General features: G+C 34.0%; 2 protein-coding genes and 2 long non-coding RNA genes across 10 annotated transcripts; 1 reads left to right on the forward strand and 3 right to left on the reverse strand.

Annotated features, from left to right (window-relative positions):
* Positions 1 to 8,788: 8,788 nt before the first annotated feature.
* Positions 8,789 to 16,726, forward strand: LOC114163255 (protein SUPPRESSOR OF GENE SILENCING 3). Of its 4 annotated transcripts, none has more exons than XM_028047445.1 (6): positions 8,789 to 8,965; positions 13,304 to 14,342; positions 14,489 to 14,783; positions 14,919 to 15,163; positions 15,948 to 16,108; positions 16,274 to 16,726. In XM_028047445.1, exons 2-6 carry the CDS (start codon positions 13,320 to 13,322, stop codon positions 16,470 to 16,472), a joined length of 1,923 nt encoding a protein of 640 aa, XP_027903246.1. In that variant the 5' UTR covers positions 8,789 to 8,965; positions 13,304 to 13,319; the 3' UTR covers positions 16,473 to 16,726. The 4 variants fall into 4 exon arrangements, with proteins under 4 accessions (XP_027903246.1, XP_027903248.1, XP_027903247.1 ...); XM_028047447.1 differs by having other exon boundaries at positions 8,797 to 8,965; positions 13,309 to 14,342; positions 16,274 to 16,472; XM_028047446.1 differs by having other exon boundaries at positions 8,807 to 8,985; positions 16,274 to 16,472.
* A 7,421-nt stretch (positions 16,727 to 24,147) lies between these two features.
* LOC114164299 lies at positions 24,148 to 29,431 on the reverse strand. Of its 4 annotated transcripts, none has more exons than XR_003599529.1 (6): positions 28,449 to 29,431; positions 28,085 to 28,174; positions 26,645 to 26,750; positions 26,422 to 26,549; positions 25,752 to 25,875; positions 24,148 to 24,657 (listed from the first exon to the last, which is right to left on the reverse strand). It is a non-coding gene; the product is annotated as an uncharacterized LOC114164299 (long non-coding RNA). The 4 variants fall into 4 exon arrangements; XR_003599531.1 differs by having other exon boundaries at positions 28,941 to 29,430; XR_003599530.1 differs by having other exon boundaries at positions 28,085 to 28,141; positions 28,449 to 29,430.
* Positions 29,432 to 36,674: 7,243 nt separating this feature from the next.
* LOC114163587 (putative pentatricopeptide repeat-containing protein At5g08490) lies at positions 36,675 to 41,066 on the reverse strand. The gene is given in 5 exon segments (XM_028047892.1): positions 36,675 to 37,397; positions 38,044 to 38,321; positions 38,324 to 39,532; positions 39,535 to 40,679; positions 40,966 to 41,066. Coding segments are annotated over 4 exon segments (2,706 nt in total). The 3' UTR covers positions 36,675 to 37,397; positions 38,044 to 38,070.
* A 3,930-nt stretch (positions 41,067 to 44,996) lies between these two features.
* On the reverse strand, positions 44,997 to 46,745 carry LOC114196138. Its single transcript, XR_003606628.1, has 4 exons — positions 46,555 to 46,745; positions 46,276 to 46,459; positions 46,066 to 46,163; positions 44,997 to 45,152 (listed from the first exon to the last, which is right to left on the reverse strand). It is a non-coding gene; the product is annotated as an uncharacterized LOC114196138 (long non-coding RNA).
* Between the last annotated feature and the right edge of the window lie 25,344 nt (positions 46,746 to 72,089).

Here is a 72,089-nt window from a genome sequence, read left to right on the forward strand (position 1 = left end):
AAAGGCCCAATACATGGCCCAAAGAAAATCTTATTCTACTGGGCCCAAAATACAAAGCCCAAAAATAAATCCTAATCTAATTTACAAGCAAAGAGTCTTAGACTAGGTCTTCATATCTTCCTTGACCCATTTGAAGTTCATCTTGGTCCTTGCATGCGCTTTTGAGGCTCATTCCTCTTGTATTCTCCTAACCATGGATCTTGTTGTAGGTCCCTTGACTAGAGGCATCTCATCACTCAGTGTATTGAAAATAAGATCCAACAACACTGAAAGCTTGAATATAAATATGTTGCGATAAATGTTTCAAAGAATACTCTTTCTCTTTCATAGAAGATGAGCTTCGACTAATGTAAGTAATAAAAAATGTACATTAATTTAGAAATAATCTAATTTAAGTGTTTTACATTATTTGCACATTAATATAGTGCCATATTTGGTTGATTATTACCAATTTATTCTGAGATTTACTTAATACAGTGTTTTACATTATTTGTACATTAATTTAGTCTGAGATTTAAAAATTATAATAAGTGTTTTTAACTTGGCTGATTATGTACAACTATATTAAATTAGTATGCACTATTATCTAACATGCTTTGGTACATTTTAAAATTCTCAATATTCCTTTGTACTATAGCACGAAAGTGCCTATGCATATTTGAGTCTCACTAGACTTGCATTCATGTGTGACGTGAAACTAACACTTGCGTGGTGAGATTAATACCATTCTGCATTTTGTTTTGCCAACTTCACACTTGGTAGTTGTTATGCCCTTTTACTAAGAAACATGGCAGCCTTTATTTTGTATAGAAAAAGGAAAGTTATGTATCTGCACAGATTATATGTTCATAATTTTTCATAAGTTTGTCTTTTCTTATATAATCTAGAACTAGAACTTGTGGTTACTGTTTCAGACAAGTGGTGCTAATAAGTGTACCAATTTCGCCTTTATTTTATAATCTTTGTTTCCTTGTATAACTCACGATGTTGATCATGATCTATAACTGAAGGTTGTTTCCTAATTATGACAACAAATTAAATTATGGTAGTGTATTAATTATTCAAAATTTATATGTAAAACTTTTATAACTTTATTTCCAATTGTTGAAACTAATTGGTTTCACTCCTTAGAGTTTTATACATTATGTGTCTTATTTTAGAGATAGGGTAGCTATATAAAATTAGTAGAGTTCTGAAGAAAAAAAAGTTATGATGGTTAAAGGCTACTAGTTGTAACTAACCCCAACTTTGGTTCTGCAATTTCTTGAAAAAAGTGTATCGTGGGTTGACACATAATGGACCTAGAGTCGGCAATTAGTTCTAACATCTTATATTTTTTTACTTGTGAAATAAGACTTAAACTAAGTGTTCAATAAGCCCAACATGTTTGGGATTACTAAACAGATTTATGGTCTATCCTATTAGATGATCATGATTTGGGATTTCAAACAAGACTTATTGTTGTGCAAAAAATGTATTGTGGGTTGACACTTAACGAATCTTGAGTACGCATATGAGTTTTGTTTTCTTCTTTCTTTTTTTTTGAAAAAACTTTAACGTAGGTGGGGATTTAATAGATAGTTAGTCGGCAGTTAGTTCTAACAACAAATTTGGTTTTCTCCAAAAAACTAAAATAGAAGAAATTATCTAAAGAAAGTTGTTTTCGAGAATTTGTATCGTTAACTTTAATTAGTTCTTTTTTTTGTGTATTTACAAATTTTTCTATATATCATCATTTAATAATACTATACAAATATTTTAGCAAAATTAAATTAGTTTTTTTATAAAAAAAAAAATATTATTATAATCTTATAATTTATATCATATTAGAAGAAGTTAATATATGAACTTGTAACACAACGTTATTATGTTTATTTGAACAATGTAAAAGGTTATTAATTTTGTAACACAGGTATTGATAAATAAAAATGTATATACGATTTTCTAGATCGTTACTTGTTTTTCTACTAATAATCACACTCAAAATAAAATTAACTGTCTTATTTGAGTGTTCGTACATGTTAACCTAAAACATACTCATAATGTGCCAAAACTATAACTTTGTTTACCACATATTGAATGTATATTTGGTACTTAATTTTTTGAATAAATTTGATGATTTAAAAAAAATTGAAACCATGTGAACAAACTTATCCAAGTTTTTATTAAAAATAGTGCTCAAAATAAATTTAACAACACCATCATTTGTGAATGTTCATGTATGTTAGCCTAAAACCTACGCATAATGTGCAAAAACTATAACTTTGTTTGTTACATAATGAATTTATATTTGCTACTTAATTTTTTTTACACATTTGGTGATTTTTTAAAAAAAATGTGTGAACAAGTTTACCTAATTTTGTTATTAATAATACTACTCAAAATAAAATTAATCATGTTATCATGTGCGAGTGTTCATACATCTTAACCTAAAACCTACACATAAGTGTGCAAAAAGTATAATCTCATTTGCCACATGATGAATTTATGTTTGGTATTTAATTTTTTGAACACATTTGGTGATTTAAAAAAAAATTGAAACCATGTGAACAACCTTTCCCAATTTTTTTTTTATTAATAATATTACTCAAAATAAAATTAATAATGTCAACATATGTGAGTGTTAATGCATGTTAACTAAAACTTGCATATAAGTGTGGGAAAATTGTAACTCTATTTGCCACATAGTGAATTTATGTTGGGTACTTAATTCTTGGGACACGTTTTTTTTTCTTATAAAAAATTAAAACCATGTGAACAACCTAACCCAATTTTTTTATTGATAATCATACTCAAAATAAAATTAACCATGTTATTATTTGAGTGTTCATGCATGTTAACTAAAACCTACACATAAATGTGCCAAAATTATAACTTTGTTTGGTACTTAATTTTTTAAACACATTTGGTGATTTAAAAAAAATTGAAACCATGTGAACAACATTACCCAAATTTTTTATTAATAATACTACTCAAAATAAAATTAATCATGTCAACATCTGTGTTAATGCATGTTAACTAAATCTTGCAACAGATAAGTGTGCAAAAATTGTAACTTCGTTTGCCACATAATGAATTTATGTTTAATACTTAATTCTTGAAAAATATTTACTTTCTTTTAAAAAAAATTAAAATTATGTGAACAACTTAATCTAATTTGTTTTAATAGTACTGCCTAAAATAAAACTAACCATGTCATCATTTGTGGTTGTTCATGCATGTTACCCCAAAACTTACATATAAATGTTCAAAAATTGTAACCCCGTTTGACACATAATGAACTTATGTTTGATACCTAGTTCTTGAAAAAAAAATTAGTTATTTTTTTTTAAAATTGAAATCATGTGACTAGCCTAAACCAACTTTTTGATTAATAATACTACTAAAAAAGAAATTGAAATCACGTTAGCTGCCTAACCCAAATTTTTATTAAATGAAACATTATTACAAATAAAACATTTTATGATTTGTTAAGTCAAGTAGCTTGGAACCAACGATTGCCTTCCATCAATTACATTGTTCCTCTTTGCTAACTCACCAATTACAAATAAAAACATAAATTTTAGTAAACTACTATAATCACTAAAGAAATTTGAACCAAAAGAGTAGTGCCAAAATCATCATTCCAGTTTCAAGCTTGTTGGCACAAGTAAGCTTTAAGAAAGTATTTGATAAAGCCAAGTGAATGAAGATCTCTTGTGTTTGTTGAAGATTGATGAAGATCCACTTGAAGATTGTGTTTCTAGTGTATTAAATCTGGAAATAATGTGTTAAATATAATAATTAGTTGTTATATCATGTTGGTAGGCTATATGACATAGGTTAGATGTCTTGTTAACCTTAGTGTGTCCTTTTTAATGTGTTGAAATGAGTTTTAACAGGTTAAAATGCTTGTTGTATATAGTTTTTGGTATGAATGTATTCAATCAATTAAATTATTTTTCAATTGACTTATTTCACTTAAGTCAAGTGAAATTAACAGATTGTACAAAAAATTCAACCGACTGATTTCACTTAAACCAAACTATATAAGCCGTGTTTTCGAGAGTAAAGGTACAATTTTGAGTTTTTTAGCACGAAATATTGTCATTCATCATTGGAAAACTCTATCTCTCTCTACAACACACAATTGCAACGTGTTGATTGAAGATCTTGGTTGATCGTGGAGGCATTTTGGCTTAGGATTAGCTTGAAGAACACATGTATGGTTGGCTAGGGAGAGCCACCATTAGGTTTTGTAGTTCTTGTGCCTCTGGTTGTTTGTCTGATGTGATTTCAAGTTTGTAAGTGTGATTCTTGCAGGGTGTTAGTCTAGATTTTTGTGTGAGTTAAAAATATTGTGAGTTTCTTTGTTAAAAAGTGTAATCTTTGTGTGTGATTTGTAAAACTTGTGAATATAGTTGAAACCAGGCTCAGGTTGTCCTGGTAAACTGGATGTAGCTTTGTGATTGAGTGAACTAGTATAAAAACAATTGTGCAATTCTCTTTCCTTCATCTCACTCACTTTGAATCACTTTAAAAACTCAAGAAAATTAAGTAATTCATTATTTGTTGTGCTTTAATGTGTTCTTGTGTAATATGAGGTTGCACACCTGTTAGAAATATTGATTGAAACAAGTCTTGCATGTAAAAGTTTGTTGTTTGAGTTAAATATGTGAATTCTATATTCTGCATAAATTCCTAAGATTTTAGCCGATTGATTTGAAATTTCAATCGACTTCTTCATAGTTCAAGAACAAAATAGTCTATTATTTTATTTTTTGTCTGATTGAAAGTGTATTGGTCTGCAACTTTTGTATTCGAATTTCATTGTCTATTTAATTCAATCAAAATGGGTTTTATGCTTTCGAAAAAGTTTTAAATAGCAAATTCAACCTCCCTTTCTTTGCTTAAATCATCATTTCAATCTAACAAAGCTGACTAGAATCCCACTAATGTCTTCAACAGCTTTAGCTACCGAGAGCACATACTCTAGAACCTCCTTGTCAACTTTGTAATCAGTGTTTCTAGCAACACATTCTTAACATCATTAACAATAAAATTTGAAAGCTCACCCCAATTTACAGCTAACAAATCCTTGAAAACATTTTAAACTTTAGACTCTTTAATATTGGGCAAAGTGAAATCATCTTCGCTATAGAATTGCATGAACCGTAAACCCATCGACAAAGGAGATCTGCATTCTGTGTATGTTTTTCCATGTAAAACCAATTCAGCATACAATAACCATTCTCAAACAAAACAAAGATTTTATTTCGATAAAGTTTTGAACAAATACTTCCATAAGAATAAATAAAATAAGAAGACAAATTAATCTAATGTTGTTTAAGTTTAAGTTTTTCCATCTGACTTGAGTGCTCATTCTTGAGAGTTAAGTTTTAAACCACAAATAGTAGATTGTGTCTATCGAATAAAGCATTAAGTGGTTGGAAACCATTATTCAGTTCTTCTTAATAGTTTAAACTGCAATGAATTCGTTCCAACCAACTTCCCAATTCAAAATCAAAAGTGTAAATCCACTACTAATGTCGTTTATGAATTGGTTTAATTTAAACATAAATTAAAATCTTACTTCAATTCTTTCTTTACATTCTAATTTCATACTCAACAAGCTTCAAACATACAAAACAAAAATTGAAAGCATAAATACAATAATTTTAATTCAATCCTTAATTTTATCTATTTCTTTTTTATATTTTAACTAAATAAAACATTTTGTTATTACAGCTTAAATAAAACTATTAAGTTCAGATTTCAACAAAAATAAAAGAATAAATCCTTCAAAATTGAAGATAAAATTGCAACCAATAAGTATATTTTAAAATGATCAAAAGTGACCATTGAACAAAAGAGATTGCAATACTCACCACCAATATATAGGATGGTTGAGAGTGATGTTAGAAACTTCAGCATTGTTGCAACCAGTGAATCCAATGAATGTTAGGGTTGATAAATTGAGTGAATGTTAGAGAAATGAAGAAGTAACCAGAATTGCTTATTAGCTACGATGGGGAGAGGTGCGGGGAATGAGGAAGAAGCAGAAAGGGGAATTAGGGATGGTAGACTTAAGAGAGAACAAAGTAGGATTGAGTCTTCATTCGAATGAAAAATTTTGAAACGTGGGTTAGGTTTTTGAAATGGATAATAATATGCATATTAAAAACAAAAAAACAGGTGTCACATAATGTAGTAAAAGAAGCGGTCAAAATAGGGGTGTCAATGTATTGTCGTCCTTTGCTTAATATTTTATGGGCCAAGTCAACTCTAGAAGCTAATTCATTAGCTTCTACATTCTTTTATGTTAATTTTTTTTTTATTCATTTTCATGTTGATAAACGAAAGAAAGAACTATTCAATCCATACAGATTAGGAGTGGCAATATGCGGGGGCAGGCTAGGATATTGAATTCGCTAGCTCGTAGAAGTCTAGTTCGCGAAAGCTCGTAGCCCACGTGGGCCGGTCCGCATAAAAAAAACTTACAATTGTGTATATCGGTTACTTTCCTTCTAGACTTCTACATGAACATTTCAAATTCTTGTATGATTGGAAAAGACAATTATTATGTATTTTTAAATGTGCTAAAATTTGAAGAATATATCATGTATGTCAAAGTACAAATATGAATATGATGAATATGTTGAATTATGAATTTATCATCAAACTCCCCAAAGTCTCTGCTTAATTTTGTGAACTTGTTAAAGTTCCTCAATTTGTTAAACATTGAAAGCTTTATCATAAGATTTAAAATTAAAAAAAAAACGGACTAACCCGCAGACTCATTTTTGCAGGACGAGACAAATTTTTCAACTCGCATTGAAAATGCTGAACGGGCCAGCCCAACCCGCAAAATGCGGGCCAAGTGCGGTGCCCACGTTTTCACCCATAATTTTTTTATATTTTTGTTTGTTTTTATACACTTTTTTATCTGTTTTAAGTACATATAAATACTAATGTAATTATTTCAATTAATGTTTAATGCATCTTGGTATTGTATAATAATTTTATTATTGAATATTAAATAAAATTTTTTAAAATGATAATATCATGATTTTTTTATAAACGAATTATGATTTTTTTTAATTTTTAATTAAGCAAAATACGACTTTAGGTAAACCTAAATAAAATGAGACTATGTCATAAATTATAATCCATCTGGCTTAACTAAACCAAACTGTCAATTTTGATATTCTAATTTATAATGAAGTTCTTTCATCCTAACGGATTTATAAAACTAGTGGGACAAGACAACTTTAAAATGATAACTTCTACATAATCATTAATTATAACGTTATTATTTTAATTGACTTTATAGGAATAAATAAATATCATTTCCTTCCTTTTTATCTCTTTGTGTAAAAAAAAAAAATCTCTCTCTGTAAAAAAAAAAAAAACTGCTTTACAAGTTAACTCAATAAACAAAGTGTTAAGTTTGCAAGTTATCATTGAAAGTTTGCAAAAACAAATTATTCAATTAAATCATGGTGCAATTCAAAGACGAAACAAGTTATTATTGTAAAATTAAAAGAAAATACTTAATAAAAAAATACAAGAAAAAGATAAAGTAAATAATTATTACATTATTAAACTTAATAATAACTATTTTAAAATTTATATTAATGATAGTTTCACTAATTAAAAATATTAACTTTTTTTACAATTGAAAAGTATATATTATTTTTAGAATCCCTTTTAAGAATTACTCTTATCAAACAATTTAGAAAAAACAAAAAGGAAATCGTTTTCAAGGATGAAAATTTGTCAATCACTCATAAGTTTTAGTATATTTTACTTTTTTATATCATAAAATTGGATATTAATTGAATTCTAACTATCATCACCTTCCATGAGAAAAAAAAAAGTTTCATTATTTGAAAATAAAAGAAAGAAGAAAGAGTACGCGATATTTTACTGAAAAATATGAACTTATTTTTATTAAATTATTTCATATGACAAGAAAAAACATAAAAACTATCCCTTGACTTCTAACTAATTGTATAAATTTTATAATAACTTTTCGCGGTCTTTACAATCATAACAATATTTTCCTTCCCCTAAACTCTGCCTTCCTAAACAAGGTTGAAGTAAGAGATATTTTTAAAAGATAATTATTTTCAGTCCTGAAATGTCTGAAAGAAAATATTATTTCACATTCCATCTTAACTCAGTCAAACACTTATTAAATGTATATCTACTTTTAAATCAATTGATCAAAGAGATTACAGTTTTCACAGTAATAGTTTGCAAACTTCTAAATTAAAATTAAAATTAAAACTTCAGTTTGTTTGGTAAAGAGAAAGAAAAAAATGGAACTAAATAAGTAGAAAAGGGAACTCAATGATTATCTATTTGATAAACAATCCAAACTTGTGCATTTTTCTAAGAGGTAAATTGATTGGATTGTATTTCAAGTGTTATATCCCTGACTTTATTATCTTTTATATATTTTTTAAGATATTTTTAGAAACCAATAAATATAATAATTTTTTAATTCTAATAAAATAGCCATAGAATTTTATATTTTATCTATGTTTTTCTCGTATAATGTAATAAATGCATTTGTCGATCATTTAAAAAATATTATAAGAACTAAAGACAAATTAAGAAAAAAATAATAGATATGGTTAAACTTTTGCCCAAAATATAATCTTGAAAGTGAAAGCAAAAGCTTTTGTTGTTTCTTTGGTGGTACATGTCCTTAGAGTCCAAGTTTATGAGTTTTATTTATTTATATTTCTTATTTATTTTTTGGTTGTACCCAAATAAATCACATTAAATTAAATTTTGAAGTCCACTCACAAAGCCTGCACCATATTTTATGACCAGACCTTAGTCTTCCTCTAACTTCCTTTGTCCCCAATTGACGCTTTACTCACTCACTCCCTCACTCCCTACTCGCTCTCCGCCACCCGGGTGGCGCGTCAGTCTCAACTGCCGCATTTTCATCGGCTTCTTCACGCGATCATTGGTGATTTTTTTGTTTCTCTGGTAGATTTTTAATTTTCTTACTTTCTTGTGATTTGGGACGTGGGGTTTTGTGCCGTGCCAATACGGTGTCGTCGATTTGTCTCCTATTATGTATTGTTTGCTACCTGCATTGGTTCTTGCTTCTTGGATGATTCTTTTGGGAAAGTCTGGTTGCATCATGCTTCTCTTCCATGTAAAGGCGATGAATTTCTTAAAACTAAAAAAAGTAAGAAGGAAAGGATGGCATGGGTTCGTCTCATGCCGTTGTGTTAGTTTTAGGAGAAAATACTCTTTGGTTTTGTTTTTTATTGTTTTCACGTCTAACCGCATCTCTACTTATGGTACTTATGGTTGAATGTGATGGAGTAGGGTAGAAGGAATGAGAGTAGCAGCAATAGTTGGGTCTTCCCAAAGGATTTGGCTGTTCCAAGTTTTAGATTTTTGGGGGCTTTCAAACAGCCTGAATGTTTTATGGTGAATCTTTCTTGAAAGCTCTGAATTTTTCTAATACATTTTGGCCTTCTGTTGTTTTTTTTTTTTTTTGAAGAAAGAATCTACGTTTTTTAACCTATTTTCATGAAGATGAGAACCTAACAAAAGAAATTTAAATGAATGGTTTTTAGTGGTGGATTATGTTGTTATTGTTTATCTTTGCTTTTTATATTGGATCTACATACCTTCTGTCTTCTACTACCCCTGTCCCAAACTGTTGATGTTTAATGTCAATGCACACAGACTAGGAAATACTATATACTACGTATTTAGTCTAAAATATCCTCGATTAAGACCCTTGATTGGACTATTTGTTTGAAAGTACTACAAATATTAAAAAAGGGTGTGTATATGTTAAAAATAATGTTTAATGGGACTTGATTTGTAAAACATAAGTAGCTTTAGCATTGGATGGAGTATAATCTAGTTGAGATTCAATTTAATCGTGTGCACATAATATTCACAGCGTAATGGAAGAGTAGCCTGATGCATTTGCAATTGCCAATTCTGGGGTCCTTTTGTGAGAGAAGCATGTTGTCAATGTTAATTTCAATACCTGTATAGGCTGTACCTGTTATGATTCTGTGAATCTCCTTTGCCCTCCCTTTTTTGTTATGATGTGAATGTTTACACAATGCCAAACTGCGTGGGTTGTGGTAGAGCAGTACAATCTAATGGGTGCAAAGCAAATTGTGATCGCTTTTATGTAGAATTATGGGCATCCTAGTTGCTACTTTTCTCCTCCATTTGCAAGACCTTGTTTATTTGGCCCCTCAAATCATGTATCTGGTGCTGCTTTGGTATGCCACTGTTAATGCAGTGCAAACTGTGATCACTTTGTGGTCATCCTAACTGTTATTCTTCTTTCTATGTACAAAACCCCAGCTCCTTAAACAATTTCATTTGGTGTCGGTGCCGTTTCTGTATGCCATTGAGTGGAGCAGATCAGTGTCATGCTCTGAATTGTGGCCCCTTTAACATGGAATTGTGGCCTTTCCAGCTGATAACCTTTTGAAATTTTCCATGTACTAAACCTGTTTGTTTGGCCCTTTAATGATGTTGCTCAATGCAGTTTAAGGTTGGCAATATTGGAATTTGTCCCCTTTTATTTCATCATAATACTAACCCCATTTCCCCACTCAGTCCTTTCAATGGCTAAATTTTACACTATTCTCATTAGTTTCTATAAAGATATTGTCCGATGCCATTTAAGATGTTAATATTGAGATTTAGCCTTCTCTTTCTTTCATCAGAATACTAACCCTATTTGCCCAATTAGTTCTTAGAAAGGCTAAACATTGCACCACTCTCTTTGGTGTCCTCTGTCTTCAATGCAAACCATCTGACATAGAGCACTAATCTGCATTTCTGGTCCACCTGTTGCACTCCTCCCTGGTTGAGTTTCCAGCCAATCACAATCTGTGGAACTTAGGCATACTGTTTTGTGTTCTCTTCACTGTTCACATCCTTTGGGGTCAGTGCTGTTGACACTAAAGAGGCTCTATGTTCGGTTATATATGTGTGTGTTTGTGTCTTGTTTTGTTTTCATTTCTTTCACCTCTATGTTTAGAGCTACATTTATGATGCCCTTTCTTGGTGCACTTTTTCTCCTCTTTTATATTTCCCAACTTGTTATTAAATTCACTATTTCTCTTAAAATTATGACTTTTAATAATTAGTATTGTACAATTCATGATACAACTCTTCAGCTTGGTGATGTGAATCTGTCCACTGAATTGATTATGTGGCTGAGTTCAACATGAATCATTTGAATCACAAATGAATTGTGTGAATTGCATCTTGTATCACACATGAGTAGTGTGATTCTTCCACAGCACGTTGCCATCCAAGGTCCAACGTGTTGCACCTGGCTGTTGTGGTGCAGTGATGCTTTTTTCCAGTCAAAATCATGGAAAATGGTGACCAAAGTGGGTGAATTGTGTTATGCTCACTGAGTTCAGATAGTTGACCTTATGAAGCCATTTCTTGCTGTATTTTTCTTCTCTTTTATAATTGCATAACTCTTGTTATTAAATTCACTATTTGGCTTAATATTATGACTATTGACTTTTGTACAATTTACTACACTTTGTGTGGTATGGTACAATTCTTCAGCTTGGTGATATGAATTTGTGGGCTGAATTGTTATGTACCCAAATCAAACATAAATCACGTGAACCACTCACATTGTTGCGTTGATCTTTTTGTATTATTCCATTTAGATTCCCCCTCCCTTTAGTTATATCTTATTGTGTCTCCTTCTTTCAATGTTTTAACTGAACTTCATAATATATAAAATAAAATAGTACATCATTAAATAGCTGGAAAAAAAGTGAAAATTTGTGTATTTAGGGGATGGAAGAGTGGCAGTCTAAACCCATTTTAATGAAGGGAGAACAGGGGTTTCACTCATGGGAAGAGAGGTTGTGGCAGTTTTTCTCAGTTATAGAAGGGAGGGTCAGTCTTTTATTTTATTGCGTGGCAGTTTTAACAGTCACTTTTCTTTTTTTGGTGCAACAAGGACTGTTTCTAAAGAGGCATCTTTTCTTTGTTACTCTTTGGGTAGGGATGGGAAAATAGGCCGGGCTCGATGGGCCAGCCCACCAGCCCGGTAGAAAAAGCATGGGTCGGGACAAGAAATTCAGCCCGCCAACCCGAGACAGCCTGGCCCGTCAAGCCCGCTGGCCCGTCAGGCCAACCCGCGGGCCAAAACGCGGCCCGTATCACTTACTAAAACAAATAGCACGTGCACAATTTTTTTAGAATAATGATATTTTAACCCACTTTTTTTGACCTACTTTTAACCCACTACTCTTATCACCTTTAGATTATCTATTTTAACTTTTTGTAGTAATGTGATGTGATGATCTAAGGGTGATGAAAGTAATGAGTTAAAAGTGAGTCAAAAAAATGGGTTAAAATATCATTATCCATTTTTTTAATATCCCTCCCTCACACTCTGCGCGAGACACCTCACACACTCTGCGACTGAGACTTCGACTCTTCTTCTCGACTCTCTTCTCTGCGCCATACACATACTTGCTTCTCCTCCACCCACGTCGCCGCTGGCCACCACGAAACACGCTGGCCACCACGTCGCCGCTGGCCATACCTGCTTCTCCTCCACCGGCAGCAGCGAGAAAACAGCGCAGTGCACGGAGAATGCAGAGCCACCATCGGACTGCGATTGGCGGATGATTCCGACCGCCACGACCACTGCGAAGACTGGTTTGTTCGTAATTTGCGTTCTGGTTCCCTTTCTCCCGATTTGGAACCTAAATTCCTGATTTTCGTAACCCTAAATTTCTGATTTTGTGATTTCCGACCACCACGCAAAGACTTTGGGTGCAGTAACAGTCTTAAGTAATTGGGCTTAAATGGGCTAAACTTTTTAGGTTAGAAAACAATTTCAACCCATTAAGAAAAACCCTAGAGCTGTTTCCCCCCACCCCTCACGAAGATTTATTGCTCTATTCACTTAAGTTGAGTTTTAAGTGAAGCGAGATCGGAGAGCGAGTAGAAAGATAGTAGACTCATTCGATCTTACGTTCTGGATCGCGATTTTGACTACTTTGAGTTCATAATATGAGGTGTTGATTATTTTCCTTGTTTTAGAATGTATATTTTATTGAATGAATTTCTACACTGTTTTGATTTACTTGTTACAACAGCTTTTGGTAGATTAAGACTTCTCTTTGCCTAGTAAAATTAAAGTAGGTTTTTCCTTTTTTATTGTAGCTGATGGATTATCTGATTTTTTTCTTTTCAAGCTCCTTCAGTTTTATGATTCTGTGTGCACATTATCTTTTCCATCTGTTATACTGAACACACAAAAATAATGATACAGTACAGAGCATATACAAATGAGTTCGAAAAGAGGGAGTGCGAGACCCAAAACCATGGCTAACAATGATATGTCCAAAGGGAAGAGCATATCCGAATCTCAGCCTAGTATTGATCAGTTGACTCAGAGTGTTGCTGACACCATGCTAAACTCAGGACAAGATGATGGTGAATGGGAGGTATATGCAAAGAAATCCAAGAACAGAGGTGGAAGCAGCGCTGCAAAGCCATGGGGGGCGCCAGCCCATAATTCTAATCCCAAGGCTTGGGTGAATGCAGAAATGGCTCAAAAGCCAGGCATCTGGAATCATGGTGGAGTTGGAAGATCTTCTGGAAATTCCTGGCAGACACAAAATGCCAACTTTAGGAGACCAGCTGGCAGAGGAAATGGTAGGCCTCAGTCAGCAACAAGTGGATATGAAGGCAACTATGTGCCTCCAAATCCCTTAATTCGGCCTCCACTTGAGCATGGCTGGAATTGGCAATCTAGACCTGGTGCAATACGGCCAAATGTAAGGGATGAAATTGCACCTGAAGACCTTGAACAGAATAATGATGTTGATGATGATGATGATGAAGAGGAGGACTCAGATGCTTTGGAAGATACGGATGATGATCTAATGAGTGATGACTATGATTCTGATGTTAGTCAAAAGAGCCATGAGACACGTAAAAAGAACAGATGGTTTAGGAAGTTCTTTGAGAATTTGGATGGCTTGACTGTTGAACAGATAAATGAACCAGAAAGACAGTGGCATTGTCCAGCTTGTCAAGGTGGTCCTGGAGCTATTGATTGGTACAGAGGACTGCAGCCCTTGGTGACTCATGCCAAAACAAAGGGATCAAAAAGGGTGAAGATTCACAGAGAACTTGCTATACTTTTGGATGAGGAATTACGCAGGAGGGGTACTTCAGTAATTCCAGCTGGGGAGGCATTTGGAAAATGGAAAGGTTTGAAACAAGAAGAAAAAGATCACGAAATAGTTTGGCCTCCAATGGTTATCATTCAAAATACGAAGCTTGAACAGGACGAAAATGATAAGGTGTATATTTTTATTGGTGTCAAATGATGAATAACTACTAGTGTCATGTTTAATATTTTACTGGATTGTATTTATGGACCATAACTTTCACAAATTTCACACATTACTGGTTTTATGTTAACTCTGGATTTGTTCTTTGTATTCAGTGGATAGGTATGGGTAACCAAGAACTTCTTGATTATTTTAGCACATATGCTGCTGTTAAAGCTCGCCACTCCTATGGCCCACAAGGTCATCGTGGGATGAGTGTTTTGATATTTGAAGCCTCAGCCAGTGGCTATCTAGAGGCAGAGCGTCTGGACAAGCATTTTACAGACCAAGGAACTGATAAAGATTCTTGGTTCAACCGCCCCAATTTATATCTCCCTGGGGGGAAGCGCCAGCTCTATGGTTACATGGCTACAAAAGAAGATCTTGAATTTTTCAATAGGCATAGCCAAGGTTTCATTTCCTCTTTCCTCTTTACTTTTCTTATTTGCACTGCGCAGGTTGTTTTATGTGTACTACATGCAGGTTATTTTATGGTGACAAAGAATAAGCTGACTTTTGTATCTCTTCTCATCTGAAATTATGTAGGTAAAACAAGACTCAAATTTGACATGAGATCATATCAGGAGATGGTTGTACACCAAATTCGCCAAATGAATGAAGACAACCAACAACTTCTATATTTTAAGAACAAGGTTGTGAAAAAAACTAAACACACGAAAGCTCTTGAAGAATCCATTGGTAAAATGTCTGAGAAGCTGCGCAAGACAATGGAGGAGAACCGCATAGTGAGGAGGAGAACTAAAATGCAACATGAAGAGACCAAAGAAGAGGTAATACTAACATCAGACAGAATTTATTGTTATTAATTTTGTTGTAAAGTGGTTACTTTGTGCATATTTGCTAGTCAAATGTACTTGTAATATATCATTTCTGCTGTCACCGAGTTGTGGTCAAGTAAGATGTGCTTCTGCTTGATCGTTTTGATGAAAAGTTTGAGCTGTAATTTGTGTGTTAGTACAATAGTGGATAAGCTATGGTTACGGTCACATTTTTTATCTTCCTTTGTGAGATGTTTTGCATATGAAAATGTGCTTCATGTACCCATTGAACTTCTGTTTGATGTGTCAAATCAGACCATCACTGAATAAGAGATAGAGTTGCATATCTGCATTTATTTCCCACCTAAATGTCACGTTGTTACTACTATATTGTCCTCCTTTCATTAAAGTAAAAAAAAAAAAAATTAATGAGCAATGATATGGTTGCACTGGCCTGGATTTTCATTATATTATCTATAGAAATGCTTGTTATAAAATGATGCCTTGAAAGAGAATCACAAAATCTTGTAAATATTTGGACCTAGGTTTATTACTTTTATCTTGTTGTGAAGGTCTAGAGCACACCGTTAATCCAGTTTTCCCGAACAAATTGATTGAATGATTCCATCCATGTTCTTGCCTTCTTGGTTTACCTTTTCCTATAACCTGGGCTTAACATGCTTTTTCTTCAAGAAACAAAAATGTTATTTGTTAATTGTCTTGAATGATCTCTAGGTCATCATATTTTTGGTTTTATGGTAACGTTTCTCACTATTGTATTATGTCAACATGAAAGATGTATATGCAAGAACAATTCTTCAAGGACCAGATCAAAATCATTCATGATTCAAGGGATGAAAAGGAAGAAGATTTTGAGAGGATGCAACAGGAGGAACGTGAGAAGGTGAAGCAGTCAAGCACTACTGGTCATGCAAATACTGAGGAATATAGACTCAAGTAAGTAACTTTTGCTCCTTCCATTGGACTAATGATATATTCACATCTATAAATTATGTGAAAGTGTTTTTGTAGAAAAATTAATTTCACATAATCACTACTCAAGTTCCCTGCTGTCCCTAGTGGGTTAAAAACTTACAATGGATTTTGGTGAATTTGATGTAGGGTTGAAGAGTATCTGAAATTTGTTGAGGTTCAAGATAAAGAAATGGAGAACTTTGTTGCCGAAAAGGAGAAACTGTTGCATGCCCATCAAGTGGGTTATGCTGCTATGAAGAGGAGGCATTGGGAGGAAGAGGTGCAGCATGAGCAGAAGTTTGATGAGGAACTTTCCAAGCTCATGGAAAAGTACTCCCCTTCCTAGACTAAGTCCAATGGTACCTAATGTTGGGGTCTTTGCTTTGACTCATACAAACATATAAACACAGCCTAACCAGTAGACAAAATAGAGTGCTCAGACATTTTACTACATATTCAGTATGTCTTTTAATTTTCTTTGGTACTTATCCTCATTTGTGTTCATGCCTGGAGACACAAACCAGGTTCAAATTTTAAATTGGTGGTGTTTTGGCAAATTGGAAGTTATATTTCATGCATTTGATTTACTTTCTTATCAAATGTCTGTGTGTTTCTATTGTGTAGATTTTTAGCTGTTCATTTTAAAATTTTATAAACCTAATCACGTCATTAATGCTTTGACTGAGAAAAAATGTGTAAATGGCTGCTTTTAAATGAGGTTGTTATATGTGCAATTTGGGAAATTTTCTTTTCATTTCGTACATATTTTAATTGCTTTTGAGGAAAACAAGAAAATGCTCTGTTATGCGGAATAATTTGACTTCATTGTTTTCTTAAAACGCGTTAGATGAAGAAAATGAGAGGATCTCATTTTTTTTCTCATCTTCACATTATGTTTGGATAGAAGTTGTATATGAATAATCCATTTTTCATAAAGGATTCGAAACGTTTTATGAAAAAAAAATGTTGATTAGAAAGGAAGTTTTAAAGGCAATTGAAATTACGATATTTTATGAGGTTAGTTTTATTATTTAAAATTAAATCATTTTAAAACTAAATGAAAAATTAAATTTTTTTCGTACTTTTTCTTTCTCAAATTTATATTTATTTTGTAGATTTTTCCTTTGTATGCCTTGATTTGAACATTGTTTTAGTTGGGATGGCATTTACATGAAAAACAATGTAAGCCAATAATATCGTTAAAGTAATTTGTCAATTAACTATTCAATTGACATTATGAAGTTGTCTAATTCTATAATGTTTATCAAAAACATAAATAAGTTTTTTTACTAATATTATTAGTGTAATTTTAGATGATGTCAATTAGTATAGATTTTCTTAGGTTAAAATATCTTTTTGTCCCCATTTTTGTCAAGTTTTGTCAAATAAGTCCTAAATTTGTTTGTGTTTAAATAGGTCCTAATTTTCATCAATTTTGTTCAATTGGGTCTTTTCTTGCTAACACCGTTTTAATCATTAACGGTCATGAACAATGATTGTAACGTGTCACTTTGTGTTATATTTTTTTATATTTTTATATTTTTTTTAATTTTTTAAATTTCCACGTGTCAATCCAGTAGCATGCCACATGTCAAAGTCAATGTTCTATATTCAATTTGGTCCCTATATTTGTTATTTTTGTTCAATTTAGTCTCACTTTTGTTTAAAATTGACCAACTTTCTCCTTATCAAAGATATGACTAAATTTAATTTTTATATCAGAGTTATAATGATGTGAATTTTAATATATTATATAAAAATATTTAATAAAAAATGTGAATTTTAATATAAAAATTAAATTTAGTTTCAATTCAGAGAGGGACCAAATTGGTTCATGTTAACAAAAATTAAGACTAAATTGAACAAAAATAATAAATATAGGGACCAAATTGAATATAGAACATTAACTTTGACATGTGACACATTGCTGGGTGTACACATGGACATTTAAAAAAAATTAAAAAATTTTTAAAAATTTTAAAAATTATAAAAAACATTATAAAAAGAAATTAAGGGTTAATTATGTTTTTCGTCCCTCAACTATTGGTAATTTTTGGTTTTAGTCCTCCACCTAACGTTTGCACTATTTTAGTCCCCCACGTTTTGAATTGGATGGAATTAGTCCTCAATTTTAAACTTCATTAGTTGTAATTGACACCTGTCAAACAGAAGGCAACATTAGGATCTCGTTTTCATTAGTTTAAATTTTGCACGTGGTGATTTTATTGGGTAACGTTTTAAAATAGGCAAATGTTTACAATAAAGAGGGATTGGGGTAATTTGTGAAACCCTAAATTGGAGTGGTGAGACGAAGACGTTGGTAAGGATCTTTGGCAGAGCGTAATGGTGCGACAGAGACGTTGTCAATAACATTCACGTTTGAAGACCGTTGTAGAGTGATGAAGAGTGGGAGCAAAGGATTTCACTGTTCGCAAAGGAATAATGGTTCGAGAATGTCGCAAAGTTGTGCGTCGTCCTCAAATATATCCTCGAAAGTGTGTGGGTGTGGGGAAAGATTGTTGCTCCTAAAGGCAACGACTGTAAAGAACAAAGCGAGATTATTTTGGAGATGTAGAAATTGGGCTGTAAGTAACAAATTAAAATTTAATATTGATTGGTCGAGCTTGATTTCGTTTCATCTGATAATGGTTTCGTAATTTTTGTAGTCGAATTCTCAATGTAATTTCTTTGAATGAGTTAATGAAGATGAATCCAAATTCAAATGCAATGAATCTAAATTTCAAGATAGCGATGGAAAAGGAGTTGAACAAGATGAAGCGTGGCTGGAAAAGGAGAAAGTTATATTAGAGTTGATAAAGAAAAGTGAGAAGTTGAAGAGGAAATTGCAAGAAGAGAAAAAGTTTGGGACATGCTTGCAATGTTTATTTGTTTTGTCGTGGGCGATAACAGTTGTATTGGTGTTTATGTTGTTGTTCAAGTTGAACTGTAATTAGTCATGTACTCAATACTATTTAGGACTTAGGTATTACTTATGTGTGAAACTTGAAGGGTTAATTAAGTGTTGAGTGTTCTCGTTATGTTTTAGCTAAGTTTTGATGGGCAAGTGTTCTGTGCTCCTAAGATGTTTGAATGAATGAAATCAAAACTTTTGTTAATTGCGTGGTGTTACTGGTGTTATTCTTGTTTGTATCATTATTGGCCTTTTTTTTCAGCAATGTATCATTGGATATAAAAGTAGTTCATATAAATTGATTCTAATACTGGAATGAATCTTTGGTATAAATTGATTACACATCATACTGGAATCTTTAGTATTACTGGAATGAAACAATAGTATTACTGGAATGGAATAAAAATAGTATTGAACTCAATTATGACAACAACAAGTAGTCCAACTGTAATGCAACGTCAAAGTGGTCCCTAGCATTGAACTCAATAAAATATTCCAGGCCAGGCAAGTGGTCCATAAATCTGAATACAATAAGCTTCATATTGCTTTAATCAAAAAAGTTGTCCACTGTCACTATGGCCATTGCAACAAAAAGGTGGTCCACCATTAAAAGCAACAAAACAACTTTGTTTCCTCCATCAATTTCACATAGGCTGGGCAGAAGTTCCACTACTTGCTTGAGACCCTAAGACTTGTGTCGCCATGCTTTTGGTTTGTGTTGTTGATGGTCTTTCTCCTTGGTTCATGTTTGCAACAACCATGGGTGCAGATCTTCTTCTACTAGTGGAGCTCTGGTTGGATGGTCCTACAGCGCTGGTAGCTCCACTCACAGTTGGAGTTCTATGTGTTTGTCCCTGTCAATTGGGTATGTATAACAGATTCAGATTTGTATGCTTTGAACAAACAAAAAATTGAACAAACAGATTCAGATTTACCTTTCTATTTTTGATTCCCTTTCTACAGCTCCTTATATTATGTCCCAATTACTTACACATGTTGCACTTCATGATGAGATTTTTCTTTGACAGCTTGGAAGGACTGATATGTTCATCAACTTCCCTTCTTCTTAGCTTTTTGGGTCTCCTAGGTGGTGTTTCATAAATTGGTGGGAGTAGTTTAGGTTGATTGCTTTTAGGCCAGAGTATTGTCCATTGATTGGGGTTATTTATGGGCTATAGCATGCCTCATAAGCAGCTCTTTTGTAATATGCATGCACATAAGCTTCAAGGTTTTCTACCTTATAATTAATTGCTGCCACAACATGCCTACCAGATCCAAAAAATAACACGTGCAACTATGCTTACTGAGATCTACCACAAACTTCTCCATGGTGAATCCTTGTGTTACTTCAAACTTAGCACCCCCTGCCCACACTGGAAGCCAATTCCCACTTTTTTCCATTTCCATATCAAGCCTTTTCTGTGGCTTAGGCATAACAATTCCAGGATATGCATTTAATTTTTTTCTAAGTGTTGCAAATCTACTCATTGTGTATGACCTAATCCATTCCATCATACTAATGATTGGTTTATCCCTAGCCAATAAGATAGTACTATTGAATGACTCATACAGGTTATTCATTAAAACATCACATCTAGGATAAATGCTGAATGCATGCTTACACCATGAACTTCTAGAAATGCCAATTAACCAATTATACGCTTCAGGGTTAATGTTTCTAAACTCACCCATCTTTTATTCCCAACCTGCGTAGAAAGTTTCCTTTGCTGCCCCCATCATAAGGTCTCTGATAACTACCCCACCACTAAATTTCTTCTTGAAATTGCTATAGAGATGCCTCAAACAGAAACGATGCTCCACCCCATTCAAGATTTCATCAAATACTGTCATAAGTCCTTGCAAAAATGAATAGTTCTATATAAGAATATAATATCAATTAATTATCATACTCTAAAATTTCAGTGCATGTAAGTAGTTCACCTTTTGTTGATCTGAGATGAAAACCCAACGATGATTTCCAATGTCCTCAATATCTTCTAGCAATAGTGAAAGAAACCACCTCCACGTATCCTTACATTCAGTCTCTACAGCAGTAAATGCCAGTGGATAGTATTGGTCATTAGGGTCCTGCCCACTGCAACCAAAAGTTGACCACCATAAGTTTTTTCAAGTGGCATCCATCAACCCCTATAAAGGGCCTACACCCAGCCAAAAAACCAGCCTTACAACCTTCTAAGCACATGTAGAAACAACCAAACCTTGGTGGCAGACTTGCTTGAGGCTGATTTATCATAATTTTGAATGTTCCAGCCTTTACTCTCACCAATTCAGCTACGTAATCATGTAAGCGACTGTATTTCCTTTGTCCATCCCCTACCAAACAGTCCATTGCTATTTGCTTTGCTTTCCCAGCCCTCCAAGGGGTTATGCCAAAATTGTATGTCTTCTTGATCTCGTCAATAATTTGACTCACTGTCATTACACCCACATTCATAATCTATCTACTAACACTTGTGCTATCCAGTCCTTATTTTCATTTTTATTCCCAAAAACCCTGTCACACCTCTGACACCTAACCAATGTCTTAATCTAAAAGGTTTCCCTACCACCAACCTTGCTCGCCATCATTAAGAAACCACATTTTTTTTTACAAACAACCCTAACTCTCTTCTGATCATTTTTAACAAACTGAACTTCTTTACCATTTAAAAAATTATGCCCCATTAATGCCTTCTTAAATTCCTGCAAAGAAGAAAATTCCATTCTTAATTTGAACTTGAAGTCCTTTGTCATATCTTCAGCTTTATATCTGGAAAATTTGGGCCCATCACGACCAATACCCTCCTCACTATCAACATCTGAATCCAACTCGTCAGTATCATATTCATCACTTATGTCATGTTGTCTAACTTCAGCATTAGTCACAAATAAACCAGCTCCAACATCTTTTTTACTCCTCACACTGCTTGAATTTCGTTTCATTGCTTTCCACTTATCCAAAACAGACCTAATTTTTCTAATAGGTGGCTCAAGTCCATCCTAAATACATCCTCATCATCTGCCACCCTTTCTTCTTCACTGTCATCAAGTTTATCTACAGAAGAACCTTCATCCTTATCAAACACATCCTCAACTACCACATTTGGTTGTCCAGCCCCATCATCACCCCCCAATTGTGCCTCACTCCCCAGTTTTGCCTCACCCCACAGTTCTGCCTCACCAACCACATCACCCTGAACTCCTACTTCTGCCTCAACCTCGAATTGTGCCTCAGTGCCCATTTGTGCCTCACACTCACTGACAATAATGTTACTTGTTGTTAGTTCAAAACCATGCAATTAATTTTGAGTTAAAATGAGTGCCTCAACATTTTTTGGAAGAATGGAAGAACGATATTTGGTTAGCACACAAGAACCAAGACTAAAGACAAACACACTAGCAACGATAATGATTGGAATGTTAAGCACATCACAAGCCACTTAGATAAGTTTGGATAACGATCTCGACGATCCCTCCAATAGCTCAATACATCCAACTTATCAAAAAATTTTGGATCAAGATTGCCTTCATCTAAATGAAGATCCAATTCAAACCTTCCAGTGTCATTTACATGTTGACTCAAATAATCAACATATTCCTAAGACAATATGAGAAAAAATTAATGTCATTCGTAAGTAAGAAATAAAATAAAGAAAATTGTGTTAAAGGAAAATTTCTTAGAATAAAAAGCATACATCAAATGCATCCATCACTAGCTCATCATTCGTAAAAGAAGCAAGTTGTGTTGGAGGGGAAACTTGAGAACTTGAACTATTTGATTCATTTGGATTTAATTTGACATATTCTTCAAACAACTTATACATGTTATCCTTTAATACTTTAATCTTGTCTTCACAAGTAGAAGGATTAATCTTTGAATAACAAATTTAGATTGCTTCAAACTTCATCCGTGGATCAAGAATAGCCCCAATAGTAAGAATATCATAATAGTGATCCCAATACTTATTAAACTTGTTCATCATAGTCAATGACATATCTTTAATCGTTGGATCATCACTATTTGCATTTTCCCGCAACAAACATTCAATTTTCCAAACTTGCATGAAGTAACAATTTGAAGTTGGATAAGAAGAACCTGAAATCAAATTAGTCATTATATAAAATGGCTTCACAAACTCACATTTTTTCAGCCCTTTTCCACTCATCACTTGATGGACAATGAACATAATTTCTATCACGGATAGCCAAGCATCCAAAGGCACGTCGATATCTAATTGCACTTTCAAGCATAAGATACATAGAATTCCATCTAATAGCAACATCCATTATCAATCCTACTTTGGTGTAATACCCCTCACTTGAATAACACATTCTTTAAATGCATTTTTTCTTGCCTCTGATCCTCTCACATACTTTATACTCTCTCTAATCTTACGCAAAGCATCAGAAGTCACCCTTAATCTCTCTTGCACAATAATATTCAAGACGTGTGCATTACACCTTACATAAAAGTAATCACCATTACATATTAAACTATTTTGCAATTTCAATTGCTCACACAAAATTTTTTGCAACACCTCATTGGCACTAGTATTATCTAATGTGATAGAAAAAACCTTCCTATCACTACAAAAAAAGTAGACATTTGTGACGGTTAAAATTATAAGGTTTAGCGGTTAAAAACCACCACAAATGAAATTTTTGACGGTTTAAAAAACTGTCAAAATTATGCATGTCAAAAACAGTTTGTGACAAGAAAATTTTAACCACTGGTATTGTTGTCAAAAAAAATAACGATTAAAAACTGCTACAAAATTTACTTTTATTTTATAATATTTCATCATATTTTGTCGGTTAAAAATCGGCACAAAATATATCATTTTTTGACTTTTGACGATTAAAAACCGTCAAAATACATCATTTTTTACGATTAGAAATTGTAAAAATTATTTGAATATTTTTAAAAAAATTTAAAATTTCAAAAAATATTTATTAATTATTAGACTAACTTCATAATTCACTTTTTTTTTTTCTATTGCATTATTAGACAAAATGAAAGCTTTAATTAATTATCTCAAAGATTTGTACCCCTAATAATATATCATAATTTTAGGATTATATAAATAAAGCATAAATAATCCAATTATGATAGTGACAAATTTAACATGGCTCTAACATTTCACCTTGTGATTCAAAAAAAAACTAAATCAGTAAGAATTTGTTTGTGACACAAATTTATACATGAGTACACTGTATAAATGTATATAATCAACATAATTAACTCCCTTATTCAAACTCCAACTACAAACACAATTTAAATAGTTAACCAACCTATTTGAGCACTAGGTTCCCTTCTGTCGTTCTAAAACAAAAGCCACACACTGCCAATTGTTATCACCAAAATATGTCACCGCAGAACATAGTTGAACATCTTCTTCCTCATTCCATTCACTATTTAGCATGGAATGATTGAAGCCCTTTCGGAATCGTGACAATCATTGAAATGAAGTCCTGCTTGATATGTGCTTAAAGATGAAGCAATATTGAACCAGTTCCTTATCACATATCTTGGACAATAAGTAAAAGGGACTTGTCCTCTTCCTTAGTCCATGCACCTTATGCACCTTGGTTTACCAAAGGATCTTCATAATTTAACCACCTATGGTTGCAAACCATTAAAATAGTGAATCAAAGGTATGTAATCCAACCATTCATACATAAACACTATTCTATGGTCTACATAACATATATTTATCAGAAACACTTCCATCATCTCTAGCATACAGAGAAAAGTACATAAAAGATTAAAGTGTATTATGTTTCATTCAAAAGCATAAAAAAAATAATGCATTAGCTATTATGACTTGACAAGTCAAATTCAAGTGAAGTTAGTATTCAAATTCCTATTATTGATTGAATTTCTCTTATCTCTCAGTAGCATATGCTATTAAGGCTTAGGTTTTCTTAAATGGGAAGAACCATTGGAGGATAGTAGAGTAAGAATCAGAATTTTGATAGTAAATTGGAAGTTTTTTAACAGGGAAATAAATTGTGTGACGAAGGTTGAGCCACTTACTCTCCCTTTTTTTTATTTTTCAGTAAAAGTAGGCGTATCACTACACAAGAATACAATCCTTCCCAAAATCTATGTACAGACAATAGTAGTGTATTCATTAAAAATTGTTGGATGACTCTTTTATTCCTTGTTATGCATGTTGAAAATTTGAAATGTAAATCACAAAGCCACTTTGGGAATTTAAAATATTCAACCTATACCACAGACATTTGTTTCCACCTCTTACGTGCTCCATTATTTTACAAACCCTTTTTAACCAGACATTCATTCAATTAAGATGGTAGATCACAAAACTAGAAGTGCTCATATAACATAAATGATAGTAAGGCACTTGTGCACATAATTTTAGTGGAAAAGGTTTTCAATTTACTGGCTTTGTTATTTTTTTTTTCATTACATTGTAGACAGGCTTAGGATAAAGGTGTTCACTGGGTATGTTGAATTTGCTCATTGATGTTTTAACTTTATTTATCTCTTTTCTAACGTACTCATGCACCATTCATATTTCTCCAATTTTAATATTCTTGTTTTATTCATATGCCATATCCCACATAGCAGATGTTGCATTAACTAGTTTCATATTAATGTCTCTAGTAAGCAAGAGTTTTTACAGTTGTGCCACATATTAACTAGCAGAACTTGTTTATTGAACTATATATCAACAAATCAATAAATACCTTTCAAATATGCTACATGATAAAGCTCCAACAAGAAGTTTGGTGATAGCACCCTTAGCCACTTTCTCTACTATTGCAATAGCCACATCATTTGATTTAATCACTACACAACATTCATATGCACCTGCACCAATAGTATCAGAATTCAAATCCTATATTGCATTGATATAAAATCTCCAATAGCACATTTACTATAGTTAGAGATAAACAATTTATGGACCATGAAGCCTACCTTAATTAAGTTGGTGTGTTCCTCAAACACTATAATTAGAAAATGGAAATTATAGCTCCTACCAAGTTATTATCTAATAACTTATATGGAGGATATAAGAATTCTCACTAAAAAATTAAAATATTGTATGGTGTGGGCACACACATCACTGTTTTTTCTCGCAAAAAAAAATCCTCTTGGGTTTTCATAAATCCAGTACTCATAGAAGAATCATACGACTAAAATAGTGAAAATAATCAATAAAAACCCCAGCACAAACACCTGAAACTCGTCACATGTTGAAGACAGAGAAAGCAAATTTAGGGGTTATGAGATACTGGTATTAAGAATCTCTTGCTTGAAAACTCATTGACTCAGAAAAGAACTACACCATTTAAGTGTTTTAGGAACTCTTGAGAGAGAAATTTAAATAAGTTTGATAGAGATAGAAAACAAAACCTGTTCCCTAAGTGCATGGAGTTGAATGATGGTTTGTTCTTCTTGCATACTGAACTTTCCCCTCTTAATATCAGGCCTTAGATAATTAGTCCATCTCAATCTACAGCTCTTGCCACACCTCTCAAGTCCTGAACACAGTATCATCATTCCAGTACAGTGAACCACAAACTTTATTGTAATTTTTAAGTCATACAGACACACATCAACATATACACAAGATTACCAGCTTTTGCTGGCAAAGCACGCCAGCTTCAATGGCCGTGTTCTTCAATATATGCCAAGAGCTTCTGATATTCCTTCGGTGTCCGTGGCCCTTTCTTTAGCCCCACCTTGTCACAACATGGTGATCGTCCCATTTTTGGAAGAAGTGAGAACAGTGGTTTATACAGAAGAAATAGTGGAAAAAGAGTGAAAGAGAGAGAGAGAGAGAGAGAGAGAGAGAAGGAATTGGAATTGAAGTTGTAATAGAGATAATGAAGAAAGAAGAAAGGTCAGCGGCATAAATATATGAGATAAGAAACTAAGTTGATGTGGAGTGTGCATGTATGTATATTACGATGACGATGAGAATACCCTTCACATCACCTACAATTGAATGTTGTGGGATGCATCATTTGTGAGTCTTTATGGAGAGAGTTATGAAAATTGAGTGGTTCCAAAAAGTAGGATACATTTCCAAACTAGACAGTAGAGGTACTTACTGCTAGACTAAGCCAAGTATTAACTTAGTTAAATAGATATTTTCCAAGGTGAAAATGAATTCCAAAAAGCTAATGCATGCATGGAATGAGGTTAGACTGTCAAGAACAAATATCAAATCCAACCCAAAAAGCTAACAGAAGTATGACAATAATGTGCATATACATTATGTAGATGGCTAATGCATGGTGGAATGAGATTGGACTGTTAAGAAAAATGAAAATGATCACTTAAAACTATTAGAATGATGTACCTAGCTATATGAAATCAAGAAAAACAATGCATATGAATGAATTCCAAATTTGTTTGATGAAATGCATGAATAAAAGACATTTTTTTACCAAATTGTTTGTGAAAATGTTTCAATGAAATGAATGTGCAGAATGTGTATAATTGGAACAAATCTAAAATGATGAGAATGAATGACTTGTTGGCAATCCTATTCACAAGTATCAGGTAATTTGGTTCAGAGCATGGTGGAATCTAAATATATCCTGCAACACAACCACTACAACATCACTAAAATGCCATGGGTTATAGGATAGAAATATATATATATATATATATATATATATATATATATATATATATATATATATATATATATATATATATATATATATATATATATATATATATATAATTACTAGAAAAACTACAAAACTTAGTTATTGTGTTCACTGTATAGAAAAGCATAGAAAGAGCATAAAAAAGCATCATTACAATAAGGAATTTGGTCAACATATGACTCATAATATGCATCATTTGCCACACCATGTTTTAATCTTGACAAATGAGGCATACAATTACAATGCCCAGGCACCACCTTTGACTTAAGAACAGTAAGTAAATGAACCAGATGTGCCAAGATGAGAACAATTGTCACATTTCCCTTCAGAATTTAAGAACCATGCTTCTGTAAAAATCACTTGTTAATTTGCACTTGCAGAGAAAAAAAGATTACCAGGGAATCTCTATTCCTTCCTCTCCATATCCTACCTCCCATATTGGTAATTGAACCCTAGCATATATTTCATTTGGCTATCAGATTACTCTGCAAAAATCAACATATTCTCCATAACTACAACCTATAGAGTTCATATAAACCAAAAACTAATTATGCCTTGGATGTATTAGTAGTATTGCCAATAAAGTATTTAGTGAGAAAGCCGCGAAGTTCCACAAGAACTAAGCAATCATTATACTAACAAGTGATACAGGCTGAATTTACTACAGAAAAATTAAAATATAGATAGTTAGATGAAAAGGGTAAAAAATATTTATATTAGTAAATTATTTAGAAATCAAAAAGTCATTAAACTCAATACCTCACTGTAACGTGCATGGCAACGGAAAATTGAGTTTAATCTTTTACAACTGGAAAAGAAGAATCACCAGCACCATCTTTGTTCTAAAATGGGAAAGAAAAGCTACATATCTTATTAACTTACTATAAGAAATATCACATTCTAAGTGAACCATGGAACAAGATTCTCTACTGATAATTGATACTTACCTTCTCATACACACTACAAATTACCACCAGAATGAGAAACAACGACATCACCATCACCTCCAGGGACACAAGCAATGCATGTACAACTACTATTCAATTCAAAATACACCAACTAAGAGTTTCAATCGGCATCTTTGGCATAGCGTTCCAACACATTAAATTAAAGCTCTAGAAGTTAGCCATATACTTATAAAAACACACAATTCAGATATCTAACTTCTCTACCACTCAATGTAAAGCATTACAACCATTGATAACAACATTCACATAATTTACCAAGTTAATGAATAGATTTAACACAAACCTCAAGCAACAAAATTCCAATTTTGATCGACCAGCAACATTCAGTACCATGAGCATCACATTAACAACCATCCATTAAAATTCTACCGTGGTTTCCTAGGGTTTCGAGGGAGAGAGAATTGTGAACCGAAAACCTAAACTTAAACTTAATGACAAATCTTGATAGAGGTACTAATCTGTTGTGACTGAGCAGTTTTTATGCCCGGTAACCGGTAAACATCTCAAAAAGGGCGTTGAAGTAAATGATAGATTGATTGGTCGGGCTCAAGCGCATCAGTGACAACGAAGCTCGTGACGACGAAGTCGCAAGGCATGATTCTGGAGAACAGGGGAGTCGTCATCATCATCCTTGAGAAGAAAAGGAAGTGCCATCGTCGTCCTTGAGAAAAAAGAGAGGAAGCGCCATCATTGTTGTTAAGAAAAGGGATGCGCCATCATTGTCGTTGAGAAAAGGGAAGCGTCATCATCGTAATAGAATTGAATTTGGGTTAATGTCATCTTAAAATAAACTTAACATTTCTAGCGGTTAAGAAAATTAACACAAAGTAGAATTATTTCTAGCGGCTTACTTTAACCGCTAAAAAGTGATAGTCAGTAAAAAATATTTTTTTTGTAGTGTATCTATTCCCCAATCAAGCAACAAAGTAAAAAATTTTGTGTCAAACCAGATCAATATGTGGAGGTTCCATTTTACAAAAGACAATAATCTTATTATTCAACTTCCAACTAGCATCAACAAAATGAGCAATCAAGCAAATAAACCCTTCTTGATTTATAGAAGTCCAACAATCAGATGTCAAACAAATTCGGCTATGAGATTTACACATTGCAAGTTTCACCCTCTCTTTACGTTCATGAAATTTCTTTGAAATATTAGACACAACTATATTCTTACTTGGAACTCTTACTTCTGGATTTAGATATACAAGTAATTCCTTAATCCATTTATATTCAATTAAATTATATGGAAACCATGTTGAATAATAGCCATTGAAATAAGGTCATCTACAATTTTTTGATCAATTTCCCTAGACCTTAATTTCCCAGCATGAAATTATCATTTTTCCCAAATCATTGTCTTTTAATTTCTTTAGGACCACACACTTTGACAAATGACACAACATTGTTGAGGTTCCTATTTTTGTACCAACAACAACATACTCTGCACCACAAGCCTTGCATTTAGCCCTTTCTTTACCATCTTTTACACCAATTTTTGTAAAGTGATCTCAAACCTTAAAAGTAGTTCTCCTAGGTCTCTTACTTTTTCTATCAAAATCCTTACCCTCATTTCATTTTCAATCTCTTCTACAGATGGTGGCAAAAGGTCATGCAAATTATCATTAATACATTGATCATCTACTGTTTCAAAATTCATTTTGTTCGGTAATCCCTACAAATATAAACTATTTCAATAAATAACCACATATTGAGAAAAATCAAGCAGGTGACGATGCACACAAAATAGAATTAACAATACCATAAAAAAAGTAGTAGCACATGCTTGGAATCATTATTCATAATAATCAGTTGCATTTGAATGAGATTCATATCATTATGCAGTAAATACTAAGTCTAAGTAAACAATTTTAAATCTAACTTAATTTATAAACACACAAAATTAGAAATTCAACCATGAAAAAGGAACCAAAAGGTTATCCATGATTGCCATTTTCCAAAAGAAGCTTCACGAATTCAATTACAGAATTTTCATATAGATCATGATAAACCAGATTATGGAATTTAAAATTGTTTATGATATTTATCCTCTTTTCTTAGGCTCATTTGTATTAACTTTATCTATTGCAACCAATTGTTATGCCTTACCTCTTCATATACGTAAGCTAAACATTTGGAGTTAACCACTTACGCTTTTTTTCTATTTTTATTCTCTAGTTATCTAAACTATAACATCTAGGGGCAAGTTTGCTTTATTAACCTTGACATGCACTATGGATGATATTTGGCATACACACTTTCAATTCTGACATTTTCCAAAAGAAGCCTAACGAATTTAGTTATGGGTTATTCATGATGAAGAACATTAATTATTGAATGCAGTGTGCATAATTTCACAATGAAATAAGTTTTAAATTCTACAAATCTTCCATATGATGTTCCAATTAAGTATGAACAATGTTTTAGTCATCTTCATTCAACTCAATCACTAAGTTCCTATACTAAATATAATTATTTAATTAATGGCTTCAAATAAACAACAAAATTCACATCACACGAGTTTGGTATTACCCAAAAAAAGCAATCAGATTAGAACTGCAAAATTATATTCAAGCCATGTAAGAATAAGCCTCATCTTTTATAACTCTTTCTATTCCTGAAAAGACACAGCAAGAAATATACTGCACAAAGTAAAATTCCCGTTCTACAATCTATTATGCAGGGTTAATAGAGTAAGATGTATGAGAAAAAACATTTTATAACATGCATGTTGAATGGCTTTATTTTTAATGGGTTTTATTACCCAATTCTAGCCATTTATCGATTATTAAAAGAAAACATGAAGTGAAATAGATAGAACTATGAAACAGAAAATGAGTCGAATAGAGCATAAGCACTTCACAAATACTCGGTAATGGAAACAAATCTGGATGTGAACAAGCAATCTCAGAGGAGCAACAATGTCGAATTAGTGAAGTCAGCGAAGCAGGTAAGGACCCTGTCGAAAAGAAAAAGTGACTAACCATGGTCACAATCGAAGGACGAACGAACTATGGATCCTAGGAGCAGTAGTGAAGAAGACAAGAGGCAGTGGCGGATCTTGAGCCAAAATTTTGGGGATGCCAAAATTTTGGTTGAATTACTCTTTTGGTTTATTTTTTCGTCCAAAAATATCATATTGATCCTCTAGTTTTTTTAACCTCAAATTGGTCCTGAATTTTTAAAAATTGATGCAATTTGATCATTTTCGTTAAATTTTTTGAAGCAAAGTAAGGAGTTTTCATCAAAATTGACAATTAGATTGTGTTAGTCATATTAACAAAGAAAACCATCATTATTTATAACTTCAATTTTGATGAAAAAATCTTGATCCAATTCAAGAAATTTAATAAAAATAAGACCAAATTGCATTATTTTTAAAAAATTGGGACCAAATTGAAACTAAAAAAAGCTAGAAGATGAACTTGATATTTTTGAAATGAAATAAAAACCAAAAGAATAATCTCAAATCTTTTATATAAACTAGTAAAAATATTGATTTTATTTTTTTATGATAATAAAAAATAATAAAATTATTATTATTATTATAAAACTAAACATAAATAATTTTTATTTTACTATAATTAATTTTCATTTATATTGATTAAGTTTAAAAAAATAATTAAATAAAAAAATGGTTAAATTAAACAAGTGATCACTTAAAAAAATATTAAGAAAATAATTAATTTTATTTAAAAATATTCAAAAGGTCAAATTGAAAAATAAAAGTAGATAATAAAAAAATATCTTATGCATTAATTTATAATTTTTTAAAATATAAAATATATTAAAATATTTATTTTTTTAAAAAATATATTTAAAAATAAATAATAAATTATGTAAGTATAAAAAAAAATTGGTGGGGGGGGGGGACAGGCCCCCTATGTCATAATGTAGGTCCGCCAATGACGAGAGGAGCAAATGCGACTGTTTGTTCGAACCAGGCAGTGAGAATTAGAGAGAAGTGCATTTAGTTTAGGGTTTTAGGTTTTCAATAATATAATTTAATATTATTTAGAATTTACAGGTGGGTTGGTGAGCCAACCCGGCTCATCACGGGTTGAACCCGGGTTTGCTGGGTTCTTAGTAAGCCGGGTCCAATTTTAACCCGTACCAAAAATTTTGATTTTTTTTCAACCCAAGGCTCGAACCCGTGGTGGACCGGTTTGGCTTGCAGGTTATAACCCACTTTGATGGCTCTAACAAATATGTTCTTTTGATAGTTTGAAGTGCATTAGTACAATTAAGTTAAATTCATGGAAGTGTGAAAATAAATTAATTAAAACTTCATGACTCCTTATAAATAAGTTAAGAATAATAAATAATAAAAGTCACAAAAGTCAAGTTTCAAGTCAAGTATTGCATTAAGAATGGAAAAAAAAATATGAAAAGAATGAAGATTGGTTGAGTCAAACTGAATTTCGATAACTTAGGAAAGGAGAATAAACAACAAAAAATGGATTTTGCGGTTTTACAGTTAAAAAAAAAATCAAAATCCCCTAATGAAATACAGGGAAACCCTGAGTATCAAATCCAAGGAAATAGTGTGTGTTAAGTTTAGCTTGCATAATTAACTCTTGCTAAAATTTAAAATAAAAGAAAACAAAGGGAAAAAAATTAAAGAAAAATTTAGAAAGAAGATCAGATTTTATTCACTTAAGACTAAACTATCTAAATGCATAATGAAATTAAATTAAGATATGAATGAATGCAATGCATAAGATGCATGATGCATGGATCCTAATGGGATGATGAATTGAATCTAAAAGCGAATGAAAGTGAACCTAGATGAGTAGTATGATATGTGGCCTGATGCAATACACACGGGAAATGAGTACCTAATCTTACACAAAACCTGTACCAACAGGATACAAATGAAATAAGCAAGGATATGCATGAAAAAACACATTATCCAACATGACAATTTCCAGCGGTTATGCAACAATCAGCGATATAGATGCATCTTTCACAACAGCAAAATGTGGATGCAGAATGATGTAAACCTATAGTGTTGGATGTGAATCAGTGCAGTGAAAACATGAAATGAGATGCCTACACTATGCAAAACCTGTTTAGGCAGAAATGATGCAAATGTAGAGTGCATGCATTTCTGGACAGAAATGAGTTTCAAGTCATAAAAGCAGGATACTTCATCAAATTCACTTCAGATGCAGACTTGAATCTGCTATGAAACCTATTAACACCAGATGCAGCAAATGCAGAATTCACGTGAAACCTGAGTGGCATGATAAATTTAGGATTCCAATAGCAACTCAATCAACTCATATTCAGGTTCTAGATGCAATGTAAATGTGGTAATTTAAAGTAATAGGCAGCCTCTTGGAACAAACACGCGAATGCAGTGCAGAGTTCACAGCAGAATTGTAAGGCCCATTAAAAACCCTTTTATTTCTTTTATGCCCTAAAGTAAAGGGGCTGCCCTTATAAGTGGGCCTAAGGGTTGGCCCAACAGGTAAAGCCCCGAAGCCTGCCCTAAACCTAACATTTCCCTCATTTTACAAACTGTTCCTGATCCTAAAAGCCGCAGCCGCACTTCTGCTAGGGTTTGCCTCCTCACCGTTTCAAGTTCGCTCAAGCTGTTCCTACTCCACCTCTTAAGTTCACTCCTAGAGCTGCAGTACTCGTTATCGTGCCGTCAAGGCTTCTGTTGACCCTGTTTCCAGGTAAGGGAAGCTAGAACCCACTCGTGTACTTCATTTTTACTATTGTTTTACTATTGTACTGAGGGTCTTTGACTGATTTGAGGTTCTAAGTGCTTGAAATGCATTTGGTATGTTGTTTTGGATTGGTGGGTATGACTGTTGTAGGAGAACAGTGGCGAGACCTGTTATTCTCGCCCAAGCGAGCTAGTCTCGCCTAGGCGAGATGAACAGGGACTCGCCTAGAACCATTTTTGCGCGAAAGGTCGCCCAGGCGACCAACTCGACTTTTTGAGCGAGCGAGTACCTCGCCCAGGCGAGAGGGGTCTCGCCTAAGCGAGATCCCGCGTGTGCTCCTGCCCCTTTTTCGAGCCCTCGCCTAGGCGAAGGGGGGCTCGCCTGAGCGAGACCCTTCAGCCTGAGCGAGGGGTTGGGCGAGGCAGTGCGCTGTTTGGACGCTTGTTTGTTCTTGGATGATTGGTATTGGTTTGGGAATGAATGTTATGATGAGAAACATGTATATAATGGAGTATTATGTATGCTTGGCATGATTCATGAATTGTAGATGATGGGTTTAGTATGAACTGGGCATGTGAACTAAATGAGGTGATTAATATTAAAGAGGCATGATAACGAGATGAGTTGAATCCTATGTGCATGGATGGGTTATGATGAGTTGGAATGAGTTGGAATTGGAAACATGAAAGGTATTGATTTTAAAGGTTGACATAATGAATATATCCTTGTATGACGAATACTATTTGACTGTGTGACCATGTTTTGTCTGTGTCAGTGCATAATTCCTTGGGATCTCTAGGTGAGACTTTCAGGGTCGCGCTTCAGTGGTCGGGACGTAATTCCATGGCCCATGTTAGTGGGTGTCCATGGTGGTGCCCCATCTGTATGACTAGGTAAGGATTCAAGGTACGGTTGCATCCTGACACTCTAAGGAGTTAGTCTCACCTAGAGCGGACTGACTCCTGTGGTGAGAGTAGCAGAAGGCCCAAAATTCATTAAGGGCTAACCTTGTGGTGAGGAAAAATTGATCCATCGTAACACTTGTAACACATAGCTCGGGGGTGAGCAGCTCGGGGGTGAGCAGAGATATCCACCACAAGTGCAAGCATTCGTTGAATCCGACCAGGTTATACGTATCCCGATGAGTCGTAGTGTATTGATTGAAAGTCATAACATGCTTGGTTGTTGTATGGGTATTGAATGGTGAAAATATATTCGACTGTATGATGAAAATGTTGTTGCCTCTAACTTACCCTGTTTGTTGTATGGTTATCTTGTATGTGGCTCTTCTTTCTTGCGATGATCATCAATTTGATTGATGGGAGCAGATGGGCAAGGTTCTCGTGGTCAGCAAGGAAATGGTGATTCCGCTGCTTAGCCATCTGGACTGGATTTTATTTTCTTCATGGTTTCTTTAGGGCTATGGCCCATGTATTGTTTTATGCTTTACTACTCTACCCTCTTTTGTTAGACTTTTATCTGGTTCCCGTTGGCATCGTGTTGTGCCCAGTTTGTAGGGGTGGTGTTAAGGATCCCAGGACTACGCTACATTACTATTTTGTGTGACGTTTCTTTTAATTTTGCTTAATAATTAAATGGGACGTTACAAGAATCCTGGTCTATGACAGCATCAAATCAAATGGCAGCATAAATTTTAAAACTGTGGCACCATCTAGTTTAACAGCAAGGTGCAATAGTGAATTTCAACCAATAATGCTGAATGCTCAATCTCTTACAACTAAAAGATGCAAGGCAAGTTATGTGGGCAAATTTTAGTTCCCAAATGCAGCTCAATCCAATAGGTTCCCATCCAAGCAATGCAAGCGTGGTATGAACTAATGGTGAACAATGCAGATGCACAAAACATAAATATGCATGAAAATAAAGATCTATAACTAAGCCACTACCAGAACTTGCGAAACTAGGAAATGCATGGAACTAATACCACTAAGACAGCAAACTTAAATTCAGAGCAGAATCACAAAACAGAAATATGCCAGGACAGAATTAAAAGTTGTAGAATAAACATAAAATTGAGAGTTATTGCAATGAATGAACAAGAATCCATCTATACTCCAAAAGACATCTCGATATTGCGTGCCCACTTTAGGGTCACTTGAAAACATTATACTGTGCAGAAAATGAACCCGTGGTCACTACACCGAATTGAGAACACAAAGCTTAAATGAAAACTGAAAACAATAAAGGAATTTTAAAAACAAGACAGAATTTAAATGCTGAAAACATAAAATGCGAGTGAACAATAACCAAACAAAAAGCATCAGAAATTAAAGGCTGCAGAAACAAAAAAATGCAAGCAAAACATCAGTAAACAAATCTCAGAAATGGAAATTGGAATGGAATTAGATCAGAGTATTCATTGCAAACTGAAGTGTTACACGAGAAAAAGAAGAGTTCTAAAATCGAATTAGTGAAGGAGGCTCACTTAGCACAATTCCGGCCACTTTGTGCTCGTGAAAGGCCAAGTAGAGCTACCCACATGCTAAGGAGAAAACCTAATTTCTAAAGGCTACTTTGCGCTCATTAGAAAATGGAGGAACCCCTCTTACAATACACTCTTTCTCCCTCGCTCACAAGAACAATGAACATAAATCCTAGCCTCTTGACATGTTTCTACTCCTACAACCAGGGCCCCTCAACAAAAAAACCTGAACTCATCCCTTATAAACCCCCATGAAATAAATCAGAAAACTTGAAAACCTAACCCGATCCTCTTCTTGAACCAGAATCACCCTTGAAATCCTCGTCTTTGTTGCCCTTGATCAGCTTGGATTCTCTCTCGTTAGTCCATCTCCAATCAGTCATGCTCTCACTCTATTTTGATCTTCGAATCATCTCCATCCATCACAATCAGCCTCGGTCTCTCTCTCTCTCGAAGATCAGATCAGATTCGCGCATCCTCTCGCTTGATCACGTGTCAACCCTTCTCTCCGGTTAGGATTTTCTCTCGTGCATCAGGCTTGGGTCAGCGTTGGCTCCCTTGATTTGCTTTTAATAAAATGTGCATTTTGACCATCAGCAAATGAATTGACTAGGGGCACCTATGCAATAAAAGAAAAGTTAGATCAAGGGGTCAGATTCAATTTAGCACAATTAAGAGGGTATCTTGACAAATTAGTTTTATTAAAAAGGGAATCTTAAAAAGAAGAGAACTAAAATGCAACAAAATACCATTTTGTTAACATATTTTTCAGTCGCATTAGAGTAACAAAACCAAAATCCCCCTAATGAAGTATAGGGAAACCCTGGGTATCAAATCCAAGGAAATGGTACATATTGAGCCTAGCTTGCATAATTTAATCTCGCTAAAATTAAAATATAAGAAAACAAAGGGGGATAAATTAAAATAAAGAAAAGAAGAATTTATTTTAATTGAAACTAACTATTTAAATGCATGATGAAACTAAACTAAGATATGCATGAATGCAATGCATGATGCATGAAATCTAATGGGATAATGAATTGAACTTTAATTGAAATGACGGAGAACCTAAATGAATAGTATGCGCGGTTTCAGATTTATCTTGATGAAAATGATGCAGAAATCAAACCATGAACTAGTTCAATTTATCTATCACTAATTAGTTTAGTCTACTCAGTTAATAAAGTGGTGATCCATACAAGTAAGTATTTTTTAAGCCTATTGAAAGAATAAATAAATTCTTTGAAGGGTGGGTCAATAAATACGTCTGATGCCATAATACTTATCCAGGATTAAGCTAAAAACTCCACGGGTTCTTTAACTTGTTGATCCAATGTGTGTAGTGTACTGTAAATAATGCTTCTTTGGGGGTGGGAACAGTCTCCAGCCACAAAAATGTTATTTGATCTCTCTACTTCGATACAGCTGCATCCAGCTGGCTTTTTCAAATCTTTGTTCCTCATCATTCTTCTCACTTCCATTACCCCGTCCCATCTAGCATCCGCTGCGAACAAATTTGATAGTACAATGTAGTTTCCTATTTGTTAGCTTCAATTTTGAAGAGTTGGTTTGCTACAATACGCCCAAATTCTACTTCATGGTGGGTTTTACAGGCACCAAGCAATGTCCCCCAAAGATTAGCATTAGCTTCAATTGGCAAACTATTCACAAGAGAGTATGCTTCACTAATACGGCCACCTCGAGCTAAGAGATCCACCACACATGCATACTGCACCAAAGTTAGTTTCATACCATGAAGTTCCTCTACTGAATAAAATATCTTCAGTCCTTCATCTACTCGGCCAGTATGACTGCAAGCAGATAATATGGAAGTAAGGATGATATGATCTGGCTGTATTCCCAACTTCAGCATATGAGAAAATATCCATAGTGCTTCTTCACTCATGCCATGCATAGCATACCCACCAATCATAGCAGCAAACATAACCAGATCCTTATCAGCACTCAATTGAAATATCTTATATGCATGACCTATGAGGCCGCATTTGGCATATGCATCTAAGAGGGCAACTTCGAGGTGAAGATCCTTCAAAAATGACCGAATAATATATCCATGGCACTGGCTCAACAAGTGTACTGATGCCATTTGTGTGCAGACTGGAAGGAGGCTCATGATAGTCACCATATTAGGCTTCATCCCTCGAGCTTGTAACGCATGGAACAATTTAAGAGCTTGTTCAGGACAATCATTTTCTGCATATACCCAAACCATAAGATTCCATGTTGTAAGGTCAGTCTCTGACATCCCACTAAATATTATGTTTGCATCATGATGTGATCCTAAACCCACATAACCAGATATCAGTGAATTGCATGTGACCAGATTCCTTTTTTCTGATAGATTCTGAAACATTTTGTTTGCATACTCCATGTTTCCACATTTGGAATATGCATCAAGTATTGCATTCCCAACTGTTAGTGCAATATCACTTAATAAAGATCCAGTTCTAATTGAATAGTTATGTATTTCTTTAACCTTTTCCACTCTAGAAAGAGAGACACAAAATCGGATTATGGTCAGCATTGTAACTGAATCAGGTCTAATTCTGACTCTAAGCATCCAATGTAACAAGTCAATAAATTTTGAATGATGCCTCTTCTCACCAAAGGCATCAAAAATAGAATTCCACGAAATCAAATCTTTCCTGGGTATCATGGAAAAGGTATGATATGCTTCTTCTGTATAGCCGCATTTTGTATAGAAACTGATTAAAGCATTTCCAACAGCAGTACATAAAAAAGGAAAGGACATCTAAAAATATACGCATGGATTTGTTTCCCCACCTGCATATTTTTCAATTGTGCACAAACTGGAAGTATGCTGACCATGGTCACAGGATCTGGCAATAATGTCTCAAGAGATAGTAAATTACCAAACAGATGCAATGCTTTTAACCATTCTCCATTTGATGTATACCCTGCAACAAGAGTATTCCACGTGACCAAATCCCTTGAATCCATTGTCCAAAACAAAGCTTTTGCTTCCCTCATTAGCCCAATTTTCAAGTAGAAGCTAATCAAAGCATTACAGACAGAAATATCAGCTGACAATTCAGACCACTGCTGCACATAAGAGTGGATTTGCCTTCCACAATGGTATGCAACACTCTTATCAAATGAGGCACAAACAGGCAGAATATTTGCAATAGTCGCATAATTTGGCTGCATGGGCCCTTTCAACATTGAACTGAACAACAAGAATGCATCCTCCACTAACCCATTCTCAGCCAAGCCTGCAATCATTGCATTCCACGAAACAACATCTTTGTGAACAATATCATCAAAGACAGCATATGCTTCTCGAGACACCAACCCACACTTTGCATACATTGACACGAGAGCATTTCCAACAAGGGTGTCTTGTTCGAAACCAGACTTGATAACATAAGTATGCACACACAGTCCAGCATCCAGGTACCCTAAACGAGTAAAAACAGGAATGACAGTAACAATAGAAATAGAATTTGGCATTGCCTCGCCACTAGTATGCATCATCTTAAATATCCTCATCACATCCGGATCACATTTCTTCGACCCTGAAAACCCAGACAAAACAATATTCCAAGTAACAGAGTCACGGTGAGTGAGTTGAGCAAACAGCTTGAGGCAGTCATCAAGCATGCTACATTTGGCATACATGTTGAGCAACCCTTTATTGGTAACCTGGAAAAAAGTATGACCTTGTTTAACAACATAACTATGCACAACTCTGCCCAATTTGGGAGCCAAAAGAGCAGAACAAGACTTGAGAATGGCAGTGATGACAGTGTGATCCAGGTGGAAAAGAGACAAGGCTTCGCTGTGTCTTGCATCTAAAAACACAAGCTCCGAACGATGGAACCCCAAGTCCTGAAATCTCGTCCAAGCATAGTGTCGCAACCTAAATCAATATCAACTCCAATTGAGTGCAATTAATGGTGAATAAACAAAAGCATTTAGACAAAATAGAGATATTATATAACATCCACATGCAAAGAGAGCAATGGCCGACAAACCAATCCAAAATACGCATCCAAAATCACATAAGCACACATTCTACTACTCAACAACCATTAAATTCATTCACACACAAAAACAAAGATTATATCAAACCCCAAAATTATCCCTAGAACCGAATCAATTCCAACCAAAAAAAAGGCTAAAAACAACACGAACTCGTAAGTTACCATTTATTCCATTTGTTCAAGACCAGAAACTCAAACTTTAATCCCATAAAATCCAAAGAACTTAGAAAATGCCCATTCCAAAACTCAAAAACTTCATCCATCTAAATTCATACATGACCATACACCCAAAACACCAATCTGGTGCATTAAACAGAGGCTAATTGTCACAACCTAAATCGTGACGGAAAATGGCTAACTCGAAAAAAAATAAAATTAAATAAATGTTTGGGAGTCGCCACCATAATTTATTTTGAAAAACTATGAAAAACCATAAAGATAAGACAAATATAAAAAAACTGGTTTGAGTCCGAGAGTTGCTTACGCTGTAGGGAAGGTATTAGCACCCTACCGCGTCCGCCCGAAAGCAGTACCTTTAACTAGATATACAAAGATGATGTGGTTTTCAAGATGTTTAATTTTCCCCAAAACAAACTAATAAGAAAATAATATAGAAAAGAAACCAAAAATATTTTTAAATTTTGTGGACCCGACAAGGATAAGTCCTCGCTCTCCTATGTATCTTTAAAAAATATTAAATATTTGGATAACAAGACTGGATACCAAATGATACGGATGACCATACAGGTATCCAACCTTAGAAAATGTATATGTATGAAATTAAAAGGTGAGAAATGATATTGGGCTTAATTTTGCATGTAAACATATATACTAGATAAAAAATGATAGAATAGTAGGGAAGTTCTGTCACATGAACCAGACTCTCAACATGCTGCAATCTCAAACACATACTCAGATTTAAAACTTCTATAATCAAGCATCAACAATTAACAATTAATCACATAATCTCCTCCACAATTAATCCAATAATTTTGAATTTCATCACCCAAAACAGAACTGATTTCGTAGCATTCCCTCCCAACAATCGGGGCTTTTCAAGCCATATAATTCTTTGTTCCGAAAGAAACCAACACCATTTCCCAATTTGAACTTGAAACTGTAATTCCTGGTCTCACCCTTATTGCATTGATTCCAACCACGATTAACAATTACACATTAACATACATACACCGCAATCAACCCTTAGTTATGCATTCAATTACATAATTCCTTCAATACATTAACAATAATATCCAAGAGCTACAATCACAGTAGGTATAACATTACCCATAATCACAAGCACAAATGTCATAGTCAAATAAAACAATAATCCTTTCACTCAACGCCACAAAACAGCACATAATCAATTTAAATCACATTAATTAAATCTCAAAACCAAAACAGAATACAATCATAAGAGAGATTTTAAAATGACCAGCATAGCGCCAGCAGAGATTGTTGATACTGTAAGAGTCTCGCCGGAAACAACAATAGTGGGCTTGGAGAGTTGCACGAAGAAGACTCTAGGGATCCGAAATTGTAGTGCAGCGAGGTGATGTGGTCTAGTGGCAACGAGCTCGTGAAGTGGTGTCCCGGAGCTGAGACGCAAGTTACGTGGTGATTGAGGAAGAAATTAAAGAAAAATCAGAAAGGGGTTCGTAGGGGTTGAGAACCTGTGCGTGAGGGCTTGGTGGAGAATCAGGGTCCATTTCCCCCAGAGGCGTGGATTTCGTCCCCTTGGGGTTTATTGTGAGTGTGTGTTGTGTGCGTGAATTGTGTGGTTGAGTATGGTGAGTGGTGCACGTGCGTGAGTGTGTTTTTAGTGTGTGAGTGGTGTGCTTCAGTGGGTGTTTTTTTTAGTGTGTAAATGGCGTGTGAGTGTTTTTGTAGTTCAATTTAAATTGATAAAGAAAAATAGGAACTTTAAATTTCCAAGCTAGCTGTCTTCAACAAAACTCACTGCAATCCTCTGTTTTTGGTTTCTGGGATTTTGCTTTCCTGTGATTTAGAGTTTGATCCTGATCGAAACCTACACCATTGCCATGTTCGATTCCCTTTTCAACCTGCCAAATGGAACTGTTTGCTTATTGTGTTTGATTTTGTATGTAATTGAAAATTGAACTCAAAAAAATTATTTTGTTTTTCAAAGTGTTCGCTCCGCCTTGGGTTGATTTGTATATTATCTGCTAGATTTTCAGGAAGTATATACTCTGAATTAATTAAAGCTTACGTTAATCTCACTTTTAAACTAACTAATAAGTGTTTTAAAATATAAATTGTTTTCTAATAAAATAAACAAATAAATAATATTACTATAAAACTTTTGATAAAAAAATTAAATTTTTAATAGTTATTTTATACTGAGTGGGTGTTTTTTTTAGTGTGTAAATGGTGTGTCAGTGACTATTGGTTTTTCTGAAAAAGAAAGTGAGTGGTAGGAATAGAAACAATAGGGTGTTAAATGTAAAAAAAAAATTAATATTATTTATAACAAAAAATAGGCTAAAAATGAATTTTCGATTTCTTTTTATTTCTTTTCTTTTTTTTCTTCTTTTGTTGATCCTAATTAACTTAACCGATTAATTTTCTTTTAAATCTTAAATTTTCATTTTATAAATTTTATTTCAACCTTTTATGTTTATCTATTAATATTTTATCAATTTTTTAAAATTTTTGAAAATATATTTTATTTGACCAGACGAAATTTGATGTTGACAATTGTTTCTCTTTACTTAGATTTTATTAGATAATATGAAATCTTAACTTTCATATTATCATAGTGAAAGATAAGATAAAAACAATAACTTTGTTCGAAAAAGGAAAAAAAACAAATCAAGCGAATACATAGACTAATTTTAAGAAGAGAGTCACCATGCGAAAACTTTATCTTTCCTTGAAAACAGATTCAACCATTTTTGAGAAAAGGGTCTTGATCCAAAGGATTCGGCAACTATTACTATGTAGAGGGTCCCGATCTAGAAACATAATTTTTTAGAATGATAAGTTTAATTTTGATGCATACAAAAAACATGTGATTGCTTAACATTGATGCAACGTACATAAAAAGCTGTCTCTGATGACTTTTCAACTTTTATCATTTTTTTTAACAAATTTCTTTGAATTGATTTTCAATGCTATTCATGAAGTATGATAATATGATGTGATACGGGTGCATGACTACATGAATGCGCATATGCATGTAAAACCCTTTTTTTCACTTTCCTTTTCTTTTTCATTCAATCTTTGTTTTTTATTCTCTTTTTCCTCTTTCCTCTATTTTTCTTTTTTCTTTTCTCTTTTTTTTTAAATTACTCATGTTCTGAATCAATTGTCAACATAATCATCAAATTCAATGCATATTCACATGTTTCCTCTTTTATTGCCTATGTTCAAAATATAACAATGAAGGATGATGAGAATCCTAGTGAAAAATAGGTTTAGTGGGCCAGAGAAAACGAGGCTTAGAGGCCAAGCAAAATTGGTCTAAGGAACTAGTATGAGACGGGTTTTAGGGAGCATTGCATAATTGGACTTAGGACAGCCAACAAAGTTAGGCTTAAGGGGCCAAACAAAGTTGGGCTTAAAGGGTCAGTACGAAGCTGGGTTTGGGCCAGACAGAGCTAGGTTTCGGAGGTCAATGCAAAACTAGGTTCAGGGGCCAGACAAAACTGGACTAAACTGGACTTAAGGGGCTAAAGAAAAATGCCAATTCTACCTTCAGTTTCAACTTTCAAGTCAATTATTGCAAACTTGTTATGCATGTTAATGTCATTCTTTTATGATAAGAAATTTCAACATTAATAATGGCCCATTAGTTATGTCTGCGACTCTTATTTAATATGAAAAAGACAAATGTTTCATTTCCTTGAAAATTGTGTATCCTTGTATTGATGATTCTTTTTTTATGTAAAGATAAAAATTCAAAACAGAAGGTTGTGAACAGAAAATTACCTCTTTGTTATCCCCCTCTCCAGCAAAAGATTCTCTACCTTAAAAACAAAGTTCAACTAAATCAACATAAACTCAATTTAAAAAAGTCTTAGGTTTCCTATTTCAGTTATAAAATTCATCATTTTTTTAAATAAAAAATTTCACTAATTTTATAAAATATTTTTATTTCAAGGGAAACAAAATAAACAACAAAGAAAAGCTACATTAAGTAACTCGTTATGTAGCTTTAAGTGTTCACTAGTGGATAAAGCACGTAATGACATATCAAAGCTTTAGTTTTACTTGACACACCACTATTACCAAATTGATGCTTGCAACCCATCTGCTGGAGCTACCACTAAATCTTCTAAAATAGAAATCCCATGCACAAGAAATATACACAAATCATAATAGCAATCCTACATAATAAAAGATCGATAATTAGTAAGTCACTTAAATTAGGAGATCACTTTTAAGAAAGGGAATAAACATTCAAATTCGTCATCCAAAGATACACATCAGCACAACAGTCAGCTAAGGAGCAAAAGTAACTGGAAGATGCCTTGGAGGTAAAAAGAGAACAAAAAACAAAAATAATACCAATACCAACCAAGATTAAAGCTTCATCTCACTAATTTGCACTATAAGAGATTCATTAAATATATATGAAGGAAAAAAGATTAACACTGTGAAACCCTGATTCTGATTTAGTAACAACATGAAAAAAATGCATGAACAACTATATCTAAAGTTTTGTTCATAGTTGCAAAAAAAATGTCAAAAGGGTGATGATTACTTCTTTACACCCTTGTATTAGCCCTATTATTTCTCATGAACTTCAAAGAACCTCAATGGAGTATTAGCCCTATTATTTCTCATGAAGTTCAAAGAACCTCAATGGAACAGTGAAATAGGGACATACATACCTCAAGCTTGATATGGAAGTCTTTTATTCCCAAATTTCTTTCTATAACGATTTGATCAAATACTATGAAATCAATATTTTCAAATGAAAAAAAAAATAATATCAGCCATTTAAAAATTTAAGAAAGAAACATTTTTTCTTAAACTAACAATTCCATTGCCAAGCTAAAATCACAAACATGCAAAACACAAAACCAGTCTCAAATGCTTCTCATGATAACGAGCCAAAGTAAAAATTCTCATTCTAATGTACCAAATCACTAGCGAGTAAACACAATTAATGAATCAACATCTTTGTTATTACCTCTGTCACCACCCCTCTTCTTCTTTACAACACCCACACCTTCCATTTTCTTATTCTCAAACTAAATTGCACAAACACAATGACTTCATCATAATTTTCCTCACCCTTCTCAAGAAGCATCTAGATGGTTCTCACATCGACTTTCTTTGTAGCCATGCAGCTTGTCACTTAGACTCAGAGCGTCGAAGAGGCGATCATGCTCCTGCCTTACGCGTTTTGAAGAAAAAAAAAAACAATAAATCAAAAAAACCTAAAATATTCATTAAGTGAGACATAAAAAATTGCTCAAATTCTTCAACTAGAGAGTAACTAACCTCACTGTGTGCGCCATCCATCACCTCATCTTCTCACATCCTCCGCTTCGCTTCAGAAAACACAGCACAACATGCACCAAAGTGAATCGTCAGCTTGGTGTCACAGAGAAGTAAGCCTCTTCGAGAAATATTTCGAACAAATCTTCACCATCGTCGACGTGCTACTCGCCACGAGTGTTAAGATCTGCAGCCCCATCGATAGTAGAGGCGAGCCCAAACCAAAAATGAAAACCTAAGTTGTAGGTAGATAATGAGAACTTAGAGGAGGGATAACCTAACCTCGACCATAGTGAGAAGGTCATGAAGAGTTGTCGGGCAATGAAGAGCTGCTTGAACAAAGATAGCCAACAACAAAGAGAGGGAGTTGATCAAAATAATATGCAAGATCGAAGGCGATGAAAATGGCAGATGAATTCGTGATTTTGTGCTTTCAGCGTTTTCAAAATGAAACGAGGGAGGGAAGAAGTCAATTTTTTGCATTTTCAGTACTGTTTTTGGGTTTTCAAAAGGGGGAAAAAGTTTAGTTTTCAAAATTTAACAAACACAAAAGGCAGAAATGTTTTAATATAAAATTTAATTTTTTTAATTTATGTCATACTGCAACATTTAAATAATGACAGTTAAAATTGTCATATTCTATATGTAAAGTATGACAGTTTAAACAGCAGCAATTAAAACTGTTATATGTAAAGTATGACAGTTTAAATAGCAGCAATTAAAACTGTCACATTTTTAATGTAAAATTAGTGTTATATCTATGAGTTATGAGTACTTACGGAGTGTGTTTTTTTTTTCTTTTAATTTTGTATTTGTAAAATAAAAAATATTAATTATCTTTTGCAATTAATATTTTTTATATATATCATTGTACAATATTATTGTTTATACGAATAATAATAATAATAAATATAGTAGTTAGATATTATTAGAATTAGTACAGATCAATATTACTTTAACTTTTGTAGTTATATTTTTAATGGAGTAATTCAAATTTGGTTACATACAAATTTAGATATATTTTTTAATATAAATAAATTTATATTATATTTTTTAATGGATTGTTTTAAAATTGCTTAGAAATAATCATAAATATGTTGTTAGTTGAATAACAAAATATTATGTTTTTTAATTGCTTACTAATAAATAAATTAGTTACAGTAATGATTATTTTGATTATGCTATTTATATAGTAAAATGTCATATGGTTATTGGTTATTATAATCTTTGGACGGATATATTAATTAAAAGTTTAAATATAATTGCAAATGTGAGGAATTGTTTTTTTTTTTAATATTTCGAGTGTAGAATTACAAATATTGAAAGTAATAGATGGAAAAGGATGTTTAAAGAGGAAAAAAATTGTTTGGTAGATTTATTTGCGTTCTAAAAGAAAGTTTCACCCTAGGAAAAAAAAGACCTTCTTGACTATATCAAGAATATTGTGCATTAAAGAATACCAAAATTTGTAACCTTGTTTTAATCCTAAAAATTAAATTTGTTTGTATATAATATAAAAATGTGATGGATCAGAAGAGCAATAATAACAACCGTATAAAAATAATTAAATATCTCATACAAGTACTTTTAATAATAATAATAATAATAATAATAATAATAATAAGATAGTGTAAACATATTATAGATTATGAATAATAATATGTTTAAATAATTATTCACAGGTATTTTTGCAACAAAATAACTAAAAATAATATTATTATTTTATACTAACATTTTAAATAAAAATAATAAAGTGTAATAAATATTTCTAATTTTCAATAAATATAAATTCAACTTCCAATTAGTAATAAAATATTAACATTAATAAATCAATAAATAAAGAAATAGAATATAAAAATTGATTACATTTATAATAACAAATAGTAGTAAAAATAACACTAATAATCAAAGAAAAGTATTAAAATAAAAGATAATTATTGAATAAAATTATAATATCAATGATAAATATATTGCAAATTAGAGAAGAAAATGTGAATTGAATTCTTGATTTTGTATATACGCATGTTATTTTTAAAATCAAATATAGACATATTATATATTATGTTATGTATTATGAATCCTATAAAAAAGAAAACTCCAGTAATAATAATAATAATAATAATAATAATAATAATAATAATAATAATAATGATAATAATAATAATAATAATAATAATAATAATAATAATGATAATCATAATAATCATAATAATAATAATAATAATCATAATAATAATAATCATAATAATAATAATAATAATAATAATAATAATAATAATAATAATAATAATAATAATAATAATAATAATAATAGAATCATAATAACATTAAAATAATATTAAATATTTGTTAATTCTAATAATATTAATAGTACTACAAATAATAATAATTATAATGATAATAATAATAGAATAATATAAATATATTGCGGTTAACATTAATATAATAGTGTAGATTATAACGTCCCATTTAATTAATAAGTATAATTAAAAGAAACGTCACACACAAATAATATAGCAGCACAGTCCTGGGGTCTTAAACACAATCCCTACAAAAACCTAGGCACACCACGATGCCAAAAGTATATCAGATACAACATTCAACAGCAAACCCCAAAGGAAATTAAAAGAAGTAATATAATACATGGGTCATAGCCCAGAAAGAAAGCCCATAAAGACACAGATCCATATCAAGCGGACTATGCAGCGGAACCTCCATCACCTTGATTATTTTGAGGAGTTCTCACCTCTGCTCACATCAACAAGTTGATGATCATTGCAAAAGAAAAGACCACACCACGGAACATACAACCACAAACAGTAGGGTAAGCTAGAGCACAAAAATAATTTCATCATGCAATCAGATACACTTTCGCAGTCAACTATATATACAACACCCAAGCATGTTATGACTTTCAAACCAATACACTAAGACTCGACTTAACTCATCCGGATACATATAATCTGGTCAGATTCAGCGGATGCTTGCACTTGTGGTGGATACCTCTGCTCACCCTCGAGCTGCTACCCCCGAGCTATGTGTTACAAGTGTTACGATGAATCAATCCCCCACACACAAGGTTAGCCCTTAATGAGTTTCAGGCCTCCTACTACTCTCACCACAAGAGTCAGTCCGCTCTAAGTGAGACTAACTGACTCCTTAGAGTGTCAGGATGCAACCTTACCTTGAATCCTTACCAGACCATATAGATGGGGCACCACTATAGACACCCACTAACAGGGGCCATGAAATTACATCCCGACCACTGAAGCACGACCCTGAAATCTCACCTAGAGATTTCAAGGAATTATGCACTGACCACAAACCAAACATATTCAAACAACCAATTAAAATTATCACGCTTATATACATATACATATGTCAACTCTTATAACCAACCTCTTTCATATTTTAGGTCAAACCAATACCAACTCACCATGCTCCATCCATGAATTAGAATCTCAACCCATCTCATTACCGTGCCACTTTCATAACCAACCATTTCATGTTCATTTCATGCCAAGAATTTATTCAAGTTTGTCATTCATAACTCATACACCCTCCCACTCATGCATATTTATACCCTTCATGCCATCATACAATAACCCCATCAATTACATGCCAAACATTAAAGGACAGGAAAGGAACCACCAAACTAGAGCGTACCATCGCCCAGCTCTTCGCTCAGGCTGAAGGGTCTCGCTCAGGCGAAAGGGACTCTCGCTCAGGCGAGCCCCCTTTCGCTTAGATGAGAGCTCGATAAATCTGATCAGGACCAAACGAGCTAACTCGCTTAGGCGAGCTCTTCTCACCTGAGCGAGACAGTCTCTCGCTCAAAACCAGAACCACCCGCCTGGGTGACCACTCGCGCAGAGGGCCTGGGCGAGCCTTCGCTAGTCTCGCTTAGGCAAGACTAACTCGCTTGGGCGAGATTATTAGTTCTCGCCCTTGTTCTAACCTGCAGCAGTCGCATTTTCACATCCAAATAACAACACAATGCATTCCACATGTTCACAACAACGTATAATCCATACCAACACCAAGCAGACTCAAAAATAGGCCAAAAATGATTTAAAACTCGAAACCCTAGCTTCCCTTACCTGGAATGAGATAGTTTAAGACCTTGACGCCGAACAGCGGAGCACCACAGCTCTAGGAGAAGATTGTTAGTTTTGAAATGGTTGAAAAGCTAAGAAGGGGGGGTTGAATTGGCTAGTTAAAAATTTAGGCTATCTTTGCAAGCTAAAAACCACCTTTAATTGAATCAATTAGATCACCAAGTTAGGATGCAAATAGTACTGAATTATACACTTTCAATCGATCAAAAACAGAGTTAACATATTGATTTTACTAAACAGATTCTGTTATAGTATAATCAATCGATTAAAATTGGAAAACAGTCGACTGAAATACTGGGAAAAATACAGAAATGCGAATTTGAATTTTAAACCAGAAACAATGCTCAAGAATGATCAAGATCAGTTCCAAATGATTATACAAACATGTTCAATGCTTCAGATGCTATGAAAACATGCAAGAACATGAAAAAGATGATTAAAGCACAAGTTCTTGAAACTTTTAAAATTAAAATGCAAGAGAGAAATGTTAGAGAAGAGAGGACACCACGAAGTTTTATACTGGTTCACTCAAACCTGAGCTACATCCAGTTTGTCAAGACAACCTTAGCTTGACTTTGCACTATTTTGAAAAGTTTTACAAAGTATCCACCCTTACACTTCCAAAATATGCAAAAACACCACAAAAGACTCTTGAATCACGCAAGAATCACACTAGCACAGCAAGAACCCTCTTGCAGACTTGGAAAACCACCAGGCACACACACAAAGCTTGAGAAAGATCAAACCTTAGTGGTATCACATCCTTGCCTACCACAAACCACCTTCTTCAAGCTTCAAACCAAGCCAAAAGCTCCAAGAATTGATCTAAGATCAATCTTTAACAGCTGCAACACCTATGATCACGAAGGAGAGAGTTTCCACACGTTTCCAGAACCAAATCATGCTCTAAAAATGATCAACAGACCTCTCTTTCAAAAATCACAGCTTTTATAGTCAAACTGTTACGAAATTCAACAGGTTGATTTCACTTGACTTAAGTGAAATCAGTCGATTAAAAACTAAATCAACTGATTGAATTTGTTGTAGTTTAAGACTACCGCAGCCAACCTTTTAACCTGTTAAAAAGCCATTCAACAGATTAAAAGAGACATTTTAACCTGTTGAAAAAACATTCAATAGATTAAAAACACAACAAAGACCAAACTACATCTAATTAATGTTTTAAGGTCTACAACATGAATTACAAACTACAAGTACACTTTCTTAATGATGTAACTACATGGAGAGCATATGTTCCAGCCTTGATCACCATGGATATCATCAATTCTCCTTTCCTTCATCAATGTAGGCTTCATTCCAATGGTAATGGCTTCAAGATAGTTCAAAAGAGCTTCATTCAATCTTCATCAAATCTTCAAGAAGCAAACCACCTTGGCTTCTCATGTCAACAAAGATTATGGAGCTGGAAAAAGAACAACAGTGGGTTTATAACAGGAACCCTAACATTGACCACGAAAATAGATAAGAGATTGAAAACTAAGCGTTGGGAGAACACTTACGTGAGCAGAATGAGGTTGAGCTAGGCTTGAATCTGGTTGAACGTCGAAACCCTAACAGAGTGACGGTTGCAACTCTAAGCACCAAGGGAACAGATCTCTGAAAGCGTAGAATGAGTGAATTAGGACAGACTTAGGGGTGAGTTTTATCCTTTGGGACAACCCTTAGGCCCAATAGTTTAAAGACAACCCTTAAAACATTAGGGCAGAAAATTGGGCCTTACATAAAGTCTACATCTCGTGCAATATAATAATAATAATAATAATAATAATAATAATAATAATAATAATAATAATAATAATAATAATAATAATAATAATAACAATAATAATAATAATAATAATAATACGAAAAGATTAAATTATTAATCACTAGTATTTTTTGTTATGAATTAATTAAAAATAAAAAATATTATTTTACACTCATTCTAATTTGAATACCAATAATTATTATAATAATATGTTATACCAATACTAATAATAATAATAATAATAATAATAATAATAATAATAATAATAATAATAATAATAATAATAATAGAACATGTATATTGTGGTTGACATTAATGTAATAGTGTAAACATATTGTAGATTATAAATCTCGTACAAAATAATAATAATAATAATAATAATATGAAATAATTAAATAATTAATCACATGTATTTTTTGTAATAAATTAAATAAAAAAATAACAATAATATTTTACACTAATAATAATTTCAATACCAATCCTAATAATAATAATATAAATATTAATATATTGTGTGTTATACCAATAATAATAATAATGAATTTAAAGAAATTTAAAATAATTAATGAAATTAATTATTTGATAAAAGATCTTTAAAACTTAATCATATAATTATTAATTACAAATGTATCAATTTAAAAGATTTCAAAATGTATGGAATAAAAACAATAATTTCATAATTAGAAAATTACAAACAATCAATGAAATGAATTAGTCAATTAATAAAATAAATTTAGAAAGAAATCATTTTGATTTTAAAAATAAATATTTTAATCCTTTAAAAATATGACAAATAAACATACTTTGTTTTGAATGGTAATAATAAAAATAAGGGTTAAATATGTTTTTGGTCCCTCAAGTTTCAGCGAAATTTGGAATTAGTCCCTCATCAAAACTTTTGACCAATTTAGTCCTTTATCTTTCAAAATGCGCTTGAAATGTCAGATAAACTTAACAAAATTTGGTTAAAAGGACTAAATTCACGCATTTTGGAAGATGAAGGACTAAATTGGTCAAAAGTTTTGATGAGGGACTAAACCCAAATTTCGCTCAAACTTGAGGGACCAAAAACATATTTAACCCTAAAAATAATAAAATAACCCTAATACTAATACCTATACTAAGACTAATGTTACTATTACTACTAATATTAACAGTACTGATACTATTAAAAGATTTCAAAATGTATGAAATAAAAAACAAACCTTTCATAGTTAAAAAATTAAAAACGATTAATGAAATTAATTAGTAATTAACAAAAAATATTTAAAAACAAATAATAACATTATTGATTGTATAAATCATTTTGGATTTGTGCATATGAGTACAAATCATTACTAAATTTAATCTTTTATTTATAGTAACATTATTTTGTATATTTATCTTAAATTATTTTAAGAGTAACCATGATATTTTTTGTGAGATTAAAGATTGAATTTTAAGTTATATAAATTCGATTATTGTTTAAATAAATAATTGTGATATCATTGCACTTATTTTTTTCTTCAATATGATTTAAATTGCTATGAAAAGCTATACATAGTTCCATATTCTCTTTTTGTACAGTAAAAATGCAATCACAATTTGTCATTCTCCTTAGTCTTTCTATTTTGTCTTTTTCTCTTTTCTTAAACCACATATGATTCCATTTCAATCAATGTACACATAATATATAAAGTTTTACAATATCACTATAATTCTTTTCCATATTTAAGAATAACTGAAATTGTAATTGTGTGATCAGAAGTTTGAATATATCAAGTACCCAACAAAGGTTGAATAGCTTTGACTACAACACTCATGTTTGGTCCGTAATCAACTTCGTATTGAACACAAGTTGCAGCAACAATAACCATTTGTAACTAAGTATCATGTTGTTATCCATGAATATATATTTTTTTAAATTGATCTTTTATTGTCCTAATATATGTAGTTCCTTTTAATATTTTTAGGAAAAAATATAGGTATGACTTCTACACTAAAAATTTGTCAAATTTTCTCAGCCTTAATTAATACCTTTAATTGTACTAAAATCGAGATCATAAACAACATAAAAATATTGTCTTCAAATTGCTAAACTAAAACTAATGAATACATCCAACAAATCTCCACTTAAAGGTATATAACATTTCAGATTCAAATTTTGGTCTTTTGCATATTTAGAATTTATTACCTAAACAAAATATAGAATTCTAATGCTACCTCTAGTGACTTACATTGCATAGTTTTCCAATTCATATGCATACAGTTTCAAAGATATAAGCAATATAATATTTTCAAGGACATTTAGCAAAAAAAAAAGGAAAAATAAAGTAAATTGTGAAGGGTGGATATTCTCCCCCCAATCTTGTATGAACACACTGCTTGACTTTATCTTCACTGAGTTTTGGTGAAGCCTGAAACAACATGTATGCATTGTTAGCATCAGTGTCAATATCTATAATAAAAAGAGTTACACTACTGGCTCTAAGTTCCTATCGCATTTAAACATGAATAAAGAACAAAACCATAACACATTTAAGAGAACCATAAAAGAAGAGTTACATTACTCGCTCCATGTTATTATAGAAACCTTCAGAACAATTCCTTAACAACTAACACAATTCATCAAAGCCTCAAACTTAGATCCCTTATTGTAAATAAAAGTATCACAATACAAAAAGTTTAATTCAGAGGAAATATAAATATCATGAATCAAAGTCTAAGACAAAAAGCATTCAAAAGTTCAGGACCTGCAATTTTGACTACAACAATAACATTAGATAATATATGAGAAAAAATGGACAATAGCACTTGATTGAGTATTCAGTTCTTCTTGGATTCCGAATCGACAATCCATAATTCATAAAGAGCATTGGATAATCCTTCATAAACCAATATTAGCCACAGAATAAACATTTCACTAAACCACACAATCACGATGACAATAATTTAATAAAACAACAGTAGATATCAAGAGATCCAACATTGATCCCAATCCACCCATTTAAAAATTTGGAATGTAAAGCCAGAACAACTTTCGAGAAATCATAAAATAAGAATTTCTCTTTAAAACCAAAAAACAATTGACAAAGACAATGACAAACGATATGTAGAAATTGCCAAAAAAACACTTCAAAATTAAAACCCGCAGAAGACAGTTGAATTAAAAAAATAAGAGAAATTGTCAAAGGAATAATTGAAAGTGGATAACTTTTCAAGGGGAAACGGAAGGAGGAAGTAATAATAGGGATCTTTGGACAAAGGAAGTGATTGTACTTCCTATTTACCATCCCAATAACCTCTAACTTTCTCACAATATTGAACTGCAACTCCATAATCTTCCCACTTGGGGTTCTCCAACTAAATTTCAGAAAATCAAACCAAAAACATAAAAGTTGGCAACTTGAAACCCCAAAAAATCACAAAAAAAAAAACTTAACCACGGTAAAAAAAATTGAAAACAAAGGACATCAATTAAGTATTTAACATAGAAAACAAAAATTTTAATTCAAGTTCAGATTCAGAATGTCTTAAAGGCCATCCTATATAACAAATTTTATCTAATATCCAAGTAATACATAATTAAAATTCAAACAAATGTGCACAAAGAGAAATTTCCATTTCATTTAACTAAAGTTTTGACCTTTATTGGAACATCAATTGATTTTGCAAGGCTGCCCTTTATTGGGATGAGAAATATATAGTGGTTGATCATAAGGGTTGAAACTTAGAGCAGAAATTGACACGTAGTACCAAACCACAACCCACGATAAAACTTCACAGTCAAACACAAGCAAACAGATAGAACAATACCCAACATTTTATTTAATTTTCTCAATAAACTTATTAAATAGTTTTGTTGTATTGTTAAAAAAAACGTAGAAAAAACACTCACAAATGATATGACTTTGTAAAATGGTTATGCATGATAAACATATCTGCTTATTATTTCAAGCACAAGGTGTCAAGACACATGTTCTCTTATATGTATGATGAAAAACTTATTATGCTTTATCCTTTTTGAATTTTTTTATTTATTTTATTTTTTATACATGCCAAAGTCAATAATTCTTTTTTGCAATCCTCAAACTCCTTGTTATTTTTAATATTTTATGAAAGTGTGGGATGTCATATATCCTAAGGTCTAATGCCTCAGATGAGTATATCTTTGACTTTCTCTTTCATGACATCAATGCATGCGTGCTTGAATTCACAAGTGAAAAGCAAAATGTGTTTGGAAAAGGTTTAGAGGAGACTAGATAGCCATGTGGGCACATCGTTCCTCTCACATTCCTAAAGGAGATGAAGTTTATGAAGGTTAGGGTGAAAAACACCAAAGACCCAAAAACAGCCTCAATATTGGGAGATGGATTTTGTTCAAAAGAGGTAATGAATATGGAAAGGATGGGCTAAAAGGATTCCTTATTTAGTGATCAAAATTAATTTCAACTTTTAGTACAATAAAAATTTCAGTCAAAACAGGGAAGAGATTATTGAAACAATATATAACCTCACGTTTATTATACTTCTTTAACACAGGTAATAATAATTCATCTGCTTTCTGGCCAAGCCAGCCAAATATCTCCCATCACAATCTGTGAACATGAAGTAATTGATAAAGCATTAAAGTTATATGTTAGTAGAAATAAAACTGACAATTAGTCGGTTAGGGAGGTCAGGTTGTTAGTGGGTAGTTGGGGATGTAAGTCTTCTTTTAGGAAGAGTATAAATAAGAAAAAGGTGTACTTTGTAAAGGTTTAGCTTATCTTTTGATAGTCTTGGAGTGTAAACAGAATTCCTAAACAGATTCTGTAAGGGGGAAGGTTTTGTCTTCCTTGGAAATTTTTTCGTTTCATAGAGCCATAATACATCAATTTTGTTCTTGTTATGTTGCCTATGTGTGGGTGTTGTGTGAGTGATCAGGTTTCTAACACTAAGAAACCTATCAATTGGTCCGACCTGCCGGATCCAAGGGCCTATTAATCATTAAGGGAAGAGTTGTTGCCTTGGAAAGGTGGACCAGCAAGAATAGGAAGATCATCTTGGATATGCAAGACAATCTTCAAGAAATCATAAATATGTTTAAGAATTGCAAGAAATAAAAGGAACGGTCTGAAAAGGGTTCAGAGAATGGAGAGAATTATGTTAATAATAGGAATAGGGTCGCAAATGTGATTAGGAAGGAAGATTCAGGTTCTGACAACGAGGAAAAAGTTCAGAAGCATTTGATGAAGAGGGTAGAATTGCCAACATTTGAGGGCAGTGATCCTATGGGATGGATTGCTAGGGCAAAAAAGTTCTTTGCAATTCAAAGTATCTCCTCCAAGGAGAAATTACGCCTAACATTCATTAGCATGGAAGGCAGCACTAGTCATTGGTTTAGTTTTTGCAAGAAGAAAACCAAGAACCCATCTTGGGAGGGTTTTACAGAAGCTTTGAATAAAAGATTTAGATGCAAGGAAAGGAGTATCGTCTTTGAGAAACTGATAACCCTAAGGTAGAATGGGGGAGTAGAGGAGTATGTTCAAGAATTTGAAAGGTTGGTGGCTCAAATCGCAGACTTAACAGAAGAACAACTGTTGGGGTATTTTTTTGCCCATTTGCTGCAAAATCTGAAGAGGAACAGGAACAGATGAGTTGCAAGGCTGACCTTTATATATACATCACACTAATCGGAATCTATAAATAACCACAAAACTTACCCAACTCGTCAACCACAAGCACGAATAATCCAAAAGAAATGTCACTGGGGAGAAGATGAAGTGAGCAGAAAAGGCGAAAATACTGCGAAACTATAAAAAAAATGGAAAACGTTGATAAAATCAAACGACAAGTTGAATAAAGACAAAATGATAGTAAGAATAATGAAAAAATTGAAACTTTGGAACCTACAAGACAAAAATGGAAACTCACTGATGCAACTTCCATGCCAGCCACCACGTCCTATGCTAGAGAATTGATACACCAAAATAAATAATACAACTTGAAACAGAGATTGTAATTTGATGGAATCACATAAAGCAAATAAATTTATAAAATTTTGTAAGGGTTTGATGGAGTAACAGAAAGCAAATAAAATTTAAGAGAGATTTGTGAGGATTTAAAGAAGTAATAGAAAACAAATAAATTTGATTGAGTCGAGAAAAGGAAGGAGAAGACTTCTCAAAGGAAATCAAATGGTGTTTTAGTTTCCCAAATGAGAAAATGCTTTGCTAGGGTTTGAAACTTCACTAGGAGAGAAAGGAGGTAGTGCAATTTAATTTCAGAAACCCACTTTCAAAACTTTAATCCGCTTGAGTCTTCAGTAGGAAGTTTCTTCACCAACTTTCCGACTTCAAAAAGAAATTCAATCAAATCATGCACAATATTCATGCCATTTCAAAAGCCTCAGCCAAAGAAATCATCTGCTGTGATGGCGCCAATGCAAAAATAACGGGAAAAGACCATTGACTCTATTATGGAAAAAAATTTATACACCAAAACAAAGGGTTCGGTGCGTAATTTCACAAACACCAACTTCAAGAAACTAAAAAGACAAAAAAACCTAATAAAAGGACACGTGTAAGCATTTTAGGTATGGGTATTTGGGTAATATCCCTAGCAGTTAGTTTTCTTAGTTTTTAAGTAGATGTGACAGTTCAAAAATCGTCATATTGTCATGTAAAAAGCAGCAGTTTTAAATAACCACCATATTAAAACCGCCACAATTTACATAATTTTTTGTAGTGAAAGTTGGGCTTATAGGGCCAGTACGAAACTGGGCTTGGGTCAGACAAAGCTAGACTTGGGGGCCCGTGTGAAACTAGACTTAAGGGCTAGACAAAACTATGCTTAAGGGGCCAAACAAAGTTGGGCTTAAGGGGCCAGTACGCAACTAGGATGAAGAATTGACCCCAACCAAGGATGGAGGCACATGCTTAAGAAGACTAAGCATGTTTAGAAAGGAAGTTCACTAATCCATCCCTTTCATTTGTGTTTGTTATTTTTGATTCCCTAAGTTGACTTAGTTGAATCAACTTTAGTTGACTTGTTAACCTTTGACTAGGTTTGACTTGTTGACTATAGTTGACTTGACTTATGCCAACATGCTAATCTATGTTTATTTGCTTTGTAGGTTAATTAGGAGTAAGAAAGCAATGCTAGGTAGCGCATGGTGATTGAGGAACATAAATGATGTGAAGGAGAGAGTAAAGCAAAGGCATAAAACATAAAGTAAAAGGCATGAAGCAAGTGTACCTATGTACCTTTGGTCTCCATTGCTTTTAGCACACTTTTGCCACTTTTTGGAGACATATGAGACACATTCTTTGTCTTCTTTTATGCTAGAACGAAATTAGTCTTGCACACACCATAGTTAGGTCTTTTGTCTCTCATTTTTGTAACCTTATTTGACCTAATTTCTAGAAGCTAGGGTTAGGTTTTTGTAGAGACATCCTTAGGTATCTTTTATTTGCTTAGAGGCCCCTAAACTCTTCTATATAAGGGGTGCTCCTAGACATGTAAAAGGGTTGAACATTTTGAAGTAAAAACACTCTTGTGTCTCAACCATTTGTGAGAGTTTCCTCCCTTGGGAGTGAATACTTTTAAGCCTTATCTTGCATAGCAAGTGACGGCACACATCCACTCATCTTCAAGGTTGCCATGGCTTCTAACCTAGCCTTGTAGTGGCGTGCTTCTCACATTTTTACCATTTCTTTTCTTTCCATTTTATGTTTTCTTCTTCCTTTAATTGTTCTTGGTTTTCTATGGTTTATGTGCTTTCCATTTCCTTTTTGTTTTTGATCAATCCATCATCTTCTTCTCTTGAGCTTTGTGAAAGGAACCTTCACATCTAGATAGCTTGCTATCTTAATGTCCAGTGGGGATTTCACTTAGCTTTCTTAATCAACTCACACCATATTCAATCATCTTAAAAAGGAACAAGATAATCCTTCATCATTTGGTATCTAGAGCTTTGGTTGTCCTTGAATATGGTGTTTTCATGTTCTAACCTTGTCTTGTGTAGCTATCTTTGAATGGTCCACATAAAAATAGTGCTGGCAGCAACGTGTGCGTTTTTGAAAAACGTACTGCAGCTAGCTCAGTGGTCCAAAAGTAACGTTCTTTATATCAAAAGAAAGCTATGTGAGTCTAGTTTCCAACAAAAAAAGAATTAACGCATTTGGAGTTCTTTGGAGAGAGTTATGATCAAATGAGTGAGCAAAGGTCAGAGCTGCCGAGAATACGAAAAACAACGTTTTTAGGTTATGTTGTGGCAATTTTGGCTTCGGTTTTGTGACTCTTTTGCTCCTAAATGTGGTTGGATAACATGTTTTTGGATGCTTAGTCTTTGAGCCTCAAATCCATGAGTTTAAATGCATGATAGCTACATGTTTGTGTCTTTGTGTATGTCATGTTGAGTCTTTAAATGTGCCTAACTTTTGCTTGAGTCATATGTCATATGTTAACTTGAAGTTTTCTTATTCTTGTTTTTCCAAGTATTTGAATATTGTTTTCACTTTATGTCTTGCTTGATGTAAGCTCCATAAAATTGATTTTGGCCAAAAACTTGAGGAACTAAGTGTCCAAGCCACCTAAAACTCTTTCTCACCATTTTATGAAACTAGTTGTGAAATAAGAAAAATTTGCACCAATTTTTGCCTAAAAACCTGAGAGCAACTTTACTCTTTGGTGAACTAAAAGTGTGTTTTTCACTAGGTGTTATGCTACTAGTTTTCATAGTTGAGAATTGGGTGATATTGGCTAATTAGTTCCATGCTTTAACTTGGTTATGATCTTTCTTGGTGTATGCATGATTTAAGACTTGAAGATGCTTGTCAAGTGCTTTCCATAGAGTCTTTAAAATGTGCTTTTCTTGTTTTAGTCTTGTTAAAAGTTTTGTCTTAAACTTTTCTTCTTTAGAGTTTAGCTTTCCTTATTTTTGTGTTTTTCTTGCTTGTCACTAGGTGTTCTTTGTTTTGTCTTAGTAGTTTTCTTTTCTTGAAACTCTTGGGATGTTGTTGCCGAATCACTTGTATTGCATTTGAAAGGTTTTGAACAAGTTTTTAAAAGTGTTTGCTTCACTCCTTTGGTGGATTTTGAGTGCTAGCCTTGCCTTGTTACTTTGGGAGTGTGATCTAAACACTTGGGTTGCATTTTGGGTTGGATTTGGTCTCGATTTTCATGTTGTCTAACCCCTAATCCATTTATTTTGTCTCGGATTTGAGTGTTTTTGTTGTAGGAATCATGGCAAGTTCATCAAATGCACCTACAGCAAACAAAAACAATACATTGATGAGATTGCTTCGAGATTTGGAGTTGTCTAGGAAGGAGGCCTTTGAACAATTGAGAAAAGACAAGGAGCAAAGTGACCTAAGAATCCAAGAGCACATTCAAAGGCTTGAAGCTAAAGAGCAAGAAAGAGAGGCTAGGAAAAGAGGGCATTCTAGGCGCAACCCATCACAAGAGAAACAAACTCCAAAGATTTCTAAGTTCTATGGAGGAAGTGATCCCAAAATCTTCCTTGATTGGGAAGCTAAAGTTGATCAAATTTTCAATGAAAATCATGTAAAGGATCAAGCACAAGTTGATCTAGTAGTTTTAGGATTTCACTTAGCTTTCTTAATCAACTCACACCATATTCAATCATCTTAAAAAGGAACAAGATAATCATTCATCACAATACGCAACTAGGCTTGGGCTAGACAAAGTTAGGCTTAGGAGGCCAATGTGAAACTGGGCTTATGGGGGCCAAACAAAGTTGGGCTTAAGGGGTCAGTACGAAATTAGGCTTGAGCCAAACAAAGTTAGGCTTAGGTGTCTAGTGCGAGACTAGGCTTAGGGGGGAACCTAATAATATCAATTTCTTTCTTCTAAAGCAAACTGATTGAAGAAGTATGTTGGATGATTATGCTGACTCATGTTATGATGTTATGAATTTTTGCTTTCAAGCATGATATGTTCACAAATGATATGACTTTGTAAAATGGTTATGCATGATAAACATATCTGCTTATTATTTCAAGCACAAGGTGTCAAAACACCTGTTCTCTTATATGTATGATGAAAAACTTATTATGCTTTATCCTTTTTGAATTTTTTTATTTATTTTATTTTTTATACATGCCAAAGTCAATAATTCTTTTTTGCAATCCTTAAACTCCTTGTTATTTTTAATATTTTATGAAAGTGTGGGATGTCATATATCCTAAGGTCTAATGCCTCAGATGAGTATATCTTTGACTTTCTCTTTCATGACATCAATGCATGCGTGCTTGAATTCACAAGTGAAAAGCAAAATGTGTTTGGAAAAGGTTTAGAGGAGACTAGATAGCCATGTGGGCACATCGTTCCTCTCACATTCCTAAAGGAGATGAAGTTTATGAAGGTTAGGGTGAAAAACACCAAAGACCCAAAAACAGCCTCAATATTGGGAGATGGATTTTGTTCAAAAGAGGTAATGAATATGGAAAGGATGGGCTAAAAGGATTCCTTATTTAGTGATCAAAATTAATTTCAACTTTTAGTACAATAAAAATTTCAGTCAAAACAGGGAAGAGATTATTGAAACAATATATAACCTCACATTTATTATACTTCTTTAACACAGGTAATAATAATTCATCTGCTTTCTGGCCAAGCCAGCCAAATTTCTCCCATCACAATCTGTGAACATGAAGTAATTGATAAAGCATTAAAGTTATATGTTAGTAGAAATAAAACTGACAATTAGTCGGTTAGGGAGGTCAGGTTGTTAGTGGGTAGTTGGGGATGTAAGTCTTCTTTTAGGAAGAGTATAAATAAGAAAAAGGTGTACTTTGTAAAGGTTTAGCTTATCTTTTGATAGTCTTGGAGTGTAAACAGAATTCCTAAACAGATTCTGTAAGGGGGAAGGTTTTGTCTTCCTTGGAAATTTTTTCGTTTCATAGAGCCATAATACATCAATTTTGTTCTTGTTATGTTGCCTATGTGTGGGTGTTGTGTGAGTGATCAGGTTTCTAACACTAAGAAACCTATCAATTGGTCCGACCTGCCGGATCCAAGGGCCTATTAATCATTAAGGGAAGAGTTGTTGCCTTGGAAAGGTGGACCAGCAAGAATAGGAAGATCATCTTGGATATGCAAGACAATCTTCAAGAAATCATAAATATGTTTAAGAATTGCAAGAAATAAAAGGAACGGTCTGAAAAGGGTTCAGAGAATGGAGAGAATTATGTTAATAATAGGAATAGGGTCGCAAATGTGATTAGGAAGGAAGATTCAGGTTCTGACAACGAGGAAAAAGTTCAGAAGCATTTGATGAAGAGGGTAGAATTGCCAACATTTGAGGGCAGTGATCCTATGGGATGGATTGCTAGGGCAAAAAAGTTCTTTGCAATTCAAAGTATCTCCTCCAAGGAGAAATTACGCCTAACATTCATTAGCATGGAAGGCAACACTAGTCATTGGTTTAGTTTTTGCAAGAAGAAAACCAAGAACCCATCTTGGGAGGGTTTTACAGAAGCTTTGAATAAAAGATTTAGATGCAAGGAAAGGAGTATCGTCTTTGAGAAACTGACAACCCTAAGGTAGAATGGGGGAGTAGAGGAGTATGTTCAAGAATTTGAAAGGTTGGTGGCTCAAATCGCAGACTTAACAGAAGAACAACTGTTGGGGTAATTTTTTGCAGGTTTACATAATGGAATCAGGAGTCAGGTAAAACCCCATGACCTAAGGGATCTAATGAGAGCTATGGAAATTGCTAGAGACGTGGAGTAGTCCTTGAATGAATCAGGGACATGAAAAAACCAGCTACTATCGAAACCAAATTGCAGCAAACGCCAAATTTCAGAGAGGGATGGTTGTGGTTACAAGAACTGGACTAATGTGAGTACAACCAAGAAAGAATAAGGGGGTCATTTATAGGCTCTAGGACAGAAGGAAATCTAGTAGGAGGAAGTAAAAATAGGATGGTCAAAAACTTGCCTTACCCATAATACTTAAAGAGAAGGGAAAGGGGAAGATGTTTTCATAGTGGTGGAGCTTTTAGTCCAGGCCATCGTTGCCTAGAAAAAAAATCTAAGAGTGGTAATGTAACATCCCGACCGGATATTACGGGTTTAAATAATAAAATAAATAAATAATTAATAAACCTCGTTTATTTTAATGCCATTTCCCAAAAGACGCGGGAAATTTAAAACTTATTACATCATTAAAAGCAACCTCAAATTTATAAGTATAAAACTCCATTACAAGATCAAAGTTTAGTAATGATACGATTTACAATTTATTTCAAGACATAATAAAAATTTGATGAAAACTCTTCCCAGGATTAGCCCCCACTCCGACTCTACACCTCACCAGATCCACCTACAACATCATCTGCTCACGTATACCACGTATACGATCATCGCCACACACAAACAGATAGGGTGAGCTAACAGAATAAACTTACATATAGAATATACATATATACATACAACACAACAAAAGAATTCCATCCTTTGATTCAATAATACATGACCACCACCATGTTGACCTTGTTCTACGTCTTCTAGTGAGTACCTCAAGATGTCTTGCTGCCATACCTATCGGCCACAACCGATAGAGCACATGCGGGAAACCATGCTACGGATCACACTATAACTCCAGGTGGAGTTCCCAATACGAACATAGTTCGTAACGTCCCAAGACTACCAAACTTGTCTGCTAATTACTGAGGAGGGAAATCTATTTGGACCCATCCGTACTGGCCACAACCAGCACACTTACACCGGCAACACTCGTCAACCCGAGCCACAACTCAAGAGTTCCTCGTGTTCATCCGCCATCCCGAGCCACAACTCAAGAGTTCTGAGCCACAACTCAAGAAATACCACGTGCTTAACCCCTATCCCAAGCCACAATTCAAGGGATACGTTTCGAGCCACAACTCAAGGAACACCAGCAAGCCGACCTTTAAGGTATCCTATAAGCCTTGTAGATCACGAACATCATAGCAAGCATAAGCACCAATCTACTGCAGCAAAACTACCTAGCGCTGCTCACGATGCGCCAAGCGTTGCCCGCTTCCAGACCGCTTGGCGGGGGATACGTACCGTCAGGCACGTCGCGCCTCATTGCCCACTATTCTGTAACTATTGCCTAGCGAAAAGCTCTCTGTCGCCAGGCGCCACGCGTTCAGGTTGCCTTCTAGATTTCTCGCTATCGCCTGGCGGTTTGCACCCTACCGCTAGACGCCATACAGAAAGGTGAAAATTGGTCTAGGTTCTAGCCTCCTTCCTCGTGTCCTCACTCACAGATTCACTCAATCAGTTCCATGGCCCTATCCTGTGCACTCCCAGAGTGCTTACAACACACTACCACTAACATAATTACCAAGTCAAAAGTTTCTCAATTCAATCATATACCCTCTATAACTAATATGAATACCACTTGTCATTAAATTGAACCACTACTGATATCACCCCAATCCCCATGAGTCAGATTTACCTCAAGATATTATTCTCTTCCAATACTTACAAGTTTACGTGGATTTATCCAATCTATTTTAATTATTCATAAGAGTTCTCACTTAACATGTAACTAGCTTATAATAGTGCATTCCCTGTATCGTCTAACTAGTTACTCATAATTACAAGGTATACTGTACTGAACATCATCCCATATTTCCTTGCACCTACTGCATTATAACCACTCTTCACTTCACCAAGGAATGGATTAATTTCCTACTTCTTTTTTGCTCAAATCATCACCAAGACTTATGTCCAAATTCTATCTCTAACCCCGCATTTAGCACGAACCTGATCTTCCCAAAATCACAGAACCATCCAAATTCTCACAACCACTCAAAGATGGCTATTTTTAAGATGGTGCCTAGCGGCAGGCCCCGTGCCGCCAGGCGGTGTATAAGAAATTATAGGAAATACATAATTTTCTCCACCTCGCAAGGGCTCTAAATCCCACCAGTTTGTCTTCTCTGCGCCCATTTCTTCCAATCCTCTCGTGCATTCACCTACATTCAAACCTGTGTGCAGCCTACACTCATTCCTTACCAATTCACTCTAGAATTTCACCACTAAGTGGACTCACAGAAATCAAACCCCCATGCTTTCCAACCCTAACCATATTCGTATTGTTCCATCAAATTTAGCCCTCAATTACACTAAACTCGGAGAAGTTTTACTATTACATCTTTCCTTAACAATTGAAGCTAACTGTCCCTCCAATCAGAATCATCCCGAATGCACACAACATAAAAAATCGAACCATAGGGCTCATGTCGCCTGACAGTTCCATCACCACCGCCAGACCCTTCATCAAAACCCAGAAAACTGGATGAAACAATTATGCGTCGCTTGGCGGTCGGGAGCTTACCGCCAGGTGGTTCCTCTTTAGGAACCCAAAAATAGGCTAAAATGCATGTGCCGCCTGGCGACTATGAATAGCCCGCCAGGTGATTTTTGGAAATTTTCAAAAAACACGAAAATGCAAGCAAAAATGAGAGACATTCATACAATTCAGAATATGTCATGCAATTCAAACTCAAACGTAAAATCCAATGTGTAAAGTTTCCCTAATTTGGTTTCCTTAGCTTAGTTTGGACTTTTTGTAAGTTCCCTCTTGATCAACAATGTCCTTCCTTTGCTTCTATCCCAATTTAACTCCTTGCTTCACTCAAACCTCACAACGCTCTCTCTAATTTCGTTCTATGCTTCCCAAGCACAATAACAACACAATAAACCTTTCTCCTAACCTAAAATTGGCCTTTTAATGGTGCCTTAATTCTAAGTTAATGACCAAAAACTAATGATGCTTGTAATTACCATTCAAGGACCATTATGGTTATTTTTCCAGCCTTATTTGGCTGCCCATTCAGCTAGGGTTTCCTCTAACCTTTCACATTCATGCCAAATAAAAATTTGGCAAAAAGAAAGATATTTTTGATTCTACCAAGGTTTGTACCCCTAACCATGCTAATGTCTAATTCCATGCACAACCATTTAACCAATTCATGTTTCATGATAATTAACAAAATTTTATAATTATGTTATCACTCATCATGATCCAACATATCTCAAAAACAATAATGAATTAAATACACACAATGGCACACATAGGACTCAAACCCAAGTCCTCTCACATAACCAAGTACTCTCAACCAATTGAGCTAGTACTTTTCCATGTCATACATGTCAGTATTAAATGCCATAAAGGCTCCCACTGTTGACATGAGAAACCAAGGTGGTTTGCTTCTTGAAGATTTGATGAAGATTGAATGAAGCTCTTTTGAACTATCTTGAAGCCATTACCATTGGAATGAAGCCTACATTGATGAAGGAAAGGAGAATTGATGATATCCATGGTGATCAAGGCTGGAACGTGTGCTCTCCATGTAGTTACATCATTAAGAAAGTGTACTTGTAGTTTGTAATTCATGTTGTAGACCTTAAAGCATTAATTAGATGTAGTTTGGTCTTTGTTGTGATTTTAATCTGTTGAATGTTTTTTCAACAGGTTAAAATATCTCTTTTAATCTGTTGAATGGCTTTTTAATAGGTTAAAATGTTGGTTGCAGTAGTCTTAAACTGCAACAAATTCAATCAGTTGATTTAGTTTTTAATCGACTGATTTCACTTACGTCAAGTGAAATCAACCGATTGATTTGAAAATCAACCTGTTGAATTTCGTAACAGTTTGACTATAAAAGCTGTGATTTTCGAAAGAGAGGTCTCTTGATCATTTTTAGAGCACGATTTGGTTCTGGAAACATGTGGAAACTCTCTCCTTCGTGATCATAGGTGTTGCAGCTGTTGAAGATTGATCTTGGATCAATTCTTGGAGCTTTTGGCTTGGTTTGAAGCTTGGAGAAAGTGGTTTGTGGTAGGCAAGGTTGTGCTACCACTAAGGTTTGATCTTTCTCAAGCTTTGTGTGTGTGCCTGGTAGTTTTCCAGGTCTGCAAGAGGGTTCTTGCTGTGCTGGTGTGATTCTTGTGTGATTCAAGAGTCTTTTGTGGTGTTTTTGCATATTTTGGAAGTGTAAGGGTGGATAATTTGTAAAACTTTTGAAATAGTGCAAAGTCAAGCTAAGGTTGCCTTGACAAACTGGATGTAGCTCAGGTTTGAGTGAACCAGTATAAAACTTCATGGTGTCCTCTCTTCTCTAACCTTTCTCTCTTGCATTTTCATTTTAAAGTTTCAAGAACTTGTGCTTTAATCATCTTTTTCATGTTCTTGCATGTTTTCATAGCATCTGAAGCATTGAACATGTTTGTATAATCATTTGGAACTGATCTTGATCATTCTTGAGCATTGTTTCTGGTTTAAAATTCAAATTCGTATTTCTGCATTTTTCCCAGTATTTCAGTCGACTGTTTTTCAGTTTCAATCGATTGATTATACCAGAACAAAATTTGTTTAGTAAAATCAATCTGTTAACTCAGTTTTTGACCGATTGAAAATGTATAGTTTAGTACTGTTTGCATCCTAACTTGGTGATCTATTTGATTCAATTAAAGGTGGTTTTTAGCTTCCAAAGATAACCTAAATTTTTAACTAGCCAATTCAACCCCCCCTTCTTGGCTTTTCAACCATTTCAAAACTAACACCCACTACCCGCATTTATTAATTAATTAAATTCCACGGGTCTTACATTCCCCTCACCTTAAAAGTTTTCATTCTCGAAAAATAGAACTTACCATGGAATAGGTGTGGGTATGACTTCTTCATGAGGTCCTTCATCTCCCACGTCATCTCCTGAGTTGCCTCGTCCCAAAGTACCTTCACAGTCCGGATCTCCTTCCCTCTGAGTTGCTTGACTTGAGAATCCATGATTCTCACTGGTCAAACTCCGATCGTCAGGTCTTCACGCACCTAAACATCATCATCCTCCAGCACATGAGTAGGATCCACAATGTATATCCTCAACTGCGATACATGGAAAAAAATTGTGTAGATTTTCCAGGTGAGGTGGCAAAGCAATCTCTTACACCACCGGTCCAATCCTCCTCGTGACCTGGTACAGGCCGATAAATTTGGGGGTCAACTTCCTCGACTTGAGAGCCCTCCCAATTTTTGCTGTAGGCGTAACCCTGAGGAATACATGATCACCAATCTCAACCTCAAACGGCCTCCTCCTCTTATTTGTATAAGATTTTAGCATGCTTTGAGTTGCACGCATCCGATCCTGTATCACCTTCACTTTCTCAGTGGTTTGTTGTAAGAACTCTAGTCCAAGCACCACTAACTCTCCATCCTACTACCAACACAATGGTGTTCTGCATCTCCTACCATACAAAGCCTCGTATGGTGCCATTCCAATACTGGAATGATAGTTATTATTATAAGCAAATTCCACCAATGACAGTATATCACTCCAAGTGCCCAGGTGATGCAACACACAAGTCCTTTGCAAGTCTCTCAATGACTGTATGGTTCTCTCAGACTGACCAACTGCCTAAGGATGATAGGCTGAGCTCATTCTCAACTGTGTGCCCAGTGCTGCCTATAGTGATTGCCAAAATCGCAGTGTGAATCGAGGATCTCTGTCTGATATAATACTCGTCGGCACCCCATGTAGTCTGACCACTTCCTTGATGTAAGACCCGAGAAAAATTAAATAGTTAATTAAATAATTATTTAATTAATGTGGGTAATGGAAGCCTTTAAGGCATTTAATGCGGAGTGCTATGACGTGGAAAAGTACTAGCTCAAGTGGTTGAGAGTACTTGATTGTGGGAGAGGACTTGTGTTTGAGTCCTATGTATGTCAATTTTGTGTTATTTTAATATGTGCATTATTTTGTTGATATATTTTGATATGAGTAGTGATAATATGATCCTAAAATATAGGAATTATCACGGAACATGATTGGTTGAATTGGTTGAGTGCCTGCCTTGTGATTGAGTGGTTATGTGTTCAAACCTTGCTAAGAATAAAGCTAAACTTTCTTTTTTTGCCAAACTTCCTTTTTGGCATGGATATGAAAGGGTTTAGGAACCCTAGCAGCTAATGGAGAGGCAACGTAGGGGCTGGAAAACACTAGGTTAATACTCATTGAATGGCCTTAATCATTTTTTTTATTTAAAAATTCGTTTTAGTAAATTAAATGGGTAATTAAGAGAGCATTAAAATTGAAAGAGGGAGAAATTAGAGAGAGTGAGGTCTGGACTTGCGTGTGAACCATTGGGCAGAAGAATTCTCGTGAATTGGTACTGGTTGTAGAGAGAGAGTTGGAAGTGAAGCCATTGTTGGAAGGGAAGCAAAGCCTAAGAGAGCTTTTGGGTTAGGCACACACACCAAATTCAAAATTGAGTGAGGATTCGAGGTAAGAGGAGTTGTTTTTAGATGTTTTAATCATGCTCAATATACTGTGACTTGTATAAATTGAATTGGATGAATCTTTGTGCCTAATTACGCTATTTTCACAAAATTCTGGGTTTTCGCCCAGAAACCGCTTGGCGGGCATGAAGGTGCCGCTAGGCGGCACATCAGTTTATACCCAAAATTCTGGGTTTCGTCATGAGCTGCCTGGCGGCGAGACAGAACCGTCAGGCGATGCACGATGTTTGTCACTATTTCATTGCATTTTTGTGAATGATATAATGTGCGGAATTCCAGTTAAACTCCTATGTTTGTGTGATTGCATAACACTATGATTTTCCTATAATTTGTGATGCTTGCTAATTGTAATTTGAATGGGGGGATGAAGGATTAATATTAAGATCAAAAGAGTATAATAAATTATGCGTTAGGTATGATTAAGAGGTGATTGGATGAAATTGAGTACGTAAAGAATGATACGAGTGGGCGAGGGTTTAACAAATCCATGAATGAAGTAATTGTGCTTGGTTGAAATTGGAAGCTAGATCGAATTCTGGTGGATTTGATGTCCCCCGCGGGTACAAAAGCTTATAGTATTACCAGGTGCTGGTGTATCGCCGGGTGGCACTCAGCTTACTGCTAGGCGACCGCTGGTTCAAAAATCAGTTTTATGCCATTAAATTGTTAGGTGAGAGAGGTTATGGAAGTGAATTGGAGCAGAGAAAATGGATAGTAAACATTGGAAAAATAGTGAGCAAGAATTCCTTGTGAGGGAGTAAAATGGGAAAATAGGATATGGTGCTATGTGGGAACCGTGTTTGTTGGAGTATGGATTCTGCCTTGGTAAAATTAACCAGTTAGAATTAAGAAGGAAAAGATGTAGAGTGTTGATTAAGATGGGTTGAAAGGTTGGATAATCTTACCTTAGGGAGTTATCGCATAAATCCTAACTTGTGTAGCATTGATTGGAAGATATAAGAGAGGAATATGTGGTAATGTTTGCAAGGGGTGATAAGTAAGTGGTATACTTTGAGATATTGGACTATGCGTCACTAGTATAAGTAAGAATAAGCCAAATGATATCACTCATGGTTTGACTAATGTAATTCAAGTACGTGGACGGAAGGCTTTGATATTATGGTCAAGTAGTGGAAGTTGGGGTATGAAATGTAAAATATTGGATCAGTAGTAAGCATTGTCATAATCTGGATGGAATTCTTATATAAGAATATAATACTTGGTAACTTAGAAACCTAAAATTGATGGAATGAAAATTTAAAAGTATAGGCGCATGAACTTATGGGAGTTGCAGACTACCCATAATGAACCTTGATGGAGGAGTGTCTAATTGGAACCTCGGGAATGGATTATATTGCAAGTCAGACCATTGGAGGTGCTAAAACCAGTAGATTTCTACTACTGATGTAGCGCCTAGCGACGCGGGTAGGTGCGATAGGCGATAGACCCAGCATGAGAGATCACTGCACCGCGTGGCGCCTGGCAGCTAAGGGTGTTCCACCAGGTGACAGACCCTGAAACAGGGGGTCTGTCTGGAGCGTGGCGCCTGGCGGCGAGGCAGGTACCGCCAGGCGGTCTGGGCATATTTCGCCTGGCAACGCTTAGGTTGCGCCAGGCGATGATGTTGTTGTTAATGACTTGTGTGTGTTGCG

Source organism: Vigna unguiculata, chromosome 9 (assembly GCF_004118075.2).
Source record: "Vigna unguiculata cultivar IT97K-499-35 chromosome 9, ASM411807v1, whole genome shotgun sequence".
NCBI lineage: Eukaryota > Viridiplantae > Streptophyta > Magnoliopsida > Fabales > Fabaceae > Vigna > Vigna unguiculata.

Bases quoted from the DNA above. Each gene is read 5' to 3' on its own strand.
- LOC114163255 (XM_028047445.1), top strand. From the start codon at position 13,320: ATGAGTTCGAAAAGAGGGAGTGCGAGACCCAAAACCATGGCTAACAAT. The intron at 14,784-14,918 runs GTTTCATTTCCT...GAAATTATGTAG, and splicing joins TTTCAATAGGCATAGCCAAG to GTAAAACAAGACTCAAATTT. The intron at 15,164-15,947 runs GTAATACTAACA...TCAACATGAAAG, and splicing joins ATGAAGAGACCAAAGAAGAG to ATGTATATGCAAGAACAATT.